Genomic DNA, 71785 nt, shown 5'->3' on the forward strand with positions numbered 1-71785 from the left:
GGTGGTTGAGGACAGGTTTTCCAGTGTTGAATTTGAAGATTTTTTTGTTTCATCGTTAAGGAAATCCTGTTAATTTTACCTTTCAGCCTATTATAGGGTTTTTTTTTTAATTACAAAACTTAGTGTTGACCTGAAAGATTAAGACAGGAATGGTGGACTCTATGGAAAATCTTGGAGATTTTAGTAATGGGAAAAATGAATTCTAGTCTTGATAGTATAGGAGAATAAGAAACTGAACATCTAAATGTAAGGACCCTAAAGGAGGAATATATCTAGTTGGATTGATTTGATTGGTCAGGACTGTCAAGGGAGTGGAATGGGATAGAGGGAAGGATTGAGTTATAACTTATAAGTGAGAAATCAAGAGGTCATTCCAAGGTCTTGAGTGTTTCTCTTGGGTTGTTCAGATATTGGGTAGAACTTGAAGAGTCCCAATAAGAATTTCCAAATATTTCCACAAGTGTCATATGGAACTCTTGAACCGTCTTTAGTCATTACGTGGTTTGTAGCAGCTTTCCAACTTCCTGGATAATTTGCAATTTGAGTCCACTACATATTAGAGCATAGAATAACAGAGTTGGAAGGGACATTGGAGACATCATCTAGTCCAATTCCCTGCATGAGCAGAAGAGTCTATACCATTGCAGACAAGTGGTTGTCCAGCCTCTTCTTGAAAACCTCCAGTGATGGAGCACCCCCAGTTTCTGAAGGCAAGGCATTCCATTGGTTGATTGTTCTCACTGTTAGGAAATTTCTCCTTAGCTCTATGTTGCTTCTCTCCTTCATTAGTTTCCATCCATTGTTTCTTGTCTTGCCTTCTGGTGCTTTGGTAAATAGTTTACCCCCTTCATCTTTGTGGCAGCCCTTCAAATATGGAACACTGTTATTGTATCATCCCTAATCCTTTTTGCTGAATGGAATGGAAAGAAAAAGCATAATGTACATTTTGAACGTTACTCAGCCACAGCAATACTCTGTATTGAGCAGAAAGCAGTTTATTATGCAAATGTGCAGAAGATTTATATCTCCACTACCAGTAAGATTCAGGTTTAGCATCAGATTAATTCTGAGAAGCTGAGGGGATAGGAAGAGAGGACAGCTATGTTGCTAACTATGGACCGTATAGAGAAAGAGGATGGAATGAGGTCATGCAAATTGGAAGTGCAAAGTCACTGGCTTCGAAACTACATGTCCAGATCTAACAATTTTTGTTAAAATATATTTTCCTTTCAAAAGTAGGCTTGATATAATTGAAATGAAGAGATAAAGCAAAGTTGAGCTGAATTCTTGGTCGAAGTTTCCATGGTCGTCTTTAGGAGATGGGAGGCGAGTTTTACTTCTTTGTTTCTCATATAATCCTAACGAAGTGAACAGGAACATAGTTGTCACAGGTAACACGAACATGTTTGGTCTGCGGGATTCCTCGATAGTTACAGCGATAAAGAGGAGAGCCACCAGTATGATTGCAATCAACCAAATTGAAAGAAAATCTGCTGGTAATGGGAGTTGGGCTTCTGATGTTTTGGCAGATTTGTTGGACTAAGTAGTCAGGTGCATTGATAAAAGTGTTATGGGGTTTGCAACGAGGATTGGTCATGTGCCGAAACCGCATCTGGTTTTCACAATATAAGTTGGGGTTGAGAGGTGGATATTGACTGTTGCTGTCAATGTGCTTATTCTTGAAGGCTGCCCAGGTTTGCCCTTGGCTTGGCAAGACAAGCAGAGTCCCCAGAAGAAAAGTCAGAGAGACCACCAGCAAGCAGGAGATCTTGGAGGCGAGCATGATGGGAGACTCCAGGAATCTGCAGAGATCAGAAGCAGAAAAGAGGTGAACATTCTGAGTGATTCTCTGGCACATCCAACGTTAAGAATTCTCAGGTATTGACAAGATATGCAGTTGAGCTGTGGGCCCTTGTGCTCTGAGCACTGAGTGGTCTCCTTATCTAGTACTAAATTAAATATCTGTGTGTGTACAGGTTGTCCTCGAGTTACAACACTTCATTTACTGACTGTTCAAAGTAACAACGGCACTGAAAAATGTGACTTATGACTGTTTTTCACAATTACGACCTTTGAGCATCCCCATGATTAAGTGATCAAAATTCAGATGTTTGGCGACTGGTTCATATTTATGACCATTACTGGGTCCCAAGGTCATGGGATCATCTTTTGTGACCTTCTCACAAGCAAAGTCAATGGGGAAGCCAGGTTCATTTATCAACCAGGTTACTAACGTAACAATTGCATTAATTCACTTAACAACTGTGGCAAGAAAAGTTGTAAAATGAGGCAAACTCACTTAACTAATGTCTCACTTAACAACAAAAATTTTGGGCTCAGTTGTGGTTATAAGTTGAGGACTACCTATATTTGTATGTGTTCGTGTCTATATATAAACAAACAAGCGCTTACAGGTACATAAATAGAGATACAGATACACAAAGGGAGACATTTATACATATTCACAGAGAGACTTATGTATTAAGTCTAGTTGCTATACAGTAGCTAGTTTCCGTTTCAACAATTATGAATGGATCACCAGGGGAATCTCATTGGAGAAAGTGGATCAGAATGGAAATGAATGGTGATTGCACATCTACATAGGAAGTCCCATTGAGTGCAATTAACTTGGCTTTCCATGCATTTACTCCCTTCTTTTAAATGTATTGGACCCAACTTTCAGTAAACATGGAGATCTTCTAACCTTTTTGTAGGGAAGTTCAATTTTCAGATGAATGGGATTGTTTCATAAATAAACTGAGACATAAAGAATATGGCATTGCAGAGTCTTATTTCAATACCTGAAATCAAGATGCAAATGTTTCTTTCTCCAACAGGATTATTGTTTTCTGTAAACAGCAGAATGGCAGGAAGTAACCGGAGATCTAAAGGTTGCTGAGGGAAGAGAGAGAGAGAGAAAAAAAGAGCATAGAGTACACTTTGAAACTATTTTGTATTTAAAAGAAAGCTGTTTATTATGCAAATCTGCAGACAGATTTATAACTCTACTACCAGTTAGATTAAGTTTAGCATGAGATTAATTCCGAGAAGGTACAGAGGACAGGATGAAAGGGCAAATGTGTTGCTCACTATGGACTGTATAAAGAAGAAAAAAAAGGGGGGGGGCATGTGAATTAGGATCCCAAAGCTGCTGGCCTCAAAACTATAGGTACAGATCTATTTAAAGACAGAATTTTTGTTAAAAATACATTTTATTTCCAATGAATGTTGATATAATTGGAGAGATGAAGCAAAAGTGAGCTGAATTCTCTGTCCAAGCTTCCAGGGTTTTCTTCAGGAGATGGGAGACAAGTTTTACTTCTCTGCTCCTCATACAATTTGAACGAAGTGAACGGGCAGATAAGTGTCACAGGTTACACAAAAGCATCTCGTTTCCTTGATAGTTGCAAGAATAAGGCAGAGAGCCACCGATGCATGCAATCAACCAAGTTGAAATAAACTGTACTGTGGATAAGGGCAGTTCGTTGCTAAGTATGGACATTATAGAGAAGGAGGAAGGTAGGAGACCTTGCAAAGTGGGATCCCAAAGTTGCTGGCCTCAAAACCTCATGTCCAGATCTATTTAAAGAGAGGATTTTTGTTAGAAGACCTTTCTTTTCAAAAGCACGCTTGATATCATTGAAGTGAAGAGATAAAGCAAAACGGCGCTGAATCATTGGTCTACGGTTGCAGGGTCTTGTTCAGGAGATGGAAGAAGAATTTCACTTCTTTGCCTCTCATAAAATTTCATTGAGGTGAACGGGCTCATAATTTTCACAGGTTACACGAATACGACTTGACAACACGCTTCCTCGGTAGTTGCAGGAAAGGGGAGGAAGGCCACTGGTATACCAGCAGTCGACCAAATTGAAATTAAATCTGCTGGTAATGGCAGATGGACCCCTGATGTATTGGCAGAGTTGATGGACTGTGTAGGCAGGGGCATTGATGAAAGTGTTGCGGGGTTTGCAAAAAGGACAGGTCATGCGTCGAAACCGCATCATGTTTTCACAGTATAATCTGGGGTTGATAGGTGGGTATGGACTATTGTCGATGTGTTTCCGCTGAAATTCTGCCCAGTCTTGCCCTTGGCTGGACACGGCCAGTAGAGCCCCCAAAATAAAGGCCAAAGAAACTATCAGGAAGCAGGAGACCTTGGAGGCAAGCATGGTGGGAGACTCCGGGAATCTGCGGAGATTAGAAGCAAATGAGAGGTGAATTGTAGCAGATGACCAGCCTGACTCTGAGGGAGGGGTCAACTGGTCATTAGTCTCAAGTCTCTTCATGCCCACAAGAGATCAAAGTCCAGCCCACCTTGAATTTCATTGACTCTTATCTACTGCCAATTTGCTTTGACCACTAATAGTTAAGATTCTTGTAGAGAACTTAAGCTTGCAATAAACCTGTATATTCATTTGAACTGCATGGACTTCTAAAATTTCCTGCACTTGACATCACTATTCTAAGGGATCCTCTGACTTCCTCATCTAACATTAAAACTTCTCAGGTAATGGCTAGATATGCAGTTGAGCTGTGGGCCCTTGTGGTTTGTGTACTGAGTGGTCTCCTTGTTGTTGTTAATTGTGAAGTCGTGTCTGACCCATTGCGACCCCATGGACAACGTTCCTCCAGGTTTTTCTGTCCTCTACCATCTTCTGGAGTCCATTTAAATTCACGCCTCCTGCTTCAAGGACTCCATCCAGCCACCTCATTCTCTGTCATCCCATTCTTCTATTGCCCTCAATTTTTCCCACCATTAGGCCCTTCTCCAGTGAGTCCTTCCTTCTCATTAGGCAGCCAAAGTATTTGAGTTTCAACTTCAGGATCTGGCCTTCTAAAGAGCAGTCGGGGTTGATCTCTTCTAGGACTGACCAGTTTGAATGCCTTGCAGTCTTCTCCAGCACTATAGTTCAAAGGCCTCAATTCTTTGTCGCTCAGCCTTTCTTATGGTCCAACTGGTCTCCTTACCTAGTTCTAAATTAAATATTTGTATATCTGTATGTGTGTGTCTCTATATACAGTAGTGGCCAAAATTGTGGAAACCTTTTGGGAAAAGTGTATTTTTTTTAAATAATTTTTATTCATAATACAATTAAAACAACAATGGACAAACATGACATTCCAGAATGAATTTTCCTATCAGTTCCTATCATGGTACAAAAGTTTAATACATCGTTCTTAACCTCTATATAAGCCTCATCCTCTATACAATACAATTATATATACAATTATATGTACAGTTATGTATATCTTTTAATTCTACCATTAACTTGAAGTCCGAGCAGTTCTTAATTCATACCAACAGTAAAATTTGCTCCAGATTTCGAAGTATTCGTGTTCTGTCTTGTCTTTCATAATCATTGTAAGCCTGTCCATCTCAGCACATGATAGAATTTTATGCAGGATCTCTTCCTCCGTTGGGGTTCCCTTATTCCTCCAATTTTGAGCAAAAAACAGTCTGGAAGCCGTTAAAATGTGTAGCATTAAATAAAGTACGCCTTTGTCATGCTTTTGCTTAGTTAAACCTAATAGGAAGAGTTCTGGTTTTGGTTCAACCGCTTGCTCTAATATTTCTTCCAACCATACTTTAATCCTGTTCCAAAAATCACGAGTTCACGTGCATTCCCACCACATATGATAGTAAGTTCCACTTTTCAAATTACATTTCCAACATTTAGGGGAGACATTGGTACACATTTTAGCCAATCTTGTGGGTGGGAGATGCCATCTATAAAACATTTTGTAAAGGTTCTCTTTGTAAGAGGTGGCCAAAGTAAGCTTCTTGTTTCTTGCTCATAGTTCTTGCCAGATGTGCAGATCAAAATTAAGACCAAAGTCCTTGCTCCTATTCAACATAGTCACTTTTACTTGTTCCTCGTACATTGCCTGATCTAACAAATAGTAGTATAATTTTTTAATCATTTTATCCTCCGACCCCAAAATTATTTTATCCAATTCTATTGGTTCTAATTTAATGCCTAACTCTTTTTTGTCTTTCCGATATCTCGCCTGCAGTTGCAGGTATGCCCACCATTCTAATTCTATCCCTTCATCCTGGAGGGTTTTCCTGGATTTCAATTCCCTTCTTTCATCTAAGATGTTTTTATATGTTATGGTCTTATCTAATTGAGTAAATTTTGGGTGTACATATATTTCTAACGGTGAGATCCAACTAGGTACTTGGGTATAATTTGGTTGCCAAATTTTTGTCCATACATCAATAAGAGCTTGCCTAATATAGTGGCTTCGAAAATATTTATGTACTTTATATTTATGATCCCATAATATGGCATGCCATCCTATTTGTAGGTCATGGCCCTCCAGACAGAATAGTCTCCTGTTTTTTAGTAATATCCAATCTCTTACCCATACTAATGCTGTAGTCTGGTAATATTTCTCCAAGTCTGGAAGACCAAATCCCCCCCTTTCCTTTGAGTCCTGCAGTAATTTTAATTTAATCCTTGCTCTTTTTCCTTGCCAGACGAATTTACACATCATTTTATTCAAATTTTGAAAAAAATTCTTGTCTAATTTTATAGGTATACATTGGAACAAAAATAAGATTTTTGGCAACACATTCATTTTAATCACCACAATTCTGCCCATAAGAGAGAGCTGTAGGTTAGTCCAAATATCAAAGTCTTTTTGAATCTGTTCTATTAACTTATCATAGTTATCCCTTTTAAGCATAGCACATTTGGCAGTCAATTGTATCCCTAAGTATCTAATTTTATTTGTGATTTGAACACCAATTCTGTCAAAGGGAAAAGTGTATTTTTGAGATTTGATGGCTAATAACACCACTTTTTTGGAGTAGTACCATAAAATTATATATCAATGGAAAGATAATTTAATCAAGAATGTAATGCAACAAAGTTTGTTCCATTATCTGTACTGTATTCTATGAAAAGTTATAGCCAAATAACCAGAAAAAGGTAGCACAACTTGCTTAGGTTGATATCAGGTAGCTTTCCTTCATCTGATTGTAGCCAATGAGCATGAGTGTTTAGAGAGCCAATCAGGTGTCATCTTGTTTTGGCAATGAGCCAATCAGATCACAGTAGGATTCAGTTATTGATGTCATGTATTGAAGCTGAGAGGAGGACATTTGTCAGTGTGTTATGTGATCGCTATCAAGCTGGTTGGGTTTTTTGTGTTCTTTCATTTAGTGAGCTTGTAAAACATAATAAAATTAAAGTAATGGTGCAAAGAGTTGACTGGTTGCCCAGAAAGCAATGTAAAATAGTATTATTAAGTGAACAAGGCTACAGTTATAAAGAAATTAGAAAAAAATGGTGGAAACTTAACCAAAGGTGGCATTTCTTTTTTTTTTAATTTTTTTTATTATTATTTTAGACCAACAAAACAAAACAAAACAAAACACAACAAACATTACACACATACACACGTAATATATTCAAAGGTGGCATTTCTACTGTACACTTTTCCCAAAAGGTTTCCACAATTTTGGCCATTACTGTATATACAAGTAGTCCTCAACCTATGACCACAGCTGAGCCCAAAATTTTTATTGCCAAACAAAGTAGTTGTTAACTGAGTTTTGCTCCACTTTATGACCTTTTCACTGCAGCTGTTAAATAAATCATGCAGTTGTTAAGCAAATTGGGCTTCCCCCATTGATTTGGTTGTTGGAAGCCAGCTGGGAAGATTACAAATGGTGATGATATGTGCAATTGTCATAAATACATTTCAGGTGCCAAGCTGTCCAAATTTTGATCGTCTGACCTTGGGGATGCTGCAATGGTCAGCAGTGTGAAAACTGATCATAAGTCACTTTTTTCAGTGCCATGGTAACTACAAAAGGCCACAAAACAAATGGTTGTAAATTGAGGACTTATCTGTATATACAAATGCATACAGATACATAAATAGAAATTCAGGTACACAAACAGAGACATTTATACAAAAGACAGAGAGATATTTTTTATCTGTTTTCAATATTTCCTCTAGGTGATGCAAAACTGAAACAAACTTTCCAATCTACCTAAGAGCAGGCTAAAAAAATCAGATCTTAGAGTAAGAACATTCTGAACAGGAACACACCTGAGCCCAAAATTTCTGTTGCTAACTGAGACATTTGTTAAGTGAATTTTGCCCCATTTTATGACTTTGCCTGCCTGCCTACCTGCCTGCCTGCCTGCCTGCCTGCCTGCCTGCCTGCCTGCCTGCCTATCTATCTATCTATCTATCTATCTATCTATCTATCTATCCATCTATTTATCATCTCTAAGAAATTCATATAGTCACCCAACTTTGGATGGCTTGCAACGTATCAAAGAATATTTTTGAACAATGGACTCTGAATTCTCTTGTTTGTTTGCAGCCTTAAAATCTGTGTGTAATGTGTGTAATGTGGTTGCTGACTGTAATAACCCTGTCGGTTGCTGACTGTAATAACCCTGTCGGTCAGGGTCACAGAAATGGTCCATGTGGATGGGTTCAGTCCTGGGACCTCAAGTTGTCCACTTCTATATTTCCCAATGTTGAGATTTTGTTTCCTGTTTTGATAGAAGCCTCTCCCTCTCGCTGACAGAAGGAGATTTCTGGGAGCTTCTGGGAGCCAGAGATGTCCAGTCTATTTGAGTTTCTTACTTACTTTTCCTCTGGGATCAACAACTGTTTTGGCAGACAAGAATAGGCTATTACTTTGACCTCTCCATTGCAATGAACCTGTGGATGTGTTGTTCTGCTTTTTAAGGTCAAACCCTGATCTCTGTTTGCATGTTGATCTGGACTTTCCTCTAAACCATATAGTGTGCGTGGATAGCTTTCCCCTCACTTATCTCAAATGTTTACCCTTTTTGGCAGAGAAAATTGCTATCCTAGTTTGCCTAACTGAAACGTTCTCATTTTTATTTCCTAAAGATATAATTGATGAGAAACTAAAAATGAGCCTGGTTACCAGCCATGATTTTCCTTGATAATTATCTTTCTTATTAGATCTTTGGTCTCCCTGACTTCCAAGAACCGAAGGAAATGTAAATAAGAATCATACTTTATTTTATCCCTATCACAATAAATCTGGGAAGTATGCTGGCTGAAAATGATTGGCCCAAAGCCATGGAGGGAACCTGGGGGTATGGGATCCTGGGTCTCCCCAGGCTGAATCCAACTTCTGACATGAATTGGGCTGAGAGAAAATGGCTGGCCCAAGGTCACTCAGAGGACTTTCATGCGTAAGGCGGGACTAGACCTTGCCGTTTTCTAGTTTCTAGTCAGGTACTTTAACCTCTACACCAAAATCTAATGATCTATTAATAAATAATGAACTATGGTTAAAGCCAGAATGATTGCCAAAGACACAGTATGGTCCAGTTAAATGTGTGAGGGAGAGGGAAGAAAGTATACAGGTACACTCTGAGCCAAATTTAAGCCCCCAACTAGTCTGTATACAAAGAAAGAAATCTACTTCATTAAGAGATTCACCAGGTACATTAATATAATTCTGTATCACTATTGCCAGCTAGGTTCAAGTTTACTCCATGAGTAATTCTGAAAAGTTTGGGAGGATAGAAAGAAACCATGGCTGTTTGCAAACTCCAGAGCATATAGAGAGAAAGGATCAAAGAGCAATGTATGGAAAGTAGCCTCAGAACAGTGTAGATCAAAGTAGTTTCATACTTACCCTCCTGGTGAAAAAAAATGTCGATGTGTAGAAGCTTTCCTTGGAAAAGAAATGAAAGTTTGGGTTTCTTCTGATAACTTTCGTTTGGAGAGTTCCTATTTATACCCTAATCTCTATGTTTCATTTCAGAATACAAGCCATGGAATGAAGCCTCTTGAGCTTTTATCACTGTGTATGGATCAAGAGACTTTTATGAAGGCATGTCCAGGTGGTTATAACTCATATCTGATCTTCCCCTTTCTCCATGGACTTTGGCTTCTATGTGGAATGTCTCCTTTCTCTTCTTCACAGTTACTTTTCGTTAGAAGGATGAACTGATCTTTTAAGGAGAAGGTAGGTCTGAGTGGAAATGAATGGAGACTGTTTTCCAAAAATCCATATCCTCTGTGTTGCTGAGAACTGTGTGTCTAGACCACTGTCTCAAAGGTATTTGGGGCCAGAAGGGAAATAAACTACCGCATGACTTAATTTTGATGACAATTTAGTTAACATTTAATTAAAACAAAACAATAGAATATATTCTATATGGTTCTGTTTCATGGATATAATCATTTCTCCACATACAGTCTTTGAAATTACAACTTAGGGACCACTTTTAAAAGAGCTCTGGGCTTTTAAGATTACTCTGGGTGCTTAGTGGTTTTCATGAGAATGGTCACTTTTAGTCTCCCCCTAAATGTCTTTCTGACCAAATATGGGTGCTGAATTATAAAATGAATTGAATTTCTTTAAGCTCCCCAAACTCTTGAGTTTAACAACTTGATGAAGTTTCAGATTGTTCGACACCCAAACATTTATTATATGACTAAAAATTAGTAAATACTACTTTAACTAATAGAACTAGGAATAATAATAATAATAAACTGCTTGGATAGTCCCATCAACTCTTAGGGGTCAGTAATGACCTCTTTGGAGAAAGCTGAATTACATTAACCCAGTTAAATACATCTTCCAACTCATTCATAGTTCAAACTAAATCCTGCTCCTTTAAGCCCAGATAATAAAAAGGACTCTGCCCTCACATGTTGAGACTCTAGAAAGAGTACAGAGAAGAGCAACAAAGATGATTAGAGGACTGGAGGCTAAAGCATATAAGGAACGGCTGCTGGAATATCAATATCTTCTGTTGTTTTTTGGTTTATAAGTTGATCAGTTAAAGTTGGGGTTCAATTTGTAGCTTCTGGGTAGCATCTTTGGCTTTCACTCTGGCATTCATTAAATCAGTGGCTTCAAGAATTTTTTTAAGTATAAGTTTATAGTTAAGTTGTGATTAAGTTAAGTTATAGTTAAGTTGTGATTTCCATAGTGATTAGAGACAGTCCTTTAGTGGAGGCTATGTTTAGTAAAAATCAGCAAATGTCCACCTCCACAATTTCTAAAAGTTATTTTCACCACCCAGCTGTTTCCACTTATCTTTTCCTTAGATAATATGAAGGACAAATCAAGAGAGTCAGCAGGCCTCACACCATGAAATATTTTTCCCAGACATCAGTAGGCTTTTATCCAATTAAAAAGTGAAAAAAGAGATTTTTCAGACTTAGTAGATAGATAAGATGCTGAGTCTATGATAGGAACTTTTTGGGACCCCCAAGTCTCAAAAAATAGGAGGGAAAAAATAAAAATCCAGTTATTTAATTATTAAAATTCGATATATATTTTTTTGTTCCAAAGGTATGCAAACGCCACTGTATTAAGAGCAGGGAAGAAGTTTCAGGAAGCTTTCACAGGAAGGTAGGTAGTTAGGGTAAAAGAAAGATAAAAAAGGTTCTCACCCAGATCTTCCATGGTACTTCATTTTGCTTAGTAGTACTTTTGGCTTTCAGCTGGTATGGCTAGGTCAGTGGTTCTCAACCTGTGGGTTGGGACCCCATTTGGGGTCGAACGACCATTTCACGGGGGTCGCCAAACAACGCAGTCCACCATTTTTCCCCCTTTTCCTTAGCTGTGCTACTCCCTTTTATTCTATTGGCTTTTGAAAGCCAATAGAATAGACTCTCTTGAATAGAGTCTAATTCTATTGGCTTTCAAAAGCCAATAGGAATTGTCTAGGCTGTCTCTGCCCTGCTGAGCCCGCCAAAAGTCCCATTCTGCAAATGTTGCTGCACCAATTGAGTAGTCCTCGACTTACGACCAGTTGAGTAGTCCTCGACTTACGACTGGTTGGGGGTCATGGCAGTAAAAAGGTTGAGAACTACTGGGCTAGGTGATTGGCCATGTTAATGCCCAATCTTTTCTTCGTCAATCCAAAGGAGCTGCCTCAGATCAAACGGAAGGGCTTCCGCCCTTCTGCGATCATACAAGGGTCCTTCTTAGTGGTGGTCGCCCTTCCAGGGCGACTTTCAACCTTTTCCAGGGTCTCTCGAAACCAGACGGCGGAGAGAGGGAAACCAGACGGCGGAGAGAGGGCTCTCTTCGTACATCCGCTGGCACCGCGATCCAGAACCAGAAGCGATTTTATTTTTGTTTTTAAACTATGGTAGCTGGAAGATAGACAAAGATCAGAGGCCAAAGATTGCTTTCCACTTCTAAAATTTTAGTTTGATTTTTAAAAATGTATTTACAGTAACATTCATATATTAAATATTTATTTTTAAAGTTGATTCCTGATAGGATTAACTACTATCAGAAAGAAATGGAATTGGTATAATAGAAGGATAGGTAACCCACAGACTATGCAATCTCCAGCCTTCTTTCATTGCTGGCTTTTCAGAGTCTTAGCTTTTGTAAGTGAATTTTACTTGCATAATTTTGGTTCATGTTTAAGGTCAATATCTAGTGCCTGCTAAATTCATGGACATGTCAACCCTGATTTGTTTGCTTGTTTTGGCAACAATACTGAGTGTTTTGCTTGCTTGAGCTATGCAAGACAATTTGAATCACAAAAAGGAAATGGATGGGCTGTTGGTTGCAATGATTTCTGTGAAGTGATATATCTCCATTTCGGAATTAGAATGGCCAAAAGATAAAAACATCCTGTCATATTTAAATATAAACCAAACAAAATAATTAAACTAACCACAGTGGGTATTTTTTCAGGTTTATTTGGGTTCCCATATTGAACATGTCCTAATAGGTGGCTAGTTTGACCCAGATTCTCAGTCTTAAATTGATATGGCCTTTTTTTTTTTTACAATCTTCCCAGGGAAGTTTGAGAAATGTGTTTGCTTTACTTGATAAAAATTCCAAAGTCACATTTTTAGTTACTAAATGTTGACTCTGAGATTCAAGGACTCGGAATAGAATTATTGTTCTTCTGAGGTTGTATTTGTCTACTTTTAATAACTGCTGAGGACCAGATTATTTTTACTGTGTCCTGATACATAAAATCATAGAGGGTGTACTTACTTTTTTCACATGCCTGTAAAACCAGCTGCTGTAGGCAAACCAAAACTAAATGAGATAGCAAGGACCTAATTTCAATCATGGGTGAGAGGCAGGGCGGACTTTTTTGGTTGTAAACTTGAGGTCTTCTTTGCTTTATCTTTTTGCGAATCCTGTTAACCTTCTTCTTCCCATATAATAGGTTTGTACTTATCCAGCATATTTGTGCTAACGTTTGAGGTTAAGGCTGGTATGATGGACTTTATGTAAAATGTTCACATTTTTAGAAATGGAAGTAAAAAAAAAAAGTCTTGCTAATGTAGGAGAATGAGAAACTAAATGTAGGGAGCCTAAACGAGTAACATCTCTGGTTGGATTGATTGGATGGGTAAGGGCAATCTAGGGGGTGGGATGAGATGGGGGGGGGGAGCAATATGACTTAATTAAATTTGAGAAGCCAAGATAGCATTCCACGGTCTTGTGTGTTGCTCTTAGGGCCTTCAGAATTTGGGTAGAAGTTGAAGAGTTTCAAGATCGATTTCTAAATATGGACTCCAAAGTGTTACATGGAACCTCGAAGAACCTTAGGTTACCACATGGTCTGTGATGGCTTTCCAAGCTCCTGGATAATTTCCAGTATGGCTCCACTAAATATTGCTGAGGGGAGAGAAAAGAAAGGGTATAGGGTACCCTTTGAACTTAATTGGGCAGAACAATACTCTGCATTGAGAAGAAAGCTGTTTATTAGGCAAATGTGCAGCCAGATTTATATCTCTACTACCAGTTAGATTCAGGTTTAGCATCAGATTAATTCTGAGAAGGTGGAGAGGACAGGAAGAAAGGGCAATTGTCTTGCTAATTATGGATGTTATAGAGCAGGGCTTTTCAACCAGTGGTATGAGTACCACCTGTGGTACATTGGCACCTGGCAGGTGGTACACGACCATCCTAGAAAAGTGGTAGCGGGGGAGGGGAATGAGCTGAACTGATGGCAGCACCGCACAAGCTTGAGCAAGAGATGGCTGGAGCTGCAGGGCTGTCAGGGCTCAGCGGAAGTGCCAGGATCAGCGCCAGGGTCCAGCTGGAGCTCGGCGCTGATCCTGGCACTTCTGCTGAACCCTGAAGAAGCACCAATCATGCTGGAAAGCAGCACTGATCCTCATGCTTCGGCTGAGCCCAGAAGAAGTGCTGATCACCTGGAATATTGCAACATCTCCAGGGTCTTGTGATTTACATTCAGATGCTTGGCAACTAATTCATATTTATGACGGTCACAGTGTCCCAGGGTCATGTGAAGTGACCAAAACCTGTTGCAACCACCCAGCAGATGGGGGGGGGGAGTAAAAACCAAACATCCCCCCCCACCCCCACTGCCAATCCTCAACAGAAATGCTCACAACAATGAACACCTCAGACAGGAGGAAGAGCACCACCGGGCAGGCAGGCAGGTGTCTTGCTTGGCTGTGGCTTGGGGAACACTTTTTTCAGTGCCATTGTAACTTCCAACAGTCACTAAGCAAACTGTTATAAGTCGAGGACTATCTGTACTTTATCACTTTTTTCCTTTTTTTTTTTTTTTGGTCATCAAGTTTTTGACATCTTGCTAGGCGACTGGTGGTATTTGGACGTTGCCATATCCTAAAAGTGGCACAATGTGTGGAAAGGTTGAAAAGCCCTGGTATAGAGAAGAAAGGGAAGAGGTCATGAAAATGGGAATCACAAGGCTGCTGGCTTCAAAACTATAGGTCCAGATCTATTTAAAGAGACATTTTTTTTTTTGTTAAAATGCATTTCCTTTCAAAAGCATGCTTCATACGATTGAAGAGAACAGATCAAGTAAAATTCAGCCATATTCTTGCTCCAAGCTTCCAAGGTCTTCTTCAGGAGGTGGGAGGCAAATTTCATTTCTCTTCTTCTCATACAATTCCAATGTAGTGAATGGGAACATACTCTTTACAGGTTACACGAATGCGTCCTGTCAGAACGTATCCCTCATAGGTGCAGGAATAAGGAGGAAAGCCACCGGTTTGCACACACAAGACCTCAGTGAAAGAATTTGGGCTGGTTCTGGAAGCTGGGCCTTTGATATTTTGGCAGACTTGTTGGACTATGTAGTCAAGTTCATGGATGAAAGCGTTGACAGGTTTGCATAGAGGATAGGTCAGCTGTCTAGTCCGCATCATATTTTCGCAATACATGTCGAGGTCGACAGGCAGGTGTGCAGTGGTGCTATCAATGTGCTTATGCTGGAATGCTGGCCAGGTTTGTCCTTGGCTGGGCAAGACCAGCAGAGCCCCTAAAAGAAAGGCCAAAGAGACCAGTAGAAAGCAGGAGGTCTTGGAGGCGAGCATGGTGGGAGATTCAGGAATCTGCAGAGTTTCAAAGCAGAAAAGAGATGAGTTGTAGCAGATGATCAGGATGACCCTGAGAGAGGGGTCCAGTGAGTCTTCAGTCTTCACACCCGCAAGAGATCTAAGTTCTAAGGGATCCTCTGACTCCATCTAACATTAAAATTTCTCAGGTAGTGATAAGATATGCAGCTTACCTTCATGCCCTTGAAGTTTGTGCACTGAATGGTCTTCTTACCTAGTACTAAACTGAAAGTTTCTATGTCTATTTTTATGTGTCTGTGTATTTACTTACAAACACCTACAGATACATAAATAGACATACAGGTGCACAAACAGTGACATTTATTTATACACACAGAGAGATATTTTTATCTATATTCAATAGGCCAGCAGTACCCAAACTTTCCGGCTTGGTGGACCAGCGAGGTGGAGAAGAATGGATGGTTTTATGTGATAAAGGGAATGCACATGCAACTCCACTGGTTCAAGTGGCAGATGTATGTACCTGCCACTTGCACAAATGGAGTTTTGAATGCATGCGTGCTCACCCACAACTCATGCAAGTGGAGCTGTGTGCATGCACCTGTTCACCAGGGGGTTGTGGACCCCTGTTCTGGGTGATATAGAACTGAAACAAACTTAAGAGCATGAAAGAAAATATAATTTCAGCTTTCCAAAATGACTGCAAATTCAAGCTCAGACAGGAGTGCTAAAGCAACTTCCTTAGGTCAATGTTCAGCAATGAATAATAAATTTCCGCAAAAGCTCAGATGAGAAAACAATGGCTTGAAATATTACAGAGACAACATGTCAAGGGAAAGGTAGTCAAAGAAAGATGTATTCGGTCAGGATGAAGGAAGACACCAAGCAGTGAGAGTGGAAATGCAGTGGATTGTTAATACAGCAACAGCTATGGATGTCTCATTAGCAATCCTTAGCAGTAGCTCAATTGAAGGAGCACAGTTATAACAAATATCTACAGGGTTGCCATGAAACAATATAAACATAATTGCAGTCCACAAGGTGTAAACCATTCATGGGAAATAGATGCATATTGGGTAATTTGTATGTGCATGCAAACCCCTATTCACAATGGGCAATAGCAATTTTATATAATTTTATTGACTTAGGACAAGGTTTTTTTAGATAGAATAATTCAGCCCAGGATATGTACCTCCAATTTTGCCAATCATTTGTCCATTTAAAGGATACTCAAACTGTGGTCTCTTGCTTACTGAATCTCTTTATATTTTTGCTCACTGCTGTAAATATTACTTGAGCATTTGCCTTTGGAAGTCATCATTTCTTTAATTTTGATTGTTGGTCTAGTTCAGACATGTCAAACACAAGGCCCGGGGGCCGGATGCAGCCCGCAAAGTGGTTTCATGTGGCTCACGAAGCCATCCTGGAAATAGTGAGGGAACGACCCCGGCTACCTTGGCCCTGGCCCAGGCCGGCTGGGAGGGAACCAATGTATAATTTTGTGGTGGCCATCTATGCTGAAACAGTCTTAGCTCCACAAGGCCATTTGGAAATAGCGAGGAACCACTCCCTGCCGTGTCAGCCCCGCCCCCTGGGTGCATGCTGGGGAAGTGTCACCATCACCTGGAAGTGGTCCTGGTCCCACCCCCTTCTGCCAGAAACCCTCTGATCTGTCCCACTCCTGCCCAGACCCCCACAGGCACCATTGATGCGAATGATGTAGAGCTGGCCACGCCCACCCAATAGGCCACACCCATTCCATCCACACCCACTCAGGATGCACCCACCCTGGCCACACCCACCTGCCCCCCTGAGGGCAACCGCAATGCTGATGCAGCCCTCAATGAAATTGAGTTTGACACCCCTGGTCTAGTTGGTCTAGAAGTGGGAAAGAGGAAGGAATTACCCAAGAAAAGGTTCAAGGCAAAGATGGATCCACAGGTAGATTCTCCAAAGCACCTGAAGGCAGGACAAGAAGCAACACATGGAAACTAACCAAAGAGAGAAGCAACCTAGAACTAAGGAGAGATTTCCTGACAGTTAGAACAATTAATCAGTGGAACAACCTGCCTCCAGAGGATGTAGTTGCTCCAACACTGGAGGTTTTTAAGACGAGATTGGACAGCCATTTGTCTGAAATGGTATAGGGTTTCTTGCCTGAGGAACAGGTTGGACTAGAAGATCTCCAAGATCCCTTCTGTTATTCTGTTATTCTTCCTCCAGTTTTAGAAAGAAAGCACATTTGAGGAGAAGGAAGAAAAGCTCTTGGTAAAGAAAAACTCCACACACACCTGGTAGTTTTATGAGTAATAGCAGGGAATATATTTTGCCATTTAAAGGGGTCAGTTCATAACAGTATTTTCCAGTGAAGTACCCAACCCCAGACATTATAAAAAGATTGAATTTTTGTTTTCCAAGATTTAAACAGGATTTTACAGGAAACTCAGCTTTCCAGTGTTGAAAGCTTTAGGGTAAGCAATGTCTGCAGAATGTAGCATGTGGGGAAGAGCATCTGGCATTGGGCTTCATTCATTTTGAGATTGGAATAACTATACTGTATACAACAGTCATTGGTCTCATGTAAGACCATAATGAGTCTGCATATAGTCAGGAAATCAACTGGCCCTGTGGTGCTGCTGGAACAATATGGAGCTGAACACATTTAAAACTGTAGAGATGATAGTGGATTTTAGGAGGAGCTCTTCTTTTCTACCAGCTCTTATAATATTAGACAACACAGTATCAACAGCAGAGACCTTCAAGTTAACATTAGAGCCATCATTAAAAAGACACAACAAAGAATGTTTTTCTGAGTCAGATTGGAAGCTCAGAAAGCTCAGATTGCCCAAGGATCTGCTGATACAGTTCTATAGAGGATTTATTGAGCCTGTCATTTGCACTTTTGTATGTACACTGAAAGCTTATGCACCAGAGACAAATTTTTCATGTGTCCAATCACACCTGGTCAAATCTATTCTATTATATTTTACTCCACTCCACTCTACTTCGTTCCACTCCATCCATTTCATTCATAACTTTGACTCAAAGCCCCTTTTCCATTCTGATGAGTGATCCACAACAGAATATATGAAGCCCTTCCATGGCACACCTAGACATAAATACAGCACACAATAAGAGGAAGGGTAGAAAACAGATGCACATTGACAAAACAATCACTTAAATATGAGCCAGCAGCGTGCTGCAGCTGCCAAAAAGGCCAACATAGTGCTAGGCTGCATTAACAGAGGGATAGAATCAAGATCACGTGAAGTGTTTATTTATTTATTTATTTATTTATTTATTTATTTATGAGACTTATATACCGCTTTAAGTGCAAGCACTCTCTAAGCGGTGTACACCAGTAAGCAATGTATATATATATTTACATTGCCCCCAACAATCTGGGTCCTCATTTTACCTACCTCGGAAGGATGGAAGGCTGAGTCAACCTTGAGCCGGTGAGATTTGAACCGCTGACCTGCTGAACACAGTCAGCTAAAGTGGCCTGCAGTACTGCACTCTAACTTTACAATGCCTTGCTAAGGCCACACTTGGAATACTGCATCCAGTTTTGGTCACCACGATGTAAAAAAGATGTTGAGACTCTAGAAAGAGTACAAAGATGATTAGGGGACTGGAGGATAAAGCATATAAGGAACGGTTGCTGGAATTGAGTATATCTAGTTTAATGAAGAGAAGGATGAGGGGGGACATGATAGCAGTGTTCCAATATCTCAGGGGCTGCCCCAAAGAAGAGGGAGTCAAGCTATTCTCCAAAGTGCCTGAGGGCAGGACAAGAAGCAACAGATGAAAACTAATCAAGGAGAGAAGCAACCTGGAACTAAGGAGAAACTTCCTGACAGTTAGAACAATTAACCAGTGGAACAACCTGCCTCCAGAAGCAGTGAATGCTCCAACACTGGAAGTTTTTAAGAAGAGACTGGACAGCCATTTGTCTGAAATGATATAGGGTTTCCTGCCTGAGCAGGGGATTGGACTAGATGACCTTCAAGGTCCCTTCCAACTTTATTATTATTATTATTATTATTATTATTATTATTATTATTATTATTATTATTAAACACATTAGCTGTTGGTAGTCTCTCCTTCCTGGATGACCCAGATCTATGTGTGGAAAGTAGCCTCAGTGCAGTGAAGATCAAAGTGGTGTCACATACTTACCTTCCTGGTGAGAAAATTGTCAATGTGTAGAAGCTGTCCTTGGAAGAGAGATGTAAGTTTGGATTTCTTCTGATAACGTGAGTTTGAAGAGTTCCTATTTATATCCTAAGCTCTATGTTTCGTTTCAGGATACAAGCCTTTGCATGAGGCCACTGATGTAGTTTTTTTCTCAGTGGTACTGAAAATACTATCACTCTTATCAAGCTCCTATTTTGGACTAGCTCTTATGCTCCTTTAAGCCCAGATAATAAAAAGGTCTTTGCCCTCATAGATCAACATAACCAGTAAGTTCCTAACACAGGTGGTTGGTTTCAGGAGTATTTATTTTCCTCTAAGTAAATCAGTTCAATGACAAAGTTCCTGCCCTTGACCTGCTCATATTAAGTGGCTTTCCAGTAAGACTGGCAGAAAATTGATCCGTTGCTTTCCAGCAGTCCAAAAACATCATCAATGTTTTTCTAAAAATGTGAACCTTTTCCAAGGATTTTTGGAATTACCCCATCCATATGTTCACTGATCCCACAATGTGAAACTTATCCTAAATAGGATTAGCTCAGCGCACACAGACATACAGAAACCAAAACTTTAGTATTCAGATTCAGCCAGAGTTTCATTCCATACAGCATTAACCTTGAGAACTCCCAAGCTTCCTCCTCCGTTTTATATTCAAGATGGACAATATTTAATATTTATTTGCTACGTATATGTAGGGATGTGGGTCTATACCAGTGGTTCTCAACCTTTTTAATGCCACGACCCCAACCAGTCACAAGTCGAGGACTACTCAACCGGTCGTAAGTCAAGGACTACTCAACTGGTGCAGCACCATTTACAGATTGGGGCTTTTGGCGGGCTCAGCAGGGCAGAGACAGCCTGGACAATTCCTACTGGCTTTTGAAAGCCAATAGAATTAGACTCTATTCAAGAGAGTCTATTCTATTGGCTTTCAAAAGCCAATAGAATAAAAGGGAGTAGCACAGCTAAGGAAAAGGGGAAAAAAATGGCGGACTGCGTTGTTTGGCGACCCCCGTGAAATGGTCGTTTGACCCCAAATGGGGTCACGACCCACAGGTTGAGAACCGCTGATCTAAAGGAAGGCTCCAGTCTTATTGATAACACAAAATGGCATTTAAAAGAAAGAAGAAATTGGCTGGATCATCTGTCCATCAACTAAAGATAAATCTTATCCTTTTGATGATATCAAGAATCATGGGGAAGAAGTCCAAACAAAATCAAATGTTTACAAGCTGCCTGTATTTCTGCAGTTAAATATCAGTGGTGGGAATTGGTTATGTATTGATAAAGGATGTAGAACCAATATTTATACTTGACTGAATATTTTTTAAAAAATTCCAGTGGAATTAGGGCTGAATTTTTATTACATAGAAGATGCTCTCTGACTGTTCTTCCCATTAGCACTTTGCTCTCTCACAAAAACTTTTTTTTTGCTAAAAGTAAGAAACCCTAACCCATAAATGTTACATCCCTGGGACACTTTTTAACAAAGCTCTAGACTTCCAATCATAGCCAAGCCTTTTGATGTGATCTCATGAAACTGACCACCCTCAAATGTTGCCTAGAGAGTCTTATGATTAAATAGAGCCACTGGATTTTAAAATCCATTTAACTACTCTAGAGCAACTATATAAATGAATCTTCCAATTTTTTCACAGATTGAAATGGATCCTGTGAATGAAGCACACAAAGTGAAAGTTTTTAGATTTGCTGATTTGTTAGGATTTGTGCCCCTGTTTTTGATAGCATATATGGCATCAATCACATGCATTGTTTCTACAATGTTTGATCATTGATGACCCACTTGATTCAGCAGGTCTACAAGAGTACAGAAAAAAAGAGGAAAAGCAATCAATGAATGAAGCCAGTCTCATGGATTGCCTAATGCAGGCATGTTAAATTCACGACGTCATGTGACGTCGCGCAACGTATTGGGCCAGTTTTGCCATTGCCGGCAATAAGGTGGGCGCGGCTTCCATGTGATGCATCCGACTCGCAGGCCGGTAGTTTGACACCCCTGGCCTAGTGGAAAGATTACTGCTCTGAAGGAAGTTGGCAAAAGAATTGACTGCTATTGTTGCATTTGATATAAATTGTAGAATCAAAACACAGGACCCAAATAATGTAGGCTCACTGCAGCATTGATTAAACAACATACTGAGGAGGTTCTCCAAAAGAACAGTGTGACACTCCTGCAGATGAAAAGATACACTCATATTTATACATTTCAGAAAGAGGGAAAAATAATGCAGGGATATATATGCATAAATAATATATATTCAGAAGGAATAACCCAATAGATCTCAGGTTACTTCCTGCCATTCTGATGTTTATAGATAACAAAACATCCTGATCATCTGGGATTACAATTGGATTCTGCCAGGCTTTATTCTTTATGTCTCAGTTTGTCTATTAAACATTGATTTTCTGATTTTCCCCACAAAAGGGTTTATTTATTTATTTTTATTTATATGCCGTCCAATCCCAAAGGGCGGCGTACAAAATTAAAACAATTATCTAACAATAAAACAATAAAATAATACAATCATACAGCATACAGGTTGAAAGTTTTCCATGTTTACTGGAAGTTGGTTCCATTAAATCAAAGAGAAGAGGGTAGATGTATGTAAATACAAGCTAATTGCACTCAATGGGACCAACTGCAGATAGACAGACAAAAGCTGAATGAGATAGCAAGGACTAGACCTAACCTCAGTCCTGGGTAAAAGAGCGGTCAGGTTTTTACAAACTATAAACAATGAGTTATTTTATTCACTTGAAATAGTGACAAAAAGCTTAAATGGAAAAATAGATCAAAGGCTTGAAGAATTTGCAACTGGATTAAATCAACTGAAAGGATGATTTAACAAATACTCATTTAAAGAATATTCATACCATAGAAGAAAAGTTAGATATGCAGATGGGATCCATAGAAATCAGTTTATTATTAATGAATCTGATAAAGAAAAAGTTCTTCTCAAGAATGAGAATAAGAAAATGTGAAAAAAAGGATGGAGAAAGAGTTTTACATGTGAAGTAGAGGCCTATCAGAAAATATGGGAAAGGGTATTAAAATTAAAATTATAATAGAAATTACAAAAATGAATGAAAGATGAAATTGATCAAGTTGGCAGTGATGGTGAAATTAACTGCATTGTTTAGAGACAATGTTTTAGACAAATTTATAAGAGAATGAAATCTGTTTGTGAAGTTTCTGCAAGTTTAATACAGGGTCAACCTGACTGATATATATTACATTTGTATATTTGAGACATTTTAAACTGTGATGTAAAATAGTAATATAGTAAATATAGAAAGCATAGATAAGAAAGTTTATAATTATTTGTAGATCCACTGTGCAGAGGGGAGGGAAATGTATTAAATTTATTTGAGACATATTTGTCAACATTCAACAAGGGTGAATGATGAATGCTTAATGTTGGTTCTCTACATATTGTATGCACTTTTTATTATTTTTTCTGTTTGTTGTGTTTGTAATTTTTGCCTTTATGTTCTTGTAGTTTTTTTTAATAAACTTAATATCTTTGAAATACATAAAAAAAACTACTTAGTTTTTTGCAGTTACTTAGTTTTTTTGCAGTTTTTGCAGTTAAGATTGTTATGAAGGGTCCTATAACTAGAACAAAAAGAAACTGCTTAGCCTAACTATTGCTAGCTTGCTTCTGTAATCAGCGTTTGTGTCAGGGAAAAAATTCATGCAAGCGTGGGAAACATGTACATGGATGGGATGTTACTGAAGGAGGGAATAAGGGAGTGGACAGGAACGATTGATGTCTTTTTAATATTGTAATAACTCTAATGATTTTCATTAGCTAACAAAGTTTATAAAGCAATGCTACTAACTTTCCAAAGGGTGGCACTTCTGAACATAATGCTGCCAGTGTTCAGATTGTGTCCCCACCCAGGACTTATTTTGATTGAAAATAAAGTGCTGTACCTTTAAGAAGCCTCTGCTGGGGTTTTCATGATTGGATTTTTATGAATCTCAAGTTTTGCCAAGGGCCAGTGGCCTTACAGTTGGATAAGGAGGCATAAAAACAGCCAGGGAAGTGATTGAAGCCTGAGTTGTGGGCCCCACATCAGTCAACAGGAGTACTGATTTACCACCAGCTTATTAAGTATTTAGGACAGATATGTCAAACTCGCGATATCACGTGATGTGATGTCACGTGATGTATCGGGACATTTTTGCCATTGCTGGCAATGGGGTGAATGCGGCTTCTGTGTGACGCATCTGGCCCATGGGCTGGCAGTTTGACACCCTTGATTTAGGAGGTGAGGACTTGGCAGCACACAGAAAACAATAGCCAACAACTTAATAGCTGGCCATGGATACCCCAATCAACAGCTAAAGAGTTACTCACAATAGGCACCATATAAATAGAATAGCCCAATGGTGGCGAACCTATGGCACGCATGCCAGAGGCGGCACTCAGAGCCCTCTCTGTGGGCATACGCATTGCTACTGCCAGCAGCTTGTGTAGGTCCATTAGGCTGCTGCCGCCACCCAGAGGAGCAGCCCCACCCAGCACAAAGGAGGAAAGGCGGCCAGCTAGCAAGCTTGAGTAGAGGTGGTAGAGCACGCCCATGCCCAGCAAGCCAAAAGCCACCCCGAGCAGGGAAAGCCAGATCCCCATTGGCATCATGGCCCCCCAGTCCCAGCTAGGATTGCATACCTCCCCCCATCTATGCTGTGCTTTCTGCCTACCACCCCACCCACCAGAGACCCTCTAGATCTCCCCCAACCCTGCCCAGCCCCCACAGGCATCCCCCATGAGCAACATCGAGGTGATCATGCCCACCCCAGCCACACCCAAACAGTCTTCCGTGACAACCTCAGCTATGCCCACCCAGTGGGCCAAGCCTCCATGCCCCCCCCCAGGGCATCACAATGCTGTTGTGCCCCTGGCACTTTGCAATAAATAAGTGGGTTTTGGGTTGTGGTTTGGGCACTAAGTCTCTAAAAGGTTTGCCATCACTGGAATAGCCCAAAGCACATATTTAGCTAGAGAGAATGTCCTTAAGGATGGGCTCCCTCATGTGTCTGAAAGCTTGGAAGACTAAACTTCTGGTCTCGGTGACTGACCCCAGCTGGATTCTGCAATGCTATCCTAGGACATGCATATTTGCCTTCGTTCATTATAAAAATAAAAATAAAACTTTTGAAAAAAAAAGCCTTTTGAATAGCCTTCAGTCCTGGATAATTCCCAATAAGGCTTCACTGAGTGGAGAGGAAAGAAACGGCATAGGAGACACTTTGAACCTTAATCAGGCACAACAATACACTGTATTGAGAAGAAAGCAGTTTATTATGAAAAAGTGCAGCCAGATTTATATCTCTACTACCAGTAAGCGTCAGATTTAACATCATTCTGAGAAGAGGACAGGAAGAGAGGACAACCACGTTGCTAACTATGGACAGTACAGAGAAGAAAGAAGGACACCATGCAAATTGGGATCCCCAAATTGTTGGCCTCAAAACTCAAAAGGTCCAGATCTTTTTAAAGAGAGAATTTTTTGTTTTCCTTTCAAAAGCATCTTTCATATAAATAAGAGAATATATAAAGCAAATCTGAGCCAAATTCTTGGTCCAAGCCTCCAGGATCAACTTCAGGAGATTTGAGGCTAATTTCACTTCTCTACTTCTGCTTCTCATACAGTTCAAGGTAAAGGTGGTTTCTCTTCCTCCAGTTTTAGGGGGAAAAAAAAACACTAGAACTAAGGAGAAACTTCCTGACAGTGAGAACAATTAATCAGTGGAACAGCCTACCTCCAGAAGCAGTAAATACTCCAATACTGGAAGTTTTTAAGAAGAGACTGGACAGCCACTTGTCCGAAATAGTGTAGGGTTTCCTGCCCGAACAGGGGGTTGGACTAGATGACCTCCAAGGTCCCTTCCAACTTTACTACTATTACTACTTTTCAGGAGAAGGAAATAAAGCTCCTGATAAAGAAAACTACACAGACACCTGTTTTGTGAGCGACAGCATGGAATGTGTTTTGCCATTTATAGGTGTCAGTTCCTAACCACAATGAAGCCACAGCTGGAAGGCTGAAACTTTTCAATTTCACCTTCATGTATCAGCAGGATGGACCCTGCAAAAAGCACCAGATCATTGTGTGCTGTTACAGAATGTTTTGATGCCAGTACAACTATAACTTCACTGCTTAGAATTTAAGAGAAGAGAGTAAATTCATAAGTCATTGCTCTCAATGGGTCTTCCCACTCATTCCCAGGTCCAGAGAAAAGCAAAAACTACAGGCTATCCATTAATTGAAAGTACATTACTTTTGTTTTGTTTTGAGATCAGCCAATATTGGGTACATTTTTCTGGAAACATGGAAGGAATAAGCTAAATCCATGTCCATATAAGCGATACCTAGAAATGTTATGGGATACAGATAGTCCAATTGTATAAAGCCATATGGCCCTTTTATTTCTGAAATTTATTTTCTTTGGTTATGTATCTTAACTTTGGTAGCTAGAAGATCAGTGGCCAAAGGTGCTTCCCATTTCTAAAATTCTAAGTTGAATTTTAAATATGGATTTAGAATTCATATTTTAATATTTATTTAATATTTATTCATAATCTGAGATTGTGTTGTTTAATTTTAGTTGCATAATTTTGGTTCATGTTTAAGGTCAATATTCAGTTCCTGCTAAATTCATGGGTACATCAACACTGATTGGTTTGCTTGTTTTGGCAACCGTACCAAGTGTTTTACTGTTGTTTTTTTCTGGACTGTCTTTTCAGCTATGATGCTTGTAAGATATCTAAAATTGCCAATGTCTATGTAAGTGACCTTTAATTGGATTATTTAAATGTATAGGGCATCTCTGCACCAAACTGTCTGTTCTAGGTGGCTTAAATAACCAGAAGAATCCAGAACCAAAATCTAATATAACAAGAACTGGAAATAAGTTTTAATGAAGCCATACAGATCTACCAAAGAAGAAGGATCATAAATTACCTTTTCAGCTAAGATATGAATTGCTATTTTATATCAAGACATGATATGTTCTATTTTTTTTAAAAAATCTGAATTTTTAGATCAAGTGAATGAGATTTAGTGCTAATATGGAATGGAGTTCTCTAACAGACTCCTCCCATTCTTCCCAAAGAAATGGTCTAAAGGAAACTGGATAGTCTAGATTACCTTTGAGAACAGAAGGAGACCCTCCTGTTTGGGTTCAGGAAAATATCTCTCTTTACAATTGTCATGAATTATGAATGTAATGAGCAGACTTGATTACAGATATAAATTGAGGACTCCTTTTAGTTATTTTTTGAGAATTCTTGTCTAGTTCTGCATCAACCTTACACTTCCAATTATTGTTCTGCTGAACTTCCTTCATGTAATATGAATCATTTTGGCCTAGGGTCCTTTCCAGAGATACAGAAACTTGTAGCATTCTTAGCATGCTCCTATGTTGGACATACCACCAACTGGAGGTCTCATGCTCCTTTAAGCCCAGGTAATAGAAAGGACTTAGTCCTCATAGATCAACAAAAACAGTGAGTTCCTAATAACAAACTTAACATGAGAGGAAAGTTTTCAAGAGACTCTGTTTTCCCCCAAGCTAACCAAGCCAACAAATTCATTCCCAATGTCCTGCCTTTGACCTGCTCATATTAATTGGACCTTCCTGTAAAACTGACAGAAAATTGATCTGTTGTTTTTTAACAGTCCAGGAAAACCATCAATGTTTTTAAAAATGTTGATTCTTTCCAGGGACCTTTCAAATTACCCCATCCAGATCTTCGCTAATCTCACAATGGCAAAACTTATTCTAAGTAGGATAAGATGAGCTCACAGAAGCATATAGGAACCGAACCTTTTAATATTCAGTAAAAAAAGAAAAGAAAGTACCAATTGACCTCTGCAATCCAGATTCTACATGGGCTGAAAAATATTGGTTGGTCGTTTTGAAGGGCCTAATGAACTTAATGCAGATTGCCGAAGACAGAGAGATGATTCAAAACTGAAAGGGTTGCAGAGAGAAAGAAGGAAGCTGATCCAAGAAAAAGTGGAAATCTCTGCTGCCTTTAAGACATCTAAAGGAAGATTCCAGTCTTATTGATAAAACAAATTGACTATTAAAAGAAATAAGGAATTGGCTGGATCATCTGACCATCAACTGAAGGTAAAGTCCAAACAGGAAGCTATGTTCCCAAGCTACTTGTGTTTCCGCAGCTAAACCAAGGAGGTGGGAATTGGTTATGGATTGATAAAGGAGAAGGCAAGATTTGGATGTAATATTTATACATTTGCTGAATAAATTCTTTTGGCTCCAGTGGAATTAGGACTGAATTTGATCACACCAGAGAAGATCTCTAATTGTTTTCCCCATTCGTGCTTTGCTCGCTCACAAAAACTTTTCTTTGGCTAAAAGACAGAAACAAAACTGTGAATTAGTTTTGTTAGATAGAAAATCTCGTAAGTGAAAGAAGGCTGCGTTGATTTCATTGGAAACCAAATTACAACTTGGATGATATCTTCTCCAAAACATCAATAGTTTCCATTAATAAACATTTCACCAATTGTATAACACTATCTGTCCTCTTATTTCTTGGATTTATTTTCTTTATTTACATACCTAAACTTTGGTATATGGAAGATAGAAGATCAGTGGCCAAAGTTGCTTTGAGTTTCTAAAATTCTAAGTTGAATTTTAAATATGGATTTATAATTCATATGTAATATTTATTTTAAATATGGATTTGTGATAGTATCACTTTATTACTATCAAAAGGAAATGGAATTGTCTTAATAGAAGGATAGTTAACCTATAGAGTAGGGTTGACATGAAACCTTCAGGCTGTCATTGGTGGCTATTCATAATCTGAGATTGTGTTGATTAATTTTAGTTGCATAATTTTGGTTCATGTTTAAGATCAATATGCAGTTCCTACTAAATTCATGGACATGTCAACTCTGATTTATTTGTTTGTTTTGGCAACAGTAGTGTTTTATTGTTTCTTTTTTCTGGAATGTCTTTTCAGCTATGATGATTTAAAATAGCTAAAATTGCCAATATTTATCTAGGTGGCGTTACATTTGATTATTTAAATGTATAAGGCATCTCAACAGCTATTCTAGGTGACTTAAATAACTAAAAGATTCAAGAAACGAAAATCAAATATAAAAAGAACAGTACAATTATCAAAAAGTATAATGCTAAAAGCTCTTGGAAATCAGTAAAGTCTATTATGAAGCCATACAGACAGAATGAAAACTTACTTTTAGCCAAATCAACAACCTTGGAATTTCTGAGCAATCTCCTAAGTTATCAGCTATGTCCAGGTAGTAATTTGTTTTGAAAACAGCCAAAGTTGGGTAGGTTTTTCTGGAAACATGGAAGGAATGAGCTAAATCCATGTTCACATAAGCAATATCCAGAAATGTTATGGGGATACAGGTAGTCCAATTGTATAAAGCCATATGGCCCTCTTATTTCTGGAATTTATTTTCTTTGGTTATGTATCTTAACTTTGGTAGCTGGAAGATAGATGATCAGTGGCCAAAGGCGCTTTCCATTTCTAAAATTCTAAGTTGAATTTTAAATATGGATTTAGAATTCATATTTTAATATTTATTTAATATTTATTCATAATCTGAGATTGTGTTGTTTAATTTTAGTTGCACAATTTTGGTTCATGCTTAAAGTCAATATTCAGTTCCTGCTAAATTCATGGACACATCAGCACTGATTGGTTTGCTTGTTTTGGCAACAGTACTGAGTGTTTTACTGTTTTTTTTTTTCTGGACTGAATTTTGTTCATGTGACCATGGAGATGCTTTAACAGTCATAAGTGTGAAAAATGGTTATAAGTCGCTTTTTTCAATGCCATTGTAACTTTGAATGGTCACTAAATGAATTATTGTAAGTGAGGGATTCCCCGTATATTTTTTTAAACAACTGAATTTCTTGATCATCTGAATGAGATGTATGAATCCCATTTTGCACTGAAAAAAGGGCTGAATGCAGCCCATACACCATTTCCCATCTTTAAAAAAAAAATTTTTTTCCTGATCTATTCCGTTACATTTCCTTCTTTCCTTGGTTTGTCCAGGCTTACAGTTACAACTTTCTCTTGTGCATAGATGATCTATGTAAGGCTCTCCTGCACACACAAACAAAGGCCTGTGGTTAATATATGTGACTTTATATGTGGGTAACATTTTCTTCTATTTGACCAGCTACAGTGGACCAAAATAATGGTCATCTGGCTTTCTTTCCTTTAGTATTTCTTCAATTTATTTTTATTAGAATGGTTAAATACAATAAAAGTTTAAAAATGAAAAGGTAAATAAGAAAAAGAGAAGCTATAAAATAAAAATGATTGAAAGAAAAAGAAGAAAAAACAGAATTAGGACTTCTGCCCTTTTTTTTATCAAGTCGTTGCCAGCTTACTTCTTCCCTTCCCTCCTTAACATTTTTTAACTTCCTAAATCTATAAACCTCTCAGGTGTGAAAGATTAGGTCCATACAAGAAAGTTCAATTAAATTGATTTATTGCTAAAAGCCTATTCCAGTGATGGCGAACATTTTAGAGACCGAGTGCCCAAACTGCAACCCAAAACCCACTTATGTATCGTTGGGTGCCAGGTGGGCATGGCCCATTGGGTGGGTGTGGCCATTTGGGTGGGCATGGCCCATTGGCTGGGTGTGGCTGCGGTGGTAACAGCAGACTGGGTGGGACTGAATAGTTCAATCAATTAATTCCAATTTTGCAAGATTTTTTTTTCCTGCAAGAAGTTGAAATTGACTGATTGATTGAACCTTTTTTTTTTGGCACATGGCGGTGCAGGCCTAAAGCAAAACCTAGGTGAAGGCCTAGGACTGGGGTGACGGCGCGTGTGCCCACAGAGAGGGCTCTAAGTGCCACCTCTGGCACCCGTGCCATAGGTTTGCCACCACTGGCCTATGCACATGACTCATCTCAACTAACAGTTGGAACCTGCTTAGAATTAGGTAAGGTTCAATAGCACTCAAGGGCGGTTGGACTTATTCTGTTGTGGCGACACAGGGATTCTAGGCTGATATCCCTTTTCCCACCACTTCAATGTTCTGTCATCCCTTCTATTACATAATCATCAATTCAGTGTTTTCTTCTTTCTTTTAATGTTTGTCTGAAGGTACTGAAGATCTCTAGGCAAGACAAGGAAAATGAATTCTTCAATATCAGCTGGAGACTCAATTTCCCCTGACATTATATAGCTAGTTAAAAATTTATAATAGGTAACAATGGACCTTCTCAGATGCCCTCTTATAAGTATCTCCTTAATATTTTAGTCTTTATTGAACCCGATGATTGAAGACATAATCCATAGGTAAGTTAAAGATATCAGTGATTTTGTGTTAGCTGTATGGGCTGAGAGAAAGGATCACAACCTGCTCCTCTTGGTACCCATTCAACCCATTACCCACTACATCTCACTGGCTCTCTTTACAACCTCTGATTATACCTTTCTGGCTAATTTCAGTCAAAAGGCTTGCATTTATTATTGAATCAATCCATTTTCTGTGTTGCGATATTACATCTCCAATGCATCAATCAGTCTAAGTTCACCCCAGATTCTAAACTATAGTAAAATCAATCAGCTGTTGGTCGTTCTTTAACTTCTTTTCTTTAGTGTTTTGTAACCTTTTCATCATTTCTTCACGTATGCTTTCTTAGAGAATCATGCAGCCATCGCTGTGATATTGTATCACAAAATGCAACCTTTATATTGCTACTCTAAAGTTGGGTGACACTGTAAATCAGTAATGAGAACTTTGCCTATACTGTATTTGATATGTACTAATTTCTTCTATGCACTCATGAGGTTAACTGCTTTTTCCATCTAGAATGATTGTTGATCTTTGGAGCTGATCAAATCTTGGGTCTCCACCTAATATACACCAAAGAATTGTGCAGTACCTTGGTTCAATCTCCATAAATTGCTTTAGAACACTCCATTACATTAGATTTCAAAGAGGAACTGGTTTTTGCATTTCCAAAATATTAGGAAAGAAATTAATGATTTGATTTTTTTTAGTGAGCAAGGGTTTCAGGAGGGAAGTACAGTGGCTTATCTGAAGGAAAAAAAAGAAAGAAACATCAAGCTCCAACATGAACACTTTGTGTTTATTTTTTTTCAAAGCTCAACTTAGACATGATATCAAGAAATTACAATGGTACAAACATGGAGCAGGTAACAGAATTCATTTTAATTGGTTTCCAGCTCTCCAGGTCTCTGGAAATAGTTGTATTTACTCTGCTCTTAGTGGCTTTTCTGTTAACACTTGCTGGGAATTTCACCATCATCCTACTGGTAGGCTTCAATCAATGCTTTCATACCCCGATGTATTTCTTCCTTGGCAACCTTTCCCTCTTGGAGGTCCTTTTTGTCTCGACAATCACCCCTAAAATGTTGATGAACCTTATATCCAGGAACAAAGCCATCTCTTTCCTAGCCTGTGCTGCCCAGTGCTATTTGTATTTCTTCCTTGGAACCACTGAATTCATCCTCATTGCTGTGATGTCCTTTGACCGCTACGTTGCCATCTGCCATCCACTGCGCTATGCCACCATCATGAATTATTGTCTTTGCACTTGTTTGGTCCTATTCTGCTGGATCGGAGGATTCCTGTCTACCATTGTCTCCTTCTGTTTGATCTTTCAATTATCATTCTGTGACTCAAACATCATAGACCACTTTTTCTGTGACTACAGTCCAATGATAACCCTTTCTTGCAATGATATCCGTGTCCTTTTGAGTCTAGCCTCCATCCTATCCTCTGTGGTACTCCTCAGCTCTTTGTCAGTCACTGCTATCTCTTACCTCTACATAATTGTCACCATCTTTCGTATGAAAGCTACCAAAGGTCAGCAGAAGGCCTATTCCACTTGTGCATCTCACATCACGGTGGCTTCCATCTTCTATGGCAGTGCCATTTTTATGTACTCATTATCTAACAAGGAACGTTCTCGGGATGTCCAGAAAGCAGTGGCAGTTCTAACTGCAGTGGTCACTCCACTGCTGAACCCTTTTATTTATACCTTAAGGAATGAGAAGGTCAAGGAGACCATAAAGAATTTTCTAAAGAGAAAGAAAATTCCTTTGTGAAGAAGCTGGAGGCATCTGAAGAGTTTTCCCATCTCCAGCAGGATTGACACTGTTCGAGGTATGCAAGATTATTTGAGTGGCATACTGGTAACGGATAGGCTGTTGATTGCAAGGGTTTTTGCCAAAAATTAAAAACACATCCAACATATTTAAATATAAACCGTACAAATTAAATAAGCACAGTTTTCTTCTGGTTTCCCATATTGAACATGTGCTACTGGGTGGCTAGTTTGCCATAGATTCTAAATTGATATGTCTAGAATCTAGATTGATATCTAGATTGATATGTCCTATTTTTACACTCTTCCCAGGGCAGTCTGAGAAGTTTATACTCGCTTTGTTTCACCTGATAAAATCCCAGAGTCACATCTTTAGTTACTGAATGTTGACTCCTTGATTCAAGAACTTAGAATTATAAATAACCATGAACATTGAGTTAAGGTAGATATTTAGCAGTACTCTGGAGATTATTTGATCTTACCTTATCTTACATTTATTGTACATTGCTATACTAAACATCGTCTTTTCACTAGTTAATCTGATTCACCAACTGGAGTGATTCCTGGACCAGGAAACCTTATTCATTATGACTCGTGTCTTAGTTAGCTCCTGTTTGGATTACTATAACACTTTGTAGATGGCACTGCTTTAAAGAACATGTGGAAGCTGTTGATGGCCCACTGTGAAACTACATGGGCAATTTTTGGCATCCTACATAATATTTATTTTATACCACTGCTCTGTGAGCTATGCAGGTGAGATTCAAGGTGCTGGTTGTCACCTATAAAGCCCTACATGGCATAGGGTCAGGCTATATGTTGGATTGCCTGTCTCCAGTTATTTCTGCTCACCTTACCAGAACTAGCAAGATGAGGAAGCTCCAGGTCTCTCCTATCAACCAATATCAACTTGGTCCTTGTTTTAGAACGGCATCTTTTCAGAGATCCAGGTGGTCCCAAGCTTATTAACCTTTCATAAGGCTATTACCCAAGGCATTTGGGTAATTCTGCACAAAATTCTGCAAATTCTGCTAGTTGATTGTTTTTTTAAAATAAAATTTTATTGATTTTTTCCATACATAGAATAATAATTTTTCAACCAACTTGCTGTCTGGGTTTAAATACGTTAATACATATTTAATACCTAATCCTTTATTCTTTCCTCTAACCATTGGTAAAATAAGTCCCAAGTTTGATAATATTCTGTTTCTTCTTTTTCTTTCAGTCTCATAGTCAATCTGTCCATCTCTCCGCATTCTAGTATATGTCAACAAGGCATTTCTTATGTAATGGTTTTGGAAATATTTATGGATTTTATTTTTTCCATACCATAAAAAAGCATGCCATCCCAATTGTAAATCATGCCCCTCCAGATATAACAACCTTTTATTTCTAAGAGTTATCCATTCTTTTACCCATGTTAATACAGATCCTTGATAGTACAAAACCCACTCCGATAAATCAAATCCTCCATTTTCTTTAGCATCTTGTAACATTGTCATCTTAATTCTAGCTTTCTTTCCTTGCCAGACAAATTTCAAAATTAATTTAATTTAAATCTTGAAAAAAAACTTCTCGAGTTTTATGGGTATTGTTTGAAATAAAAATAAGATTTTTGGCAATACATTCATTTTCACTGTAGCAATTTTTCCTAATATTGACAATTGCAAATTTTTCCACTTTTCCAAATCCAGTTTTATTTGATTCAATAATTTTGTGTAGTTATCTTCTTTTATTGTTGAACATCTTGCTGTTAAATGTATAACCAAATATTTAACCTTTTTAACTATCTGTTGTTCTGTTTTTTCTGACATTTCTTTTTTTTTTATCTGTAATATTTTTAACTATTACTTTAGTTTTTTTCCCTATTTTCAGTCCTGCCATTTCTCCGTACTATTCTACCTTTCCCAGTAATTTAGGAATCATCTCCAAAAGTTCTTCTAAGAAAAATACCAAATCATCAGCAATAACAATGGAGATAATGGACATCCTTGCCTTGCACCTTTTCTTATCTCAAAGTTCTCAGTATAATCTCCATTCACGATCACTTTCGCTGTTTGTTTGTTGTATATTGTTTTTATCATATTTATAAAATTCTGTCCAAAGTTCATTATTTGTAATTGCTGAGTCATAAATTGCCAGGAAACATTATCAAATGTCTTTTGAGCATATAGAAATATTAGTGCCAGTTGTTTCCCTGGATGTAGTTCATAGTATTCTAATACGTCCATTATCACTCTTAAATTATTTTTAATGTGTCTCTTTGGTAGAAAACCATTTTGGTCTGGATGTATAAATTCAGTTAGGTATTAGTTGATTGTTTTTATGTTTGTTGTTTTCAACTGTAAATTGAGAATTATACGTTTGAGTTGAACTGTATTATTCAGATGGTTGGAGTAATTATTGTTTGCTTTCATTTTGTATAGCATCCAAGATCATTGCTTTGAAATGAAACAAATATTGTTTAAGTGAATAAAATTTAAATGCTATTGTCTCCTTTCTCTGGTCCACAATCATAAAAAAAATCTTTATTGTTGAATAAATGTACTATGCAAACCAAAACTCTCTTCTTTTCTTTCCAAAATTCTTATAATCTGTAAATTTGTTCACGAGAATAATAAATTGTCAGGAAAGTTTTGAAATAAATAGATTTTCACCTCTTTGATATGATAGAATTCATATCTTTATGGGAGTGAGATTTCCTTGGGTGCTCTTGATTGGCGTCTGATCAAAAATGTATGGGGAATACCACCCAATCAGTAGAAGAGATGGTGATAGAAGCAGCAGAATTACTTTTGGTTACCGTATATTCTTGGGTTAGGTTATAAAACATATAGAGATGCATGGATTCAATTTTAAGTGGTAAATGAGGGAAGAGTTGGATAGTTTCTGATAACATAATAGATGTGGAGTAATTTCCAAGACTAATCAGTTTCACTGGAGGATAATCTTTTGTAAACAACAGTTCATAACATCAGACTGGTAGAGTGGACTCACTCTTATGGGACTTTAAATACAGAGAAAGAAAGGGGAAACAAGGTTGGATGCTAATATACTTGGACTATTGCATCCAATTTTGGTCACCGCAATATAAAAAAGATGTTGAGATTCTGGGAAGAGTGCAAAGAAGAGCAACAAAGATGATTAAGAGACTGGAGGTTAAAACGTATGAAGAACGGTTGCAGGAATTGGGTATGTCTTGTTTAATAAAAAAAGGACTAGGGATGACATGATAGCAGACTTCCAATATCTGAGGGGCTGCCAAAAAGAAGAAAGGGTCAACCTATTCTCAAAAGCATCTGAAGGCAAAACAAGAAGCAATGGATGGAAATTAGTCAAGGAAGAAAGCAACCTAGAACTAAGGAGAAATTTCCTGATAGTTAGACTAGTTAATCAATGGAATAATTGCCTCCAGAAATTGTGAGTGCTCCAACACTGGAGGTTCTTAAGATGAGACTGGACAACTTGAGTAGGGGATTGGATTAGAAGACCTCTAAAGTCCCTTCCAACTCTATTATTCAATTATCAAGTATTTTTCTAATGTACTGTATTATAATTCCATTGTCTTTCCCAGTATATGAGTTCTGCACAGGGGAAACTAGCCAGATTCTGAATAAGTGAAATAAAGAAATAGAAACTGGATATCAGAGCTCAAAACGGCAACAAGGCAGTGGCCCAAAATTGCAGCTTTCACAATATTCCATTGTTAATCTCAAAGTAATTGTGGTGGAACTAAGAAACTTTGTCAACACTACACATGTCCTGTAATACCAAACCAATGAAGTTTTTGCTGCTTCCCAAAACCTATACTGGAGGAATGATAACTAGTCCTGGAGAAGCTACAAGACTCTGGATTTCTTTTATAAGAGTGGAAATTTCTTAGCCTTTTTAGAAATGAGTTGATTCCATATTGCTTAATGAGAATTTGATTTGGGTTTCTAAATTCCTATTCTCAGTTAAGGTTACTGAAGGTCAAAAGCAATGAAGAAAATGAATAAGTTTGTTTCTTTTCTTTATTCCCTAGAAAATTAATTATCAAGTTAAGCATTTATAATAGAGAACTTTGGTCCACAGAGACCTTTCAGTTTACTGTGTTTTATTAAAGATGTTAAAGAAATTAAGAAGCAGTTGGAGAGCCATAAAATGGCTTAATAAAATTTATATCATACATCGTGATATGTTACGAAATTCCTCTAATCCTTTTATATTACCTTTCCTATGAATGGCAAGGATGTTGCACAGATCCACCAATTTAAATCTGAATTTAAGTTGCGTCAAAGAAAAATCAATGAAAATAATGAACCACAATTAGTCTCATTAATTTCAATGGCTCTAAACAGAACTGGATTTCAATCGGTCCCAAATTAAGTTACCTTATTTTCACATTACTTTCTCATTTTTGCAGTTTTGTTCTTGTTTTGATGTAGTGTGCAAGGAATTAGAGTTGAAAAACAGTCTTCAACTTATGATCACAGTTGGGGTTGAAACGTCTTGTTGCTAAGCTCTGAGGCTGTCGAGCGAGTTGCGCCTGATTTTATGACCCTTTTTTGGCATGGTTGTTAAGTGAATCACCCTTATTGTTATGCATATCCAGCTTCCCCAGCGGACTTTGTTGGAAGGCCCCTGGGAAGGTGGCAAGTGATGATCACGTGACCATGGGACATTGCAACTGTTGTAAAGAGATGCTGGTTGCTAAGCTCCTGAATTCTGATCACGTAAGCTGCGGATGCTGCAATAGTCATAAATGTGAGGACTGTCATAAGTCACTTCAAACAGATGACAAGTGAAGGATTGTGAAGTGTAAGTCAAGGTCTACCAATACTTACTAGAAATAATTATTTATTTACTCTAATAAGAATAACAGCGAGTCGTCACACTTTCAAATCAGATAGATCACGGGTGTCAAACTCGATCGCGTCACATGACATATCGTGATGTATTGCAATGTTTTTTGCCTTTGCGGAGCCAGGATGGGCATGGCCTGTGCGTGCCGCATCTGGCCTGCGGGCCGCCACTTTGACACCCCTGAGATAGACGATCCATATGAGGGAGCTTGCTGATCTATAATCAGAGGATCATTGGTCTCAGGTTAGAAAGCCCTGGAGTTGGGCTGTTGCAATGAAAGAATAAGAAAGAGGACCATAAAGAGGATTGTGATGTACAAATAAGTCCTTCCTTCCTTCCTTCCTTCCTTCCTTCCTTCCTTCCTTCCTTCCTTCCTTCCTTCCTTCTTTTCTTCCTTCCTTCCTTCTTCCCTCCCTCCCTCCCTCCCTCCCTTCCTTCTTTTCTTCCTTCCTTCCTTCCTTCCTTCTTCCCTCCCTCCCTCCCTCCCCTCCTTCCTTCTTTTCTTTCTTCGTTCCTTCTTCCCTCCCTCCCTTCCTTCCTTCTTTTCTTCCTTCCTTCTTCCTTCCCTCCTCCTTCCTTCCTTCCTTCCTTCCTTCCTTCCTTCCTTCCTTCCTTCCTTCCTTCCTTCCTTCCTTCCTTCCTTCCTTCCTGAATTCACATAAGCTTCACTGGACACAGACAGAGAAAAAGAAAGAGATTAGGAAACAATTAACAGATCTTGGTGGCTTTTATTTGTTTTAATCCAAGTCTCTTTATTTTGGCAGTTCATGGGTTCCGAAAGGCTGAAAGGGATATGCCCAAAGAATTTTTAAAAACCTATTTTTATGCAAAAGTATATTTTATGTATTTGATTGACAGCCTGACTTTCATTCAGGAGATCAAGGTGGCATGCATGGACATAGGTTCTTCTTCTCTTTCTCCAGAACATCCCTCTGAGGTGGCAGAGGTGGGAGAGAGGAACTGGCCCAAAGATATCTAGGGTGGGGTGAATTTGAACCTCAGACTCCCCACTCCCTCACCACTACACCACATTAGCATCAGAATGGGGACTAAAGCATAATTTCCTGTGCAAAATATGAACAGATTTAAGAAAATAATGTGTGCCCTTCTTTATTCCCAAATGCTTTAATATCGCCAGGAGAGGCTGACGTATCAAAGCCCCGCCCTTTTTATATGCATTATTATGCAATAAAATGGGAGCAAGACCTCAGTTGTGTAGACATGGTTGCCATCTTGACTTTTTTAACCTCCCTCCCACACTCTTTCCTGAAAGCCTGTTCCTATAAAGTATAATTGGAATTAGCAATTGGTTCCTGAATCCTTTGAGGTTTGTTTGTTTGTGTGTGTGTGTGTTTTAAACTCATTCTCAGAAGTTTATTCCAGGTGGACATAACAGAGTTTTTCTTCATTCCAGCATTGTTCCAAGTCCATCAGCGATTTCATTGCATCAAGTGACACTGAAAACATTGAATGTGTGTTTATATGGCTTTGCCATGTTTCAAAATCTGTTGGATGTTTGCAGCAAACACAGTCTTCCAATGCCTGAGCTCTGCAGATTAGCAAACAATAGAGAAAATGAAGAGAGATGGAAATCTGATTTTGAAGGCTACACCAGGCAAGTATGTCAAATTATTTCATAGGACACAATCATTGGAAAGAGAAGATTGAAAGACATTGTTTACTTTATCAGTTTCTTCTCGTTTATTTTCCTTTCCACTTGTTTTATTCTGTTGTAACAATTTTAACATATCATTAAACTATGATTTTAGCAGGAATTTTTTATTAAGGGTTGAATTTACATGTACTGTATAACTGTTTTATGCAAATCTATCCAAACTTAACACATTTCTGCTTACGTTATTTTCCCTCCTGAATAACAGTATGACAAGCAATTTTCTCCCACATAAACCATCTCCATGCATAATTTTAATCAATCCATGTGCACATTTTGGCTCAAAAAGGGCAAAATTAAATTTGCATTCAGATGAATCATAGGCAAATTTCTCCCATCTGCCTAATGGCTGGAAAGGGTGAGAGAAATTGTGAAAACAATAAGGACTTATCGCTTTTTGGAGATGCATTGCCACAAGAAAAAAGAAGATGGAAGCAAGACAGTAAATAGCAGCTAAGCTTATTGTTTCAGACAAACATTGATTAGTGGTAGGAAGACTATTCAGCTCCTCTTTTTGGAAGGAGAGGGTTCCTTGGAGTCAGATTTTTGACTCCTGACAACTGCCTAAATAAGCCCCTTTAATTTTCTTGGCAAGATTTCAGAAGTGGTTTACCATTGCTTTTTTCCTAGGGTAGAGAGGAATGGTCTGGCTAAAAATCACCCAGCTAATTTTGTGTCTAAAGCAGGGCTAGAATTCACAATTGGTGGCTTCCCAGCTAGATGCCTTCATTACTGTACCAAACCAGCTCTCCCTTAAATACATAGAACTACCTAGAACTAAGAAAAAATTTCCTGACAGTTAGAACAATTAATCAGTGGAACAACCTGCCTCCAGAAGTTGTGAATGCTTCAACACTGGAAGTTTCTTAAGAAGAGACTGGACAGCCATTTGTCTCAAATTGTATAGAGTTTCCTGCCTGAGCAGAGGGTCAGACTAGAAGAGTTCTAAGATCCCTTCCAATATATATATATATATATATATTAAAATGCAATAGAGCCACTGAACTCCGGAATAGAAAAAACTTTTTAATAAATACAAGTTAGCTTTCGTCAATCCTCTGTTGACATCGTCAGAGCTGGTAATCTAACTCTGACAATCTCAACAGAGGATTGACCTATAAAAGTAAGACTATAAATCTGAGTTCGCCAAATCAAACCCATTGCTGGAAACATAGAACACGGAGTAGGGCCATTTGTTGCTCAACATGTTCCAGATGTGCAGCCCTTGTCCTCATGTTTGTGTGGACCAGGCCTTCAATTAAGTCACAGCATGGCTTATTTCTTCATGAATGTCAGAATGAGGAATCTCAACCTAGGAAAAATCCCTCCAGTATCTAAGGCCGAATATTGATGCCAAACAATGCAGCTCAACAACTAGGAGTTCTCCTGATCTTCTCTCCTGGTGTGGAAGTACTCTTCCCATCTGGGATCTGAGCTGGTGCAACAAAAGGAGCAACTCAGTATGTGTTTCATTCACTGAATAAAACAGCACAACAAATTCTACCAAGGGATACAGGAAGAAATGACTGGTAAGTAAGGTATGTTTGTTGAGATAATCCCAAAGAATTCAATTACATTTTTTGACAACATATTTTAATATACAAGCAGGATTTGGTGCATTGGTGTTTCTCAATTATAACCTTTGTCCTTTCAGGTGCTGTTCTGGAGGACCATCAGAAAAAGTCAGAGAACCAAAGCATTTCTGAATTCATCCTCATGGGTTTTTCCATTGGCCGTCAAATTGAGCTCCTGCTAGCCTTCCTTTTTTTAACCATTTACATTACAAGCCTGGGGGCCAATATGGTCATCCTCTGCATTGTATTGGTAGATAACCGCCTCCATAACCCGATGTACTTCTTTCTTGGCAATGTCTCCATACTGGACATCTTCTTCACCACTGTCACCAGCCCCCAATTGCTCTGGAACCTCCTCTCTGGGGACAAGTCTATTTCTTTTGCTGGCTGCATGACACAGTCTTATTTTTATTTCTTCTTAGGGACAGTACAGTTTCTTTTGTTTACCTCCATGTCCTATGACCGCTATGCTGCCATATGCAGGCCATTGCAATATCATGCGATCATGAATAGCCAGGTCTGCATCCAGATGGTTTTGGCTTGCTGGCTGGGTGGGTTCCTCTCAGTTCTTATTCCCACCATTATGATCTCCAGGCTGTCCTACTGCAAGTCTAATGTCATCAACCATTTCTTTTGTGACAGTGGCCCTCTGCTGAATCTGTCCTGCAGTGACACCCAAGTGATAGAGTTGATGGACTTTGTGCTGTCTTCTGTTGTTATCCTCTGCTCTTTGATCTTAACCTTAGTCTCTTATGTGTGTATCATCTCAGCAATAGTCCACATCTCTACCCCTTCAGGTCAGGCAAAAGCCTTCAATACTTGTGCTTCACATCTGACCATCATCTCCATCTCCTGTGGCATCAGCATCTTCATCTACGTCACACCATCCCAAAAGGAGACTCTTGAAGTCCATAAGGTCCCTGCTCTACTCACCACAATTGTCTGTCCTTTCCTGAACCCTTTCTTCTTCACCCTGCAAAATGGTACGGTGAAACTGGTACTAAGAAACATGATGAAGCATGTTACAGAGCGGATTGCTCATAAAGTTTGTGGTGTGTTGGGAACGAATGGACACACTAAGTGGGGAAACCAGGCAAAAGCATGATGATGATAAGATGGAAAAACAATAAAGGGGCTTGAGAAGAGAGATTTCTCTTCATCAAGTTGTATCACTTTTTGTTTTTGGTAACAACACTATAAGATATTAATGATGCATGGCTGAAAGTGGACATTCATGTATAATATCCTAGGGAAGAATTTCATTTCTGAGCAATCTTTCTGAAAACTAAAGTAATAGATTTCTTTTTTAATGGTAAAGTATCTGTTGAAGAGTTAACAGGGTCCATCTCTCCCCACTCTACAGTATTGGGAATATTTCCTTTTAATAAAAAGAAACTAGAGATAGTCATTTTTCTAATTATTCACAATCATACTGTATAATGGCCTTTTTGCTGAATATTGTTGCTATTATTTCTAACTGATCTTTTAGGGCTTGCCAAGATTTGAATGGAAGGTTCAACTCAGGTTGGTTATGAAAGTTATTTATGTCCCTTGGTAACAAATAGTTATGTACATTTGTTACTAATGGACCTATAGAAAGCATACCCACACCTGGAATGCCAGTTGCAGCCTCTTATCAACCTTTGCCTAACCACATACTTTCAATTTGATGGGAAAACATAGCAACAAATCAAAGGAATACCTATGGGATCCCAATTTTCAGAACTCATAGCAGAGGTCATAATGGAATCAATAGCAGTCCCACACATTGAATCCAAAATATGGATCCGGTATGCAGATGATGCCATACCGGATCCATATTAGAAATCACACACTAAAACATTAACATCTCCAAAGGAATCAAATTCACAAGGGAAGAAAAAAAACAATACAGTACTCTTCCTAGATTTCCTCATTAGCAGAGGCTATGATGGAAGAGTAGAAAGACAAATCTACTGAAAAACCATTTACACCAATCAAGTCCTCCACTAAGTGAGTAACAGCAGTAGCAATAAGAATAGCACTGAGACTCATATGCAGCCCTCTCTAAGCAGTTTACAGAATCAGCACATTGCCCCCAACAATCTGGGTCCTCATTTTACTGTCCTTGGAAGGATGGAAGGCTGAGTCAACCTTGAGCCAATCAGGATCGAACTGCCAAACTGCTGGCAGCTGGCAGTCAGCAGAATTAGCTTGCAGTACTGCATCTAACCACTGTGCCACCACGGCTAACAACCCAACCTCTCCCACAAGAGAAGCTTTGTAAGAAGCTAATTCTAGTGTTCCTCATCCTACTTTTTTTCCTATGAGTTGGAATTCAATTCTTAACATTCAAGATTGAGGACCATGGACAATGTTCTTTAACATCTGAAAAATAGAATCAGATTGAGAAAAACACCTTAAAATTGCTTAATCAGTCTTCCCTGGTCCTTCTCAGTCAGTGCAGTGTGGTTCTTTGGACCATTCCTGCATCTACAAGACACTTTAGATTGTTACTGAATTAAGATATTCAAATGCTAACAATTGATTTTAGGGAAAGTATGAAAAACGTTAGACATAAACATAACATCATAGGGCTGAAAGCAATTTTGGAAGTCTTCTAGTCCAACCCCCTACCCAAGACAAGAGACCTTATACCATCTCAAACAAATAGTTGTCCAATTTGAAAACATCCAGCAATGGAGTGCCCACAACTCTGGGCAGCAAAATGTTTCATTGATTATGTGTTTTCACAGGTGCTTTGGAGAATAAGCCAATAAGGTTTAGATTTTTTTTCTTCTTGTTGTGCCATATCCGTTATTGGACATTGGCGATCCTGTTGGCAATCCTGTTTTTATTAACAGCCGCACGAAAAAGTGCTGCTGAGTTTTGTCTAAACTAGTCCCTTAGATTTTGAAGCCACGATGTTCTTCTTCTGCCTGGACCTTGTTTGCCTTCTATCTTTCCCTGGAGGATTAAATGGAGTATGCCATATTTTTCTGGGTGTTGCATCACATGTCCGAAATATTCTAATTTTCATTTTTTAATTGTTTTGATGATTTCTCTTGGCTTTCCCAGGCAGCTTATCACCTCCTCATTTCTGATCTTGTCAAGCCAGTTTATACGTAACAGCCGCCTGTAAATCCGCTTCTAGTCTCTTCAGGTGGCCTTCTGTCAGAGACCAACTCTCTACTCCATAGAGCAGGATAGAAAAAATATAGCATCTGACTAAGGTTTAGATTTAACATGTTGATTTTTTGATTCCTTGTCATCACCTTTTCTTATAAATGAACAACTATAGAGGAGCAACTATGACCTCAGCTTGCAAATGAACCAGTTTCTCCATAATCTATGGGTGCAAGTCTGTTGAGAAACAGGTTGAAAGGTATGGTTGGTAATAATGTTCAAAGTCATTCAAGCATTTCATTACTATTTTCACACTTCAGAATTGAGGGGGCAGTTTCTGACCAATCAGTATGCATTTTATCGATATGCAGTTAGGTTAGGTCAGTGGTTCTCAACCTGTGGGACAGCTAATCCTCTAATCTTCAACCTGTATAGGCCATCATACAATTTATAGAGAATGGCCTTAATTATGGCCTAGTTTGTAATGGATGTGAGGGTGAGGATCTTTATTGCTTCTCTTGTCATTATTTTTCAGCAAAATTATCCACCAGGGATTTGAGAAGATTGTTATCTGCATCAGAGGTTGTCCTTTGCGATCACTTGGAGTTGCAAAAATGGGGTGACAGGGCTTAAACCAGTGATTCTCAACCTGTGGGTCAGGACCCCATAACGACCATTTCACGGGGGGTCGCCAAACAATGCAGTCCGCCATTTTTTTCCCCTTTTCCTTAGCTGTGCTATTCCCTTTTATTCTATTGGCTTTTGAAAGCCAATAGAATAGACTCTCTTGAATAGAGTCTAATTCTAATGGCTTTCAAAAGCCAATAGGAATTGTCCAGGCTGTCTCTGCCCTGCTGAGCCCGCCAAAAGTCCCATTCTGCAAACGGTGCTGCACCAGTTGAGTAGTCCTCGACTTACGACTGGTTGAGTAATCCTCGACTTACGACCGGTTGGGGTCGCGGCATTAAAAAGGTTGAGAACCACTGGGTTAGGTAAAGACATTTTAGTGCATTGCATTATGATTTTTTTAGCTGGGTTTTAATCACTTCAGCTTTTTTTTATATGTCCTTGGGCATGATCTCTTGACAGGCAAGTGGAATAACATGCCAAAATAAAACAAATGCAATGAATCAACCCTTCCATCAAAACCTTGTGTGTTTCACTGAAAAATGTGCAGCTTGGGAATGTAGAAGAAGCTGAAGTGAATGTGGCAATTTATTAGAATCCTACAATGTAATCCAGAGTTAGTATTGCTGCATAAAAAGGTACTTAGACAGTAACAAAGTGAGTGATAGGGCTGGATTCTTCTGCGGATGCCCAGAAAAACTCATGGCGTTTACTGAATTACTTTCCATAAATATTATGGAACGGAGAAAGCATGTACAGAATGTATTAGCAATGCAACTGAATTTATGCAATAGATCCTCTTAAGTTAGGATGGCATGACATACACTGGTTTTTTCCAAGCATTTTGGCCTTTTGGTGGCCTGCTGGACACTGTGCCCCAAAGACCATTGGGTGGAGATAAAGGAGATATGAAATTTAATTTCCTTACCATTTTAAATTAAAATAATAAATTATGGCGATTCTTCTTCAGCAGTGAATTTAATGATTTTCTCCCTCTGCCATAGAAGTTGACCAACTGGTAATTTTGAAGGTCCCTAGGAATTATACCCAAGGTTTCCTACAGCTATAGAGCCCCTGAAGCTGTAGATCCCCTGAATGGGGGTGGTATTGTCTGTGAAGCAAAGCAGCATTTTTCTCAAAGGGTGTAACAGAAAAATAATTACTTGGTTCAGAACCAGTTGCGTTAGAAAGTACAAATTTTAGAATCAAATACTCTCGTTATTTGCAATTTGCAGTCATCTAGTTTATTCAGAGAAATCAGCAGGCACAGTTTAAGCTGCAGCAGCTTACTTAGGGTTGGAACAAATGACATGTAAAAAATAACAACCTCTGTGTTGGCATTGTACACCACAGCAATCTTTGGTTAATTGGATGGGACACAAAAATTATTGTACGAAGACATTACATTAAAGCATCTAGAGCCATCCTGGGAAAACATGCCTTTGGTTGAAAAGCTTGTAGATAGGTACTACACATGCTTCTCCCCACCTCATTCTGAAACCCATGCTCCCCTCCAAACCCAAGGAACCACACATCTCTAATGCAGTGTATATGTCTGATTGTTCAATACTTTCCCATATTGATTTACAGGCAAGTGGGGCTGACTCACAAGTTCATGTTCCTGATATGATGGCTGTCTCTTCACTATTGATAGATCTCCAAGCCAACCCCAGAACATGAATTTGCAAGGGAAATACTAAAAGTAGACTGAAATGACCTGCCCAGGCAACAATCTCTAGCTCATATCCTAATGAAGTAGATCTTTAATCTAGGATGTGAATAAATTCATCTAAAAACCCGGGAGAAGAGCAGGGAAAGAGTAAAGAAGTAGTTGAGATGGGGATCTGTAGTTCCTCAACTTGGTCCTGTGATCTGTTAACTTTGCTAGGGGGGGGGAGGGGAGGAAGTATTGCTAAGCTGATGGAGATGCACTAAGAGGTTCATGGCAGAAAGAGCAGTAGCAAGGGAGCATTCGCATGCTGTGACCAGCGCATCCTTGGACTTCTGCAGGTGTGTTGTTATACACCACCTGTTACAAAAGTCTCTCAAAGTGAACAGGCTTCCTGCGGACACAGGCCAGGCGGACCCTCTTGTTCATAGTCTGCCCCCTGTAATTGCAGTTTGGGAATCTTCCAGTGCTTCTACAATGGGTCACTTGGAAACTTGCCCTGCTATCATACAAATTCCTTCGATAGCGTCTTCCGGCGCCTCGGCAAACTGCTATGATACTGTTGGGAGGGGCATTGATAAAGGTGTTGCTGGGTTTGCACCTCCCTCGATTCAGCCTCCTTCGCTGCATCATCAGGTTACAGTAGGCGTTTGGATTATTGGCTCCAGTTTTGGGATGATCAATGTGGCTGTTTGCAAAACTTTGGTAAGTTGCAGCTTCTCCGTAGTGCACCAGCAAAACCCCAAGAAGAACAAGCAGCTGCAGGAGCAGCCTGGAGACAGTCATGATGGGAAATCGGGATCTGCAGAAGAGGACCAGAGAAGAGAAAAGAAAGGGAAGGGAAAGAGAAAGAAAGAAAGAAAGAAAAAGAGGAAAAAAGGGAGAACTATAAGCATAAAAGTGAGAGTAATCTATCCATTTCATGGAACTATATCGTTTCAATGAGGCATTAAAACACATTGTTACATTTTTTTGATGTAAAATATTCCACGTGTAAAGGAACCACTCTGTTAAATTTATACTAGATATTCCTAGTCTTATTTTGCCATACTTTAAAAATAAGGAAAAGTAGAAAAGACTATCTGCAGCTCAGGGCTGAAGTGTGAAGTTCTGGGTGCTTCCTAAGCTTGGCTGTGTGCATGCAAATGTTTCATTACCCAACTAGATTACATCATCAGTGCAAGGGAGTGTGGGGCTTGTTCCCTGTTTATATGCAGTAGCTTGTCTTGCTAATGCTGGGGTGTGTTGGTAGGGGTGGTATGGATGTGGTTTCCAAATATGGAGAAACCCCACCAAAACATGCAGGGAAAGCTATTATATATATAAGCAGGCAGCAAATCCCATACTGACTTGCATTCAAAAAAACAAACTCAGACAGCACCAAGAACTATACAGCTAAGAATAAAGACTCAATCAAGTACAGTTCAATTCCTGGGGAGTTTATGAGGTTTTTTTTTGGGGGGGGGACAATATGTAAGTAATTTGCTACTGCCTTTTGGAAGGGGGAGGGAGCGGCAATATTTACTTATGAACTTCTAAGTTATTGCCATGCTGCAATTTGCAATTTATAAGCAGCTTGCAACAATTTGGAATACACAAAACATCAAAATCAAAATATCAGAAAGAGTATAATCACAGATCTCATATTGAATAATCAATATTGTTTAATTTCTCACTGTAAATTTATAAAGTAGGTAAGAGGACTTAGTAAAGGCCATTACAAAATTATGCAGACATGCCAAGGAAGCAAAACTCACAATTTCCAGCCTAGACAATAGGTTTGAGAATTCCTTGTAGTCTCCCTCAGAAATACCAACCTGGTCCAAGTCAATTTAGATTTGGAGCAAATGTTTCAGGAAGCACTAACAAATGAATTTAATAATATGGACATATCATTGGCTGAAAAAAATGAAGCATACGAAAATGAGAAAAATCTGTCTTTCTGCAACATTTCATTGATGCCACCAAGTACCATCTTGCATAGAGAAAGTGCTGGGTAGAGCTAGGACATATTTTCACCCATTTATTTAAAATGCATTTTAATGTCTTTTCAGTTATGTTTGTGTTTGGATTTTCCATGTTTAGAGTTACCACATCTGGGTGTAAAAAACTGGATGACTACTAGATAACTTCAAAGAGATATTCTGTAACTCTCTGCTGACATCTAGTGGTCATCTGCAATTAAGATGGAGTACAGGTAGTTCTCAACTTATAACAGTTTGTTTGGTGACGTTCGAAGTTACAACAGCACTAAAAAAAAGGGACTTGTGACTGTTTTGCACACTTACAACCATTGCAGCATTCCCATGGTCATGTGACCAAAATTTGGATACTTGGCAACTGATTCATATTTATGACGGTTGCAGTGTCCTGGGGTCATGTGATCCCCATTTGTGACCTTCTGACAAGCAAAGTCAATGGGGAAGCCAGATTCACTCAACAACCGTGTTACTAATCTAACAACTGCAATGTTTCACTTAACAACGGTGGCAAGAAAGGTCATAAAATGGGGCAAAACTTATTAACAAATGTCTCACTTAACAACATAAAGTTTGGGCTCAGTTGTGGTTAAGGGCCACCTGTAATTTATCTGTGGTGAAATTAATTTCGATTTCCTGAGAGAATAAGTAAATAGTTACAGGCTAACGACTCTGAGGTTAAAGGTAATCTTTAACTTACCTTAAATTGTAATCCTGTCTTCAGTGATAGTTACCAATTCCTTCAGAAATAGCTTCTGACTTACGAGGTGCCATTGAAATGATTATATAGAGCTCAGTTGATTTGGGGGTGGGATTAAAGAGGAAAAAAAGAAATAGTCCTATGCCAAATATGGTACACAGATGTCTTGTGAAACTGGATGGTTAGGTTTCAACTGTAACTGTGGGGCCCCAAAACCACAGTGAAGAAATAATATTGATTGCAGAAATAGGTAGAATTAACATGAGCAAATACCTGCAGGTGTTACAAAGGCATCACAAGGGTGATGACAGTCACAATGTAATATTAAAAGGGGATGTTGACTTAGGAGATAGGGAAAGGCATAAAAAGAACTAGAATGAAAAAAACATGACTGTCGGGGAAAGTATTGTATAAAATATTCAAAGCTAGATTAATAAAAAAAATAATAGAGTTGGAATGGACCTTGGAGGCCCCTACTCAAACAGGAGATCCTATCCTATTTCACACAAATGGTTATCAACTCTCCTCTTTAAAAGCCCCCAGTGTTGGAGCCTCCACAACTTCTGGAGGCAAGTCCTTCCACTGATTAATTGTTCTAAGTGAGGAAATTTCTCCTTAGTCCAACAGAAGGAATGGAAAGTGAATATAAGGAGAAGGGCCATTTGGAAGAAAGTGGAAAGATTTCTGTTCTAAAACGGTGTGGAGTTACATCAATGGGAGCCAAGAAACATGTTGCTTGATGGAACTATGAAGCAAAATAGGTTGTGAACGAGAAAGGATCCAGGAGAGAACCAATCTAGTACAAAGGAGAAATGGCCTGGCAGGACAATTAATCAATGGAATGACTTTTCTCTAGAAGTTGTGAATGTTCCAACACTGGAAGTTTTGAAGAAGAGATTGGACAACCATGTGTCTGAAATGATATAGAATTTCCTGCTTGAGCGGGAGTTGGACTAGAAGACCTCCAAAGTCCCTTCCAACTCTGTTATTTTGTTAGGATGAGAAAAAAATGCAGCTGAACATGTTTGAAATTTAATTGAAAACTCATTATGCAGTGCTTTTACTGAATGTAAATTTACTGAAAACCCATTATGGATAGGCAGAACAAATATTGATTGATTGATTGGTTGATTATGTGTCATGAAGTCAGTGCTGCAATCACACAGATACACTTTATAATAATAATAATAATAATAATAATAATAGTAAAGTTGGAAGGGACCTTGGAGGTCATCTAGTCCAACCCCCTGCTTGGGCAGGAAACCCTACACCATTTCGGACAAATGGCTGTCCAGTCTCTTCTTAAAAACTTCCAGTGTTGGAGCATTTACTGCTTCTGGAGGCAAGCTGTTCCACTGATTAATTGTTCTAACTGTCAGGAAGTTTCTCCTTAGTTCTAGGGTGCTTCTCTCCTTGATTAGTTTCCACCCGTTGCTTCTTGTCCTGCCTTCAGGTGCTTTGGAGAATAGCTTAATTCCCTCTTCTTTATGGCAGCCCCTGAGATATTGGAATACTGCTATCATGTCCCCCCTTGTCCTTCTCTTCGTTAAACTAGACATACCCAATTCTAGCAACCGTTCCTTATATGTTTTAGCCTCCAGTCCCCTAATTTGTTGCTCTTCTCTGTACTCTTTCTCTAGAATAATCTATCCCTGGCCTGGTCCTTCAGGCCTGGGTGTACCACCACCATTATTAATTGTTCCTGGTCTTCCCTTTTCTCTTTCCTTCCAACATTCCTGGTTCCATAGACTAGCCAAGACAGATAGGATTTTGCATAATGGGTTCAAATTATGTTAATTTTAGCCTATTCATTTAGGCCTTGTGTGAGAGCACTGCTATTTACCTAAGATGCTAAAGGCCAGAATGCTATTCTAGAATCATGTGGAGAATTAAGATAAAAAATAGGGAAGATGGTGTCTCTTTTTACAGAGTACAGAGAAAGCCACTATATAGTATTTAGGGTAGCGATTTCAAAAATTTTAGTTTGGAAATCATTAGCTTTAGGAGTAGCATAAGCTACACATTCTTACACATGTGTAAATCATTTAAGGTCTAGTTCAAGAGATGTCCTTTGTGCATTCTTTGTGAGGCCTCAGTACACTTCTCTCTTCCTGACTATGCTTCTATCTCATTGTTGTTGTTGCTAATTGTGAAGTTGTGTCTGACCCATCATGACCCCATGGACAACGTTCCTCCAGGTCTTCCTGTCCTCTACCATCTTCTGGAGTCCATTTAAGTTCACACCTACTGCTTCAGTGACTTCATCCAGCCATCTCATTCTCTGTCGTCCCCTTCTTCTAATGTCCTCAGTCTTTCCCAGCGTTAGGCCCTTCTCCAGTGAGTCCTTCCTTCTCATTAGGTGGCCAAAGTATTTGAGTTTCAACTTCAGGATCTGGCCTTCTAAAGAGCAGTCGGGGTTGATCTCTTCTAGGACTGACCGGTTTGAACGCCTTGCAGTCCAAATGAAAACATTTGCTTTTTTTAAAATTTAGACAATGCTTGTTTCCTAAAAAGAAGGCAAAAGGGAGGGCTGAAATGGGTACTGGGGCTTCAGAATATAAAGGCAACTTACTAAAAGAGCTCATATGAAAAGAGAGGAATTTATAAAGTGTAGGAAATTTAAACTTTGTGTATTCTGTCATTTCTATGTCAGGTGTTTGCTGTGATTATTTTTTTGTAATATGGGCAGCCAGACTTACCACAACTGAACCCAAATTTTCTGTTGCTAAGTGAGACATTTGTTAAGTGAGTTTTGCCCCATGTTATGACTTTTGTTGCCACAGTTGTTAAGTGAATCACTGCAGTTGTTACGTTAGTAACACGTTTGTTAAGTGAATCTGGTTTCCCCATTGGCTTTGCTTGTCAAGAGGTTACAAAACATGATCACATGACTACAGGACACTGCAACCATCATAATTATGAGTCAATTGCCAAGTTTCTGAATTTTGATCATGTGACTATGGGGATACTGCAAAGGTCATAAATGTGAAAAATGGTCATAAGCAGTGGTGGGATTCAGCCGGTTCTCACCAGTTCAGCAGAACCGGTAGCTAATTTTTTGTTGCCCAGGCCCAGAATGGATTTCCAGAAGCAGCATCCACACAGAGAACTGGTTGTTCACATATTTGAACCCCACCACTGGTCATAAGTCACTTTTTTCCTTGCCATTGTAACTTCAAACAGTCACTAAATATATGGAGGAAAAATATGTCAGCATGGGGTTGAAGAGGGGAAGTTTGGGTTACTATTAAATGAGACATAAAATGCAAGGCCATTTTGATAGAAAATATTGTTTGGGAAGCAAGTACAAGAAGTCTCCAGTAGAGTGAATGGGATTAAAAATTCAACTGATGAAAGTGTTTGGTATGAAACTAAAGAGAGGGAATGTTGGAAGAAATACCCAAAGGTGCTTTTTCAAAAGGTAATTGGACTTGCTTTTTCTTGAAGACATTTTGCTTCTCATCCAGGAAGCTTCTTCAGTTCTTTTTGTGAGTTAAGGTTTTCAGTCCTTCAGAACTGAAGAAGCTTCTTGGATGAGAAATGGAAGGTCTTCAAGGAAAAGCAAAGTCCAGTTGCCTTTTGAAAAAAATACCTTTGGAATAACCATGACCTGGATGATCCATAGATATTTAGCTATGCACATTGGAAGGAATATTTGTATGAAAATAACCATGATTTGCTGAAAGTGGAATTGAAATATGTGTTATAAAATATAATGACAAGGACGTCTTGCCTGCTGTGAGAGCTTTGGAAAATGGTAAGGCCGAGATGTAGATAAGATACGGTAAGTGGAGAAAGATTAAAATATGTACATATACATTGTATATATGATTATATATGTACTGTACCTGTGTGACTGCAGGTGGCTCACTTTTCTTTTGTTCTTTGGGTGACTGAAAAATGCAGAAATCAAACTTTTTATATAAAATGGTTAAATTTTGAGAAAACTGAACATATGAATATATCTCTGCTGTTCCTATGTTTTACCCACCATTCCTGAGAAATTATTCCATTGCTGTAGTTAGCCAGGTTATATATGAAAGCAACTGGCGTGTCAATGCTGCTAACATCGGATGTTCTTGCTTTGACAACTGATGGAAATGTAGCTATCTTTTCTTTTTTGCTTTTAAAGTTAAATGATGCTGGGAGGGGGGATGTGGATGAGATTCCAATTAGTCATAACAACAATAACTCAGCTGTGGGAATCAAGGTTATTGTACCCAGAGCTGATAAAGATTGGTGGGGCTGGAGAGCTGAGGAGAAAGCCCATACTTTAAACTAATTGTGGAATGTGATTTATGACTGTTAATTGGAGAGAATTGTGCTTTGCTACTTTGTGTCCTGGGGAGGGGAATTCAGTTTTTGGCTTTAACTATGTAGTGTCGATACCTTGTTTCTTGAATAAAAGATTCTTTAAGGTAAACAATGCCTCAAAGTTCTTTTAAAGAATTTCATCTGTTGGAACCATGACATGGTATAGGATACACCAATGCATTAACTTTGAACAATGAAATAAAATAGTTCTTCATTGAAGTGAGCAATATTCCCCAACATTCTGCTAATTTTAAGGGCCTCTTCTGAAATGGTGATGTCCCAATTCTTAAACCACTGAAGCTTTGATTATTGGTTTGTTTCCATATATTTCTGGGAGATGGTGAAGAAACAGCTTTGAAATCGATTTTTACAGGAGATAAAGCAACCGTATTCTTACACAATTATTTAAAACTACTCAGGGTAGGCTTTTGCAATAAGACCAGGTAAGAACAATGGAAAGAAAATAATCTTACACCAGACAGTTCTTCAGTTATATGTTCCCTATTTTTAAATTTTAAAGTTATTTTTTTTCTTTCAAGGATTTAAGATGGCATAGGCAGGCTCCTAAATTCCTAACCTGGTAATGACAAAATTAATGAAATGTGAATTATCATGTCATGAAACTTGTTTGTCACTTAGCCCCTGTTGGATATTGATGGGCCAAGAATTGTCCAGTGCTTTAGAAATAAAATTGAACTTTTTTCTAATTGGAGATATGAAACTCCTGAGAAATGAAATGGTAAAAACAACCCTGAAAAAGAAAAAAATTAGAAAAAGGATCCTACCCCTCTTTTCCCATTTTCCCCCCCTCTAGGGATAGATTTTAATTGACTTAATTCCCTTTAGAGATGGATCTCAATTGATTTCTTGATCTGCTACACCACTCAATAAAACTGTAGGCAAAAAGTGGGCAGTTTTGGAGGGTGGACATATTCTATTCATACTGCAGGAGTTTTGAAAAATTTCCCTGAGAGGGTTTGTTCATTCACAAAATAGCTTTTGTGGTAAGGGTGTTTAATCCTTAAACATCCATTTAATGGAAGACAGGCAAGATGGCTTTTTATCACCTCTGAAAATTCTTCCACATTTTCTACCACCAAACAGCGATTCAAAAAACATAAGTGCATCATAGAGATCTCTGACTGATAGGCATTATTTTAAAGCTTTTGAAATGATTGGGGTTGAGAGGAATATTGATAAACTTTCATCATAGCAGGACAATATCTACGGTATCCATCCATCCATCCATCCATCCATCCATCCATCCATCCATAGGAAATCCTCATCTTATAACAGTTCATTTAGTGACCAAAGTTGGAACAGCACTGAAAAAAGTGACTTATGACTCTTTTTCACACTTATGACCGTTGCAACATCCCCATGGTCATGTAATCAAAATTCAGATATTTGGCAACTGGTTCGTATTTATGATGGTTACAGTGTCTCAGATCACCTTTTGCAACCTTCTGACCAGCAAAGTCAATGGATAAGCCAAATTCACTTAATAACTGTGTTACTAACTTAACTACTGCATGGATTCACTTAACAACTGTGGCAAGAAAGGTTGTAAAATGGGGTAAAACTCACTTAACAAATTTCTCACTTAACAACAAAAGTTTTGGACTCAATTGTGGTTGTAAGTCAAGGACAATCTGTATTTATTTTTCAGTTTATATAGCTTCTCATCTCAAACCAGTGACTCTGGATGTCAGAAAATCATAAGAAAAATTAAAATGATAGAAAAAAATAAATTAAATATAAATACAAACCAAGAGCTATTATAATCTGATGGGACCTGGAACATGTCCATCCTGCTGGATTGGATTGAACATATAACTGGGAGAAGACAGTGTCTCAGGTAACTCAGTCACAAGCCATGAAGGGCTTTAAAATTGACAACAGCCCCTTGAATTACACCTGGAAACACTGCCAACCAATGCAGACCTTGGAGCAATGATGTTACCACATGGTTCAGATAGCCAACACCATTTATAACTCAGCTAGCTGAATTCTGTACCAGCTGAAGCTCAGATGGACATGAGTGACCAGGAATGTGTTAGCCAGACGAGCTGACTAACCTCAATCACCATCAAACTTCCCAAAGGCAATTGGGCATTCTTGGTTTTTTTCCTTAAAAATGTTTCAGAAAAAGCTTTTTCAATTCTCCAAGAGATTCTTCAGCTTTTGCATGAGAAGCGAAACATTTTCAAGGGAAAAAACCCAGGAAAGTCCAGTTGCCTTTTGGAAAAGCATATTTAGGACAACCATGACTTGGATGATTGAGAATCTCCATAGACACCACCAAACTTCCTTTCAAGCATGGCATGGCCCATGTTGGATGCTCAGTGGGGCCATGTTATCAACTTGTTTCATAGGCTTCAAACATAGGACTAGCTTATGGGCCCAATAACATCTGCTCAAGCTTCCAGTCTGCTCAATAAATTCTTCCACCAGTTCCCTTCCATTCCCTGAAACTCTGTGGGGGTACGAGTTGAGAGGAATGAATGGAAGCCAACAAGTAAATATTTGCTCCTTTTTCTATCTGCAGAAAAAACAAACAACTGATTGCTCTTTTTTTGGTAAAAACAGCAACCATGGTAGAAGTTGGAAACTAGTCTTCATTGCCATTTCTGGTAAGAATACTGAAAGGGTACTTTCAAGTAGCCATGATTGAAACCATGACTAGCTCTAGCCATTTTGCCATTTTTACCTCACAGATTGGAGCTGGCATTGAACACGAAAGAAGGAAACAATGCAAAGAGAATAGGGACAAAAGAGAGTCATGTACATCCTGAAATAAATGGAACAGTAAACCAGAGAAAATAAATAAAAGAATATTGATGTTAGACATCAGTATAAATATCTGGGTTTTATTCTTTATTATATAAATAATATCCAGCTCATTAGTCCTTCTAGGTTTCTATCAACAGAGAGCATCATTTTGATTGGCTATTTCCAGTCAGCTGAGTAGGCTTTATCTGATTTTACAAGATATCGGTTTTGAGTTTTCCTTCATGACTTGATTAGTTTTTCAACTGATGGCTTCCATTTTAACCTGGCAGCTGTCTTAGTTTTAATTTTATCATAGGAATGCAACAAAAGAGCCTCTGATAAAGATAAAAGAAGAAAAGACCACCATTTCATTGTCTGTTTGTCTTAGGCTCTAGGACAGGGGTAGGCAACCTTGGCTCTTTTATGATTCGTGGACTTCACTATGCTGGCTCAGGAATTCTGGGAGTTGAAATCCATGAGTCATAAAAGAGCCAAGGTTACCTATCCCTGCCCTAGGAGAAAGAGGAGGCCTTCATTACTATTTAGTCCAGGGGTAGTCAACCTTGGCTCTTTTATGATTCGTGGACTTCAACTCCCAGAATTCCTGAGCCAGCCATGCTGGCTCAGGAATTCTGGGAGTTGAAGTCCACGAATCATAAAAGAGCCAAGGTTGACTACCCCTGATTTAGTCCATTGCTGTGGTAATAATAACTACAAAATTTTAGCTGCAAAATTTTAATTGGTGAGAACTCAGAAAGTATGTCTCACTTTCCTGCTATCCATTGTTGGCTAGACTTTTGCAACTCAGTTCTGGGGCCCTACTTTTAACACATCTAGGGAGAACTTCCCCTTCCACCTGTGTGTCTTAATGAAAGCTATTGTGGTTTCTGTGTTCAAACAGAAGAAAATTACAACACTAGTTGAGGTGAAGTAGGTTTTGGTTACTTACCCAGAAGAAACTGGAAGAGAAATGATGGCAATTTAGACATTTCCTTTGGTGGTTCATACTTGTGACAGCCTTGGCCTTTGTTTTGCAGTTGACACATATTAGATGAGATGTGTTTGCACAATCTATTTTTTTATAGGTTCTTTGCTAAAGCATTTCTTATATGACTTCATTGCAGTTTAAAAATCTAGGTATTAAAGAAAATAAAATAACTTTATGAAAGGAATGCAGATCACAATTGGCCTCTGGCTGGCATATCAAATTGAATCAGGATAAAAATGAATTAAAATGAAATGAATTTAATATAATAAATTCATTTGCTTTTCAGAGTGCTTAAACATGCAGTGCTGAAATCCAGATTTAAAGGAAAAAGAGGATTTGTAATATATAGGGGCAAAGATGAAACACTTATTAAGAATTTATTAAACTGGAGTTAAGGAGGTGCTGATGGAAGTTATATAGATCCTTCAACCATCATTTCCCTTTTGAATCCAAATCCAGCACAGCCCTAAAGATTAAAAATATTCTTATTCTGGTTGGTTAACATTTTACTTTGGCAGCAACTTTTTTTTTTTATAAAAGTTTTATTGGTTTTTCCCATTTTTTTTATAAAAGCTTAGGACACAACCTGGTGGTCAGAGTGTCAAGTCATTCAAAAACAAAATCATATACATATAGCTCAAATTAATTATAAACAATTTCCTCTCTGTAAAGAATAATATTACTTATTAAAATTAATACAATTTTAGATAAAGTTCAATCAAACAGAAATCTTCAGTCACTTTGCAATTATGATAATCTATATCCTGTGTTAAGCTTTACTAATTACAATTGTCATATTCCAGTTACATTTCAATAGACATGTAGTCGGGATTTCAGGTATCCTTAATAATAGATCGTTCATTAAAACTAATTTTTTCCCTATCACAAGTGGCTCTTACTCTCTCTCTCTATTACAGCATATTTTTCACATATAAAATAACAATATAAATCCAACAAATACAATTCTTCTTTTAAAAATATATTCTATCATTTCATCGATCCACATCTATAAAAAATCTTTTTAAGCCCTTTTGTAAAGTTTACTTATTAAGTATAATGTCAGGAAATTCCCAGCCTTCATTCATTATTAAATCAAACAGAAATTCTCTCTCTATTTCAAAATAATTATCATATTTAAAATAATAGTGTAGTTCAAAAAAAAGACACATCTATTTTTTAAAAACATGTTCTATCATTTCATCACTCTATGTCTATAAAATCTTTTAACCCCTAAACAAGTTTGCTCCCTAATAATTATCAACTATGATAACAGTCAATTCTCATCCTTCTTTCATTGTTAAATCAGACAAAATCTCTAAAGCCTTTTTAACCCAGCAAGTAACGTTTTATATCACATTTAAACCTGACTCAAGCTTTCTTTCTAGGCCAAGTTGGTTCCCATATTAAAACTTTTTGATTATCAAACCTCAAACTTTGGTTACAAAAGTTTCTAATCAGTTCAAACGGAGCAAAATTTTCTTCTCTTCCTGCCAATATACTCTGGGTGCTATATTGACTTTTATTCCATGTTATAATTGTAAGTAAGTTATTCCCTTTGTTGTGGTTTCCAGAAAGTTATATCTGAGTGTCAATCGTTGCAGTTTTCAGTAGTTGAACTGAATTAGTTACAGTTAGTTCTTGATCATCCAAGTTATCCATCCGTTGTAGGTAACATTGTGTAGAATTAGTTGGCTCAGTGGTTATCACCTTTTTTCCCAGCGTAGATTCACCATTGGGTTGTAAGCAAAATCTCTCACTTTGGCAGCAACTTTTAAAGGGTTCTCAGGCACATAAGATATTGGTTTTTGCTTTCTGGGAATGGGAAGCAGTAACCTGATCTAATTCATGCCCACACATCTTGGCACTTGCCCAAGCTGTTGCTGTAAGTAGGATGTGGGGTGCAGATTAATGGGTAAGGCATCCTGAATGTTGAGCGAACATATATGTGCAAAACTTTAACATTGGCTAATTGAAATTGGTCAGCTCTCTGCTTTCAAAATAACTCCCTCTTGCTGGAGAAGCCCAGAAAATATGATTCCATGTATGGGTATAGTTTTAAAGTTGATTCTTTATAGAGTAAATTAAAGAGAATTGCATAGTCATGACATTTCAGTTCCTAATACTATAAAAAAAGTGAAGATTGTACCATTGTTTTCTACTTTTGGCAATGAAATTAATATTTTACTTTTAAATGCTATTTGTACTTTTTTAAAAATGCAATATGAATTATGCATATGTATATACGTGTGTGTGTGTGTGTGTGTGTGTGTGTGTGTGCATGCGTGGAATCCTATTCACTTGCTTAATGCTTTTTTAAAAAAAAACTCCTGATATTTTTTTCCCTCCATAACTGCTATGGGACAAAATGATGCTAATGTAGCAATGTTAAATATAAGCCTTTGTTATAACATAATAGACATGCAAGCGATATGAGGACATAGAATGTGAATATTTTGTATTCTGTCGGTGAGGAATGATTCTATTTTTGGTAGTTTTACCTTTGGTGAAGGGATCAGCCTATTTCTTAAGGATAGTAAGCTTCTGAGAAAGCAGAAGACTTATTTTGCATGGTGTTTATTCATTAATTTAGACAGTTTATATCAGTGATGGCGAAACTTTTAGAGACCGAGTGCCCAAACCGCAGCCCCAAACCCACATATTTATCACAAACTGCCAGGGCCACATCAGTATTGTGGTGCCCTCGGGGGGGGGGCATGGCCCACTGAGTGGGTGTGGCCCACTGGGTGGGCATGGCTGAGGTTGTCATGGCAGACTTGGTGGGTGTGGCTGGGGTGGGCATGGCCACCTCGATGTTGTCATGGGGGGGATGCCTGTGGGGGCTGGGCAGGATTGGGTGAGATCCAGGGGGTCTCTGGTGGGTGGGGCAATTGGCAGGAGGCCCAGCATAGATGGGGAGGAGGCACACAATCCTAGCTGGGACTGGAGGGCCAAGGCGCCAATGGGGATCTGGCTTTTCCTGCTCGGGGTGGCCTTTGGCTTGCTGGGTGTGGGTGTGCTCTACGACCTCTACTCAAGCTTGCTAGCTGGCTGCTTCGCCTCCTTTGCGCCTGGTGGGGCTGCTGCTCTGGGCAGCGGCTGCAGCCTAATGGACCTGCGCAAGTGCTGGCAGTGGTGGTGTGTGTGCTCATAGAGAGGGCTCTGAGTGCTGCCTCTGAGTGCCATGTGTGCCATAGGTTCGCCACCACTGGTTTATATGATTGCTCATCTCAGCACTGTTGACTCTGGGTGGCATGAAGGATTAAAAACAATAGCTGCAAGGAATGTCACCTAAGGTAACAATATTGTCCATTAATAAAAACCACATCTCACCTTTATCCCCTGGTCCAAAACACCCAGGAAAACAGTTAGGTCTCTAAAGCCTTATGAAAGGATAAGGGCTGGATCTCTGGAGGGATGTTGTGGCTTATTTTATTTCGGTGGAATTTGATTCAGCCTTCCCTTATCTGGTATCCTTCAGATATTCCAGCCTGGAACTTCAAGATTTCCAGAGACCTTGGAATTTCAGGAAGCTGATCTCACATTTAAGGGGTCCCATCAAGTGAAGGTTGTTCTACATTTTGATAGGTTCAGCCAATAGAAAAATAACAGAATAACAGAGTTGGAAGGGACCTTGTAAATCTTCTAGTTCAACCCCCTGCTCAGGCAGGAAACCCTATACCATTTCAGACAAATGGTTGTCCAATCTCTTCTTAAAATCCACCATGCTCATGAGTTCATCAAAGCCTGGCACTCCACAAGCAATTCCTTCAACAGACACATTGATCACATTGGAAACTAACCGCAGAGAGAAGGAACCTAGAACTAAGAAGAAACTTCCTAACAGTTAGAACAATTAATCAGTGGAACAACCTGCCTCCAGAAACCGTGAATGCTCCAACACTGGAAGTCTTTAAGAAGAGATTGGACAGCCATTTGTCTGAAATGGTATAGGGTTTCCTGCCTGAACAGGGGGTTGGACTAAATGACCTCCAAGGTCCCTTCCAACTTTATTATTACTATTATTATTATTATTATTATTATTATTATTATTATTATTGATAATCACACAGTCAGCCAGATGTTCAGACTGGCACAGACCCTCACTTGACACATCCACACCTGAAGCCCTTATAAACAGAGGAGAGCTGACACACACATCCTCTAAACTCTGCTGAAGACATTACCTAGCCTGGTAATGAAACATTCAGAAACCAACCCACAAACTCGGAGAATGAACCTTCTCCCTCATCCTATACCCCAGCTACAGATATTTGCCACTATTGTAAGTTGGTGCTCTAACAACACAAGGTTTAAGGGTTAAATTTTAAGAATGATTTAGAATGTGCATATGTTTGTGCGTGTTTGTGTATGTGTGTGAGAGATGAAATATTTTCACTGGGCTCCTCTATCCCCATGGTATAGTTCAGCAGATATTTTCCTCGAGAAGGTTGCTACACCCAAGGTTACGAAACTAGGGAACATCTAAAAAGGATGTAAAAACATTCTTCATATAACCACAGTTTTGAAGTTTGTAACAGTCAATTTGACAAGAGAAAAGGGCTGCAAGTGTCATCTTCAATTGTCTGGACCTTGGATTCTTCCTGAAGTGAGCCTGAAGAGGGGAAAATTGAAAAATTGGGTGAGTTTAGACCTGGAAACGTTCTTTTTTTTTAATAATTTTTTATTTTTCCAAACTCTCCCCCATACATATACCGTGATATTTATCAGATGTTAACATACATTCTTTTTACATTCATATATAAGATACTTTTAATAAAATGAAATAAATACATACACCCATTTCCCCTTTCACTGTATCCACACTCCTTCTTCTCTACCTTCTTTCTCCCTTTCTTCTCTTTCCTACTTCCCTCTTCTTCTTCTCCTCTTCTCTTTCCTTCACCACTCTCCTCCCCTTTCTCCCCACTTCTCCTTTTCTCCTCCAACTTTCCTACTTCCTTCTCCCATCCTTTACTCTTTTCTCTCTCCTCTAGACCTGGAAAAATAGACAGCTTATGAAAGCAATGAATGTAACTTCATTAGAGATTTAACCAAATAGCTAGCCTCTGTTAATAAATAACACTTGGAGGTGTATTCACATATAGCAAGCACGTCAAACTCGCGACATCACGTGATGTTGCGCGATGTACCGCAACTTTTTCCCCCATTGCCGGCAATGAGGTGGGCACGGTTTTGGCGTGATGCATCCGACCCATGGGCTGGCAGTTTGACATGCCTGGCATACGGTAACTGAAAGCAAGTTATGGAAATATAACATTAAATAATGTATGATCCACAGTTCAGCTAGAGGAGCTTCTTAGATCCTATTCAACTTGAAGATCCTATTCAACTTGAAGAATTTTAGCTTCAAGGTGCTGATTATTGCCTATAAAGTCTTTTATGGCACAGGGTCTGAATATCTGAGAGATATCTTTTCTTCAGTCATTTGCAGTTTGGTCTAATGGTTAAGGAATCAGGTTAGTAGGAGACCGTGAACTCAAGTCCTTCCTTAGGATCCTTCCTTCCTCCTCCTATTGTCCTCAGAACAACAACCCTGTGAGGTAAGTTGGGCTGAGAGAGAGTGACAAGCCCAATGTCACTGGGCCTGTCACGCTCTCTCAGCCCAACTTACCTCTCAGGGTTGTTGTTCTGAGGACAATAGGAGGAGGAAGGAGTATCAGGTATGTTCCAGAGTGGGTGCATTCTAGGTCTCCTCTATTAAATATTGTCATATTCTGGGATTGAGGAAGTGTGCCTTCTCTGTTGCAGCCCCCGACCTCTGGAACAGCATTGCAGCCCCCGACCTCTGGAACAGCATCCCTTCACAGATATGGATGGTGCCTTTTATTCTAGGGTTCTGGAAAGCTCTTAAAATCTGATTTGGGTCCCAAGCCTGGAATTGTTGCATTGTTGCTGTTGGATTGTTTTTTGATTGATTTGTAGATCTAGTCCTCCACTTACAACTACAGTTGAGCCCAATATTTCTGGTGCTAAGTGAGATAGTTGTTAAGTAAATTTTGCCTCATTTAACAACCTTCCTTGCCACAGTTGTTAAGTGAACCACTGCAGTTGTTAACAGTGACATGGTTATTAATTGAAACTGGCTTTCCCAGCGACCTTGCTTCTTCTTCTTGTGCCATATCCATTATTGGATGTTGGCGATCATGTTGGCAATCCTGATTTTATCAGCAGCCGCATAAAAAAGTGCTGCTGAGTTTTGTCCCAACCAGTCCCTTAGATTTTGAAGCCACGATGTTCTTCTTCTGCCTGGACCTCGTTTACCTTCAATCTTTCCCTGGAGGATTAAATGGAGTATGCCGTATTTTTCTGGGTGTCGCTTCACATGTCCGAAATATTCTAATTTTCATTTTTTAATTGTTTTGATGATTTCCCTTGGCTTTCCCAGGTGGCTTATCACCTCCTCATTTCAAATGCTTCTAGTCTCTTCAGCTGGCCTTCTGTCAGAGACCAGCTCTCTACTCCATAGAGCAGCATAGAAAAAATATAGCATCTGTTGTTAAGTGAATAACTGCAGTTGTTAACAGTGACATGGTTATTAAGTGAAACTGGCCTCCCCAGCGACTTTGCTTGTCAGCTCACAAAAGGGGATCGCAGGACATTGCGACTGTCATCAATATGAGTCAGTTGCCAAGTGTCTGAATTTTGATCCTATGATCATGGGGAATGCCAGAACAGTCGTAAGTGTGAAAAATGGCCATAGGTCACTTTTTCCGGTGCCATTGTAACTTCAAATTGGTCACTAAGTGAACTATTGTAAGTTGAGGATTACCAGTATTGTTCTTAGATTGTTTTAGCTGGGACTGTCTACGTGGTTTTAGATTTTATTATTTATTTATTTATTAGTTTTATACATCAAGAGAATCCAGCAGGCTTGGGAGGTTATACAGTAATAAATAATGATAAATACATACTGATTCCTTCACCTTCTTTCAGCTGGCTCAAATTCCATCTTTTGGCCTAGCAAGCCAGTTAGCTTTTCAACTTTTGTTTATCCTTGATTTTTCAAAAAAAAAAAAAAAAAAAATCTGGATTGCCAGCTTCCAAGTAGCCACTAAATGAACACTGCAGAGTTTTGCCATCACCTCCTGATTGTTTGAAAGTTGGCTGTCCCGATCTGATAGCTCTTCCTTTTCCTTTTCTGACTACTGTCCTATTACTTCAAAAATGATAAGCCAAACGCAGGAAATTTGGGAAGGAGGACTCCCATATATTAATTTAGAGTGGGCTAAACAGACGTGAGATATGTAGTCACTTCAAAACCAATGTTTGCAGTAATCCTTGGAAGCTTTGTATCGTAGATCCACCTGTGCTTAGCAGTTTCTATAGCAAATTAAGGTTACGTAGCAAAATTAGCTAGGTATTTACAGCTGGTGAAAGAAAAGGTCGGACAGGTTTGGAAGAACATTTGCGAATGGGGTAAACCAGAAACAAAAGTTTGTAGAGCTAAAGAAGGGAACTTAGAGGCCCATAGATAAAATATGCTTTGGTCCATATGAGTTTCTGAACTGGTTTAGGCTGGCTTGTATTAAGACCAAGCTATTTCTAGATTATTATTATTTTTTGCAAAAGAAGTAAACTTTAGCATGGGTCAGAAGGAAGGCTAAGAAAATATCATAGATACCTCCAGTGCTTTTTTTCTAAAAAAAAAAAAAAAAAAAAAGGTGGAGGAACTCACACATGACATACAACCCGCCTTGCCTACCTTATAAGGTTCCATCCAAAAAAGATGTCGGAACTCCGTTCTGGGCATTCTATGAGAAAAAGAGCCCTAGATACCTCACATCCAAGACATAAACTGTTTCAATTCCTCCCCTTGGGATGCCACTAGAGGGCATTGCATGCCAAAACAACTCGACACAAGGACAATTTTTCCCCATGCCATCATTCTGCTAAACAACTAATTCCCACAACACTGTCTTATGTCTAAGCATATTTACCCATGTAGAAGGCTATAGTGCTATTATCCCTCTCATCTTCTCTATTACCTTAGTGGTATCATTATTATTGATTATTATTGCTCGGTTGTTCTGCATGTACACTGAGAGCTTCTGCACCGGAGACAAATTCCTTCTGTGTCTAATCACGCTTGGATAAATAAAGTATTCTACTTTCTATTCTATTCTATTTAGTAATTACAAACATCATAATCTGCACTGTTAGGACAACCCTTCATTTGTGGCCTTTCTAGTTTTCATTTAGGTTGGCCAGTCCTATTTCTGGCAAAGGTGCTGTTGTTAGCTGCCTGTGTGGCAAAAATCTAACAACTGAAATTCACCCCAGAATTTCATTCCAGCCCTGTATTTTCCTCTCCAGCAAAGTGATGCCTGCAACATTTCTTTTATTAAAGACTCAGAAGCTTTGTCAGGAATAAAGACGGTCACTGTTCATTATCAGATCTTCCAACTGGGTGAAGTACCACCCACCAAGATGTATTGGCCGGACACCCAAAGGTGCTTTTTTCAAAAGGCAGCTGAACTTTCTTTGTTTTTCCTTGACGACATTTCACTTCTCATCAAGAAGGTTCTTCAGTTCTGCATAGCTAAATGTCTATGGCAGTGGTTCTCAACCTGTGGGTCGGGACCCCATTTGGGGTCAAACGACCATTTCACGGGCGTCGCCAAACAACGCAGTCCGCCATTTTTTCCCCTTTTCCTTAGCTGTGCTACTTAGCTGTGCTACTCACCAAACAACGCAGTCCACCATTTTTCCCCCTTTTCCTTAGCTGTGCTACTCCCTTTTATTCTATTGGCTTTTGAAAGCCAATAGAATAGACTCTCTTGAATAGAGTCTAATTCTATTGGCTTTCAAAAGCCAATAGGAATTGTCCAGGCTGTCTCTGCCCTGCTGAGCCCGCCAAAAGTCCCAGTCTGCAAATGGTGCTGCACCAGTTGAGTAGTCCTCGACTTACGACCGGTTAAGTAGTCCTTGACTTACGACCGGTTGGGGGTCGCGGCATTAAAAAGGTTGAGAACCACTGGTCTATGGAGATTTTCTGTCATCCAGATCATGACTGAAGAAGCCTCTTGGATGAGAAGCGAAACATCTTCAAGGAAAAACAAAGAAAGTCCAGTTGCCTCTTGAAAAAAAGCACCTTTGGGACAACCATGACCAGGATGATTGAGAGTCTCCATAGATATTGGAAGGACAAGGCAAAGATGGGTGTGCTTACCTTCACTACTGTGAATATCACAGGGCCATGGAGAAATCTATGTATTCTGGGTTGATTTAAATGGTGCAGAAAACAGGGCAGCTACGTTCCACATCTAAGCCAGCTTTTTTCAACCTAGAATCCTGTACAGTACATGTATTGGACTGCAGCATCTATCATCCTGGAACAATTGGGGTGATGGGAATGGTAGTGATGTCTAGTGGCTTGCACTGTCAATGTTGGAGGTTCTTTGGTTGGACTGATTATTGTTAGCTTGTTTGACAGTTCTTTTATCGGGGTATTGTTTACTTCTTGTTTGTTGGCCTGATGTTAATCTTGGTGTTATGTTCATCTGGTGTTGATTGTCGGTGGGAAAGTGTTTGGGTCTTTTTGTTCCTTTTGGTTTGTTGATTGTCTCTTTTGCACAATATGTAGATGTTGTTTGTGTCTGTTGATAGCCAATTTGAGTGCCAGGCTTCCTGGAATTTCCTAGTATATTTGGACTTGGCTTGGTCTAAGATGCTCATAGTTTCCAAGTTGAAACTATGGTTAAATCTGTCCACATGTTGTGAAACTGAAGTTTTAATCATGTATTCTGACTGTTAATTGGTGTTCATGGGTGTGTTCTGCCTGTTTGTCCTAAGAAGTGGCTGCTGCAGTCTTAAACTCTATGTTGTAGATGACTCCTGTTTTTTTTTTTTCATTCTGGGGCTGTAGGGTCTTTTGGGGTGTTTTGGAGGGCTTAAGTTGGTTTGTGTGCTATGCTGATTCCATGTGTTGTAATAGTCTGTTGAGTGGTTTCTGAGATGTTTTTATGATGTATGGCAGTGTTATAAGGAATTATAGTCCAATATATTTGGAGGGTGTTTGTCTTAGGCAGATTGCTCTAGCTTTTGAAGAAATTCTTGTAATGGAGTAACGTTATAAAAACCAGTGTGATGTACTATGGTTAGAATATTGGACTATCACTTGGACGACCCAATTCTAGTCCTACCTCAGTCACCAAAGCTTAATGGATGATTTATGGCCTCTGTCTCTCAGCACAGTATGTAGATGTTGTTTATGTCCATGTGTCTATTGACTGCCGATTTGTCAGAGTGACAGGATTCCCAGAGTTATCTAGCATTTTTGGACAAGGCTTGAACCTTAACAACTCAAAAGTTGTTATAGGGAAAACTGGGAGAAAAGGGTGTTACTTATGCCTCTTTGATCTCTTGAATGAAAAGTGTAAATACCTAAAAAAAATCAAGAGAGGCAGGATAGACATCTACACTAAATAAAAGTGGGGGGGGGATATACAACTGTGAAAATATGTTTTACATTAAGAACAGGGGAATCTGATCTATTAGTTAAGATGTCTTCTCAACATGACTACATACTTCTGTGCACACAATATGAACTTGCTTTATGAGTAAGAGGTATATTTTACCTGGGGATTACCAACAACAATAACATTTAGAGTTATATACCACTCCTTAGTACTTTACAAGACTTTCTGGGCAGTTTACAATGTCAGCATGTTGCCCCCCCCCAAAAAAAAATCTGGGTCCTCATTTTACCAACTTCAGAATGATGGAAGGATGAGTCAACCTTGAGCCAGTCAGTATCAAACTCTAGGCTGTGGGCAGAGTTTGCCTGCAGTATTCCATTCTAAGTCACTGCGCCATCATGGTTCTGTATTATTTCTTATTTTATTGTATTATTTCATATTTTGCAGCTACTGTCTCAGGATTGAGCCATGGTTCTTAAGGCCTACTGCTTTTGGGCTCTCCTCCTCCTGCTCTGCCTCCCAGCTACTTCCTTCTTCGTCTGCAGTGAAGTTTCATCCTATAGACACTTTTTCAGGAGGCATGTGGACAACCCCAAGACGGACCTTCAGAATGATCACAACTACTGCAACCGAATGATGCGCCACAAGGGTTTGAAATGTCAACGGAGCAACACTTTCATCCATGCCAGCAGCAAACAACTAATCGCCATCTGCAGCTCCGGAGGAAAGAAACTGGACGGCAACCAGACCAGCAAAACCCTGTTCCCGATCACCATCTGCATCAAGAGTAACCACCACAGGACCATTTTTTGCAAGTACCAAGGGAGGAGTGAGATCAGGAAGATCCGAGTCACTTGCTCTAAGGGCCTTCCGATCCACTACATTACCCACACTTGAAAGAAGGGAAGAAATATGGTGGAACCAAAGATCCTTTTCTACATTGCTTTGGCAACCTTCCCTCCTGTGTTCTGCTCTCCCTCATCTGCACATGCTCGAACTGAGCTGACTTCATTGCTTGGCAATATCAGTTTTCTCCATGTTAGTCTATAGCAGTGGTGGTGAACCTATGGCATGCGTGCCAGAGGTGGCATGCGCCATCGCCCCAGCACACGTGGTCTCTAAAAGTTTGCCATCACTAGCCTAAGGCCAGGCAGCCTGGAGCCGCCATTGGGGAGCCCACCATCCCACTTGCCAAAGACCCCCTGGATCTCCCCCAACCCTGCCCAGCTCCCACATGTGTCCCTTCCCATAAGCAACATCAAGGTGGCCATGCCCACCCCGGCCATACCCACCCAATCTGCCATGACTACTGCAGCCACACCCATCCAATGGCCATGCCCATCCAGTCTGCCAAGCCCACTGTAGCTGCGCCCACTGAGTGGGCCACACTCACCCGGCACCCAGTGATACATAAGTGGGTTTTGGGTTGCAGTTTGGGCACTCGGTCTCTAAAAGGTTTGCCATCACTGGTCTATAGCCTTCCTGATTGATTTGATTCTCTTTTACCACCAAGTACAGCTTGGTGATCTCATCAGTCTTTTAAAGTTCAGCTGGGATAGCCTTCGTAGTTTCTTTAAACTCCACATGTGTCCATGCAAATAAAGCTGCGCTGTCTTCTGTTATAATTTTCTGGTGTTTGACTCCCTCCTTGTGCCTTTTCTGCAGCATGACAAACCCAGTAACACTGGATTCATCCTATTGACCATTGAGCTGAACCTCCAGATCAGCCAATCTCAGCCTATCACATTGTGGGACAGCTAATCCTCTAATCTTCAACCTGTATAGGCCATCATACAATTTATAGAGAATGGCCTTAATTATGGCCTAGTTTGTAATGGATGTGAGGGTGAGGATCTTTATTGCTTCTCTTGTCATTATTTTTCAGCAAAATTATCCACCAGGGATTTGAGAAGATTGTTATCTGCATCAGAGGTTGTCCTTTGCGATCACATGGAGTTGCAAAAATGGGGTGAGAGGGCTTAAACCCAGATTGCTCTCCTTTGGGGTAAATTGGAGCACCGTTATTTTTTCCATCCTTTCAGCAGTTGTCTGCTAGCTATACCCTTAGTTTTGAAAGTAGAACAAAATCTTTCCTAAGCAAGCACGTCAAATGGATTTCCTCAAAACAAGTTGTATATTGTGGAATGTAGATAACTTTTTCCAGGGATTTCATGTAAGAATGAGATGGGAATTTCATGGCTCCTATTGATAAAGGCTGATTGAATCCAGGTTGTGTTATTATCTACCCAGAGATCTTTCTCGCAGTATCTGAACAGATTTTAAAATGAAGAGACGGTTTTAATTCTTAACCTTGTTAGTCCAAACAAGGACATCATGGAAGGTTATGTGCCAAGCATTCTCAAGATCAGCAATCCCAACCTTTGGGGCACCAGGGAGCAGTTCCATGGAGAGAGGTTTTTCCATGGCTGGAAGGGGTGTTGTTTCACATGCTGGCTGCATCCCGCAGATGAAGCTTCACTTATTTGTGTGATCTGGTTTCTGGCATGGCATGGCCTGGTGCCGGTCCACAGACCAAGGGTTGGGGACTCCTGCTCAAGATGTTAGTGAGAAATCAGAAGAGAAGATCATCATGACTTCATTTTTTGAATGCAAAGTATTTTCCTATATGAGTAGTGGGCTCTATTCCAGCAAATGAATGTAGTAGGATTGTGGTAAGCAGAAAACTCGAGGGAATTTTCTGAGTATTCAAAATTTTGTTTGAGACCAAGGGCCAAATGGTTTGAAGATAGGAAAGTCCTCAGGGAAGGGATACTCCATTTGGGTTTAAACCAGAGCTACTAACTCTACATTTAGAGTAGACTCCCTAACATTTGTGAGTGGTAAAAAAATATGATACGTTCATTACAGGAAGGGAACCAATCCAATGATAGAAATATTCAGTCTCAGAAGATGAATGTAACTATTCATTCTGATTTACACGAATACAATTTCCTGGCTACCCAAGCCCTCTTCATGATGACAAGGCCCAAGATTTATCTGAAACAAAGACTGAACAAAATATAATACGATGCTTAAAGAAAGATTTGTTGTATTATAGTCAGGGGACTATTTCCATTACCCTTCAATAAAGAATCAATCACATTACATGAACCAGATAATAAAGAACATGTTAAAATCCACAAGCTAAAATATTAAAGAATTAAGAAGACTGGTCTAACTATTAGGGCTGATAGATCTCTCTCCAAAATGGCAATAGCAATAGCATTTACACTTATATACCGCTTCACAGTGCTTCACAGCCCTCTGTAAGCGGTTTATAAAGTCAGCATATTGTCCTCAACAATCTGGGTCCTCATTCTACCGACCTTGGAAGGATGGAAGGCTGAGTCAACCTTGAGCCAGTGAGAATTGAACTGCTGAACTGCTGGCAGCCAGCAATCAGCAGAAGTAGTCTGCAGTACTGCATTCTAACCACTCTTTAGTGCCACCTTGGCTGTATAGGGCAGGGGTAGGCAACCTTGACTCTTTTATGACTTGTGGACTTCAACTCCCAGAATTCCTGAGCCAGCCATGCTGAGGGGAAAGGGAGAGGTTTCCAAGCAGAGCCATGCTGGCTCAGGAATTCTGGGAGTTGAAGTCCACGAATCATAAAAGAGCCAAGGTTGCCTACCCCTGGTATAGGGCAATTGTGAGGGCATTAATCATAAGAGGAAGAGAGCCAGGAACAAAGAAGACATAAAGAAAGCCAAAAGAATGGAAGGGGAATGTGACCCTCTGAAAACTATGAGGTGGGATCTGAGACAGTGATCAACAAAGGGTAATTCCCAGTCTAACTCTCTTTCTGTTACAGAATATTAAGGTGAGAAAGGACTTTATCAAATCAATATCTGGTTCTACTGAAAACCGAATCCTCTAAATTCAACGGGCAATCCATCCTGAGAAAACATACGAATAGTTTTAAGTTTCACTAAAGACAATCTCTCCACCAAAAATCAAACAATAAGTAAGGGGATAAAAAAAATGTAAATGCAGCAGTATATTTTTTAAGCAAATGTTTTTAAAACTTTTTTCTTGAGAGATGGATAAATGAAGTAGTTTTCTCAGGAGTCAATTTTCTGGACTTCATCATGAATTCACAGTAGTTGCCAACGTTTGGAGAGATGGTTTTTGGATAATCCATATCAGGCTTTTTTTTTTTTTTTGTCATAGAACGCACAGAATGGAGTTCCGGCACCTTTTTGGGATGGAACCTTGTAGAGTAGGCAAGGTGGGTTGTATGACATGTGTGAGTTCCTCCACCTTTTTTTTTTTTTTTTTTTACAAAAAAAGCACTGATCCATATGCTTCCTTATGAACCTCCTTTTGAAACTGTCAGCTTCTGTCTCCAGGACTATCTAAGCAAATGAAAAGAGACTACAGAGCAAGTGTGTTCTGTTTCTTGCGTCGGTATTTCTTTATTTCAGGCTGAACAGAGAAAGAGGAAAGAAAGAAAGGAAGAAAAGAGAAA

At 39.1% G+C, this 71785-nt stretch overlaps 5 protein-coding genes across 10 annotated transcripts; 3 read left to right on the plus strand and 2 right to left on the minus strand.

The window, feature by feature from the left end:
* Positions 1-1348: 1348 nt before the first annotated feature.
* LOC120311037 (ribonuclease pancreatic-like) lies at positions 1349-1858 on the minus strand. The gene has a single exon (XM_039350154.1). It carries the CDS (start codon positions 1856-1858, stop codon positions 1349-1351), a length of 510 nt encoding a protein of 169 aa, XP_039206088.1.
* Positions 1859-9844: 7986 nt separating this feature from the next.
* On the plus strand, positions 9845-42401 carry LOC120311026 (olfactory receptor 6J1-like). 5 transcript variants are annotated; one of them, XM_039350139.1, is made up of 4 exons: positions 9927-9979; positions 11318-11377; positions 38893-39093; positions 40805-42401. In XM_039350139.1, exons 3-4 carry the CDS (start codon positions 39054-39056, stop codon positions 41827-41829), a joined length of 1065 nt encoding a protein of 354 aa, XP_039206073.1. In that variant the 5' UTR covers positions 9927-9979; positions 11318-11377; positions 38893-39053; the 3' UTR covers positions 41830-42401. The 5 variants fall into 5 exon arrangements, with proteins under 5 accessions (XP_039206071.1, XP_039206076.1, XP_039206073.1 ...); XM_039350137.1 differs by lacking the exon at positions 11318-11377 and having other exon boundaries at positions 9845-9979; XM_039350142.1 differs by lacking the exon at positions 11318-11377 and having other exon boundaries at positions 9851-9979; positions 38893-39097.
* On the plus strand, positions 30581-34219 carry LOC120311027 (olfactory receptor 6M1-like). 2 transcript variants are annotated; one of them, XM_039350143.1, is made up of 2 exons: positions 30581-30855; positions 31373-34219. In XM_039350143.1, the coding sequence occupies exon 2, from the start codon at positions 31681-31683 to the stop codon at positions 32632-32634; it is 954 nt and encodes a 317-aa protein (XP_039206077.1). In that variant the 5' UTR covers positions 30581-30855; positions 31373-31680; the 3' UTR covers positions 32635-34219. The 2 variants fall into 2 exon arrangements, with proteins under 2 accessions (XP_039206077.1, XP_039206078.1); XM_039350144.1 differs by having other exon boundaries at positions 30811-30855; positions 31669-34219.
* A 4087-nt stretch (positions 42402-46488) lies between the features above and the next one.
* On the minus strand, positions 46489-46911 carry LOC120311038 (ribonuclease pancreatic-like). The gene has a single exon (XM_039350155.1). The coding sequence runs from the start codon at positions 46909-46911 to the stop codon at positions 46489-46491; it is 423 nt and encodes a 140-aa protein (XP_039206089.1).
* Positions 46912-67785: 20874 nt separating this feature from the next.
* Positions 67786-68214, plus strand: LOC120311039 (ribonuclease-like). The gene has a single exon (XM_039350156.1). The coding sequence runs from the start codon at positions 67786-67788 to the stop codon at positions 68212-68214; it is 429 nt and encodes a 142-aa protein (XP_039206090.1).
* The last annotated feature ends 3571 nt before the right edge of the window (positions 68215-71785 follow it).

Source organism: Crotalus tigris, unplaced genomic scaffold (genome assembly GCF_016545835.1).
Source record: "Crotalus tigris isolate CLP2741 ecotype Arizona unplaced genomic scaffold, ASM1654583v1 scf7180000018306.2785112, whole genome shotgun sequence".
Taxonomy (NCBI): Eukaryota; Metazoa; Chordata; class Lepidosauria; order Squamata; family Viperidae; genus Crotalus; species Crotalus tigris.

Excerpts from the sequence above, each read along its gene's own strand:
- LOC120311026 (XM_039350137.1), top strand. The coding sequence starts at position 39,054 with ATGAAGAGAGATGGAAATCTGATTTTGAAGGCTACACCAG. Across the intron at positions 39,094-40,804 it reads GATTTTGAAGGCTACACCAG|GTGCTGTTCTGGAGGACCAT; the intron begins GCAAGTATGTCA and ends TTGTCCTTTCAG.
- LOC120311038 (XM_039350155.1), bottom strand. The coding sequence starts at position 46,911 with ATGACTGTCTCCAGGCTGCTCCTGCAGCTGCTTGTTCTTCTTGGGGTT.
- LOC120311037 (XM_039350154.1), bottom strand. The coding sequence starts at position 1,858 with ATGTGCCAGAGAATCACTCAGAATGTTCACCTCTTTTCTGCTTCTGAT.
- LOC120311039 (XM_039350156.1), top strand. The coding sequence starts at position 67,786 with ATGGTTCTTAAGGCCTACTGCTTTTGGGCTCTCCTCCTCCTGCTCTGC.
- LOC120311027 (XM_039350143.1), top strand. The coding sequence starts at position 31,681 with ATGATATCAAGAAATTACAATGGTACAAACATGGAGCAGGTAACAGAA.